At 36.5% G+C, this 72,089-nt stretch overlaps 1 protein-coding gene across 4 annotated transcripts; it reads right to left on the bottom strand.

The window, feature by feature from the left end:
- Window positions 1-33,178: 33,178 nt before the first annotated feature.
- On the bottom strand, window positions 33,179-71,828 carry ITPRID2 (ITPR interacting domain containing 2). 4 transcript variants are annotated; one of them, XM_032356129.1, is made up of 18 exons: window positions 71,501-71,828; window positions 71,094-71,139; window positions 68,093-68,142; window positions 67,217-67,273; window positions 64,600-64,639; window positions 64,415-64,513; window positions 63,040-63,248; window positions 61,418-62,118; window positions 55,149-55,221; window positions 50,653-50,741; window positions 48,063-49,274; window positions 45,142-45,219; window positions 44,935-45,062; window positions 44,384-44,534; window positions 43,238-43,303; window positions 42,076-42,540; window positions 35,151-35,268; window positions 33,179-34,337 (listed from the first exon to the last, which is right to left on the bottom strand). In XM_032356129.1, the coding sequence occupies exons 1-17, from the start codon at window positions 71,709-71,711 to the stop codon at window positions 35,164-35,166; spliced, it is 3,780 nt and encodes a 1,259-aa protein (XP_032212020.1). In that variant the 5' UTR covers window positions 71,712-71,828; the 3' UTR covers window positions 33,179-34,337; window positions 35,151-35,163. The 4 variants fall into 4 exon arrangements, with proteins under 4 accessions (XP_032212020.1, XP_032212021.1, XP_032212024.1 ...); XM_032356130.1 differs by having other exon boundaries at window positions 43,250-43,303; XM_032356133.1 differs by lacking the exon at window positions 35,151-35,268.
- Between the last annotated feature and the right edge of the window lie 261 nt (window positions 71,829-72,089).

Genomic DNA, 72,089 nt, shown 5'->3' with positions numbered 1-72,089 from the left:
TTTCCTCTGTATAAAGCAAATTCAAACAGACATAATCCTTGTTTTCAGTAATGCACAATGTAAGAGAAATTTTGTTAATTCATACCTAAATGCTTAAAAATAAAAAAAAATCAGCTGAATAAATAAATATTTAGCTCCCATTTTATGTGTGAGGAGAGAAATTATTCACCAATGTCAGCACTTCTCAAAATGAGGTTGCTATAATCAAGAAAAGCATCTACAAAAATTTTAATTGTGAGTTTTCAGTTTAATCACACTTTAAAAAACAATCCACACACCCACAGTGGTTAGAAGTTACAGAGTGAGGTGACTTGAGTAATGCTGACGATGCAAAGGGCTCCTGGTGGCTCTGTCAGTTAAGCGTCTGCCTTCGGCTCAGGTCATGATCCCAGGGTCCTGGGATCGAGCCCTATCTCAGGGTCCCTGCTCAGCGTAGAGTCTGCTTCTCCCTCTGCCCTTCCTCCCTGCTCATGATCATTCTTTCTCTTCAAATAAATAAATTACTAAAATTAAAAAATGCTGAAGCTACAGAGCAACTGGAATTCTCATGCAGTTCTATTGAGAGTCAAAAATGGCACAATGGCAGTATTACTAAGGCTTAATATATGCACAGTCTATGCAGTCAACTCTGCTTTCAGGTATTTATCCACATGCCTACCAGAAATGCAAACATCTGGGCCTCAAAATACGCTCCCAAGAAATTTATATTAGCGTTACTTTTATTAGCCCCAATTGGAATGTAACAGGGCAAATGTTAAGTCCAGATAAGAATCATGAAATTGAGATGTTTCAAATAACCATGTAGCACTATTATTAAATTCATGAATTACTATGCTTATTGTACAACTTTATCACAAAAGTGAGTCACAAAAGAAAGTTAGAAGTGGGAATTAAAGAATCACTTGAAGTGGATATGGGAAGGAGGCATCACAATGCCAGCAGCAAGGCACAGTTGTAGTCCTGTGACAGGCATTGGCCTGGATTGCAGTCAGATTGCCTTCTGGGCTGTCAGAGCCGCCAGCAGCCTGGCTGGAGCTACATCTCCTCACATATAGCACAGGTGGTCTTTGAGCTGCTAATAGGCAGCTCCTTCTTTTAGAGGGTCTGCGTAGCTGGGTGTAATGGTTATGCCTGAGTCCATGGGGTCCTACCAGTCTTTCTGCAGATGTTGGCAAACTAGTGTAGCTTATCTGTAGGGGCATTTTAAGCCCTATGGCAGGTGTCGACAAACAACTACTACAAAAGTTCACATTGGCCACTGGGATTTCCTTTTGTCTTACTCTTAGTTTATTATTTATCTTCTATGAGTGGGAGTTTACATACAAAGTATGTGACATGGAAAGAACCTAAGTGCCCAGCAACCATAGAATAAATCGTGAAACAGCCATACAATGGAATACTTCAAAGCAATGAAAAAGAATGAACTACCTCAAATGTTGCAACATAGATCAATCTCGTAATAAGTTGAATAGAAAATCCAGACACAGAAGAGTATATACAGTAAGATCCATTTATAAAAGGGTTTTAAAAAAGCAAGCAAAACAAACTATAATCAGAGTTACTTTTTCAAAGTTACTTTTTCAAAGAGTCTATTGATTGGGAGAAGGTACAAGGAAGACTTCTGGGGTGCCTTTATTATTCCATATCTTGACCTGGAATTGAAATTACCTCTAGGACAGTGGCACCTGGGTGGCTCAGTGGGTTGAGCCTCTGCCTTCGGCTCAGGTCATGATCTCAGGGTCCTGGGATCAAGTCCCACGTCGGGCTCTCTGCTCGGTGGAGAGGCTGCTTCCCCCCTCTCTCTCTGTCTGTCTTTCTGCCTACTTCTGATCTTTCTCTCTGTCAAATAAATAAATAAAAATTTTTTAAAAAAGAAAAAGAAATTACCTCTAGGACAAAGCTCCAACTGCCCACGATCTGGATGCATAGATATTGTTCACCCACAGTGTTCCCTCTCAAGTCTACGTCATTATAGCAGATATAGTAGATACTCTACCATATCCTTTTGGATCTTTCTTGTAAGTCTTGGGCTTCCTTGTGAGTCCCTCAGCTTCTGTATGTTGCGCTTTTGACAGTACACAGCTGTAATCTTCAAAAGACTGCTCTTGGATTACTAGGGCCCCTTTGGCCATACCTGTAAACAGCTGGAGGTACCAGGGAGCTTGTTTATCCCACAAGGTAGGTTGTGGTCAATGACTGGTGAGGAATAGTGAAAGCCCCATTCCTTTCCCTCAAGACAAGACAAGCTCTGAAATGTAATGTTCTCTGCATAGATCCGTGTAGGATCAGGCTGAGGTTAGGACTTGACCTAAAGTGGCTCCCTTTCTTAACTTCTTTCCCTTCCCTGTCTGGCTTCCCCTGTGCCTCTGTTGGCTTTTCCTGGAAGTATTGCCTTAACAAATCTCATGCTTACAACTTCTTTTGTCAATGTTGACCTCTGATAATCAGACCCAAAGTGATCATATTGGAAATCCAGTATCGAATGGACGTAGCTTTCTTTCCCCTACAACCTTTAACAATACTTATCACTACTCTTCTTGTTGACTAGAATTTATACCTCAAAAAGTTCCTTTTAAGGATTATGGTCTTAAAAGGCTTCCATTTATTGAATGGAGACACAATCTGGGAGGCATGTTTATGAAACATCAATCAATGACTTGCATTTTTAAAAAATATTTATTTATTGACAGAAAGAGAGACACAGCAAGAGAGGGAACACAAGAAGGGGAAGTGGGAGAGGGAGAAGCAGGCTGCCTGCTAAGGCAGGGGGCCCGATGCGGGGCTGGATCCCAGGACCCTGGGATCGTGACCTGAGCAGAAGGCCTACACTTAACGACTAAGCCACTCAGGCACCCCAGTGACTTGCATTTTAGAAAAATGCAATAAGATTAGCAAAGCAGTCATCTGACAAGTCCCTCAGCCACAGGAGATTCACCAGAGGCTGCGATAAAGGAGGCAAGGAGCAATGTTCAGGAAAGGTCCAAAGCACAAGCCTTGCCTGGAAAGGGGAACTGAATAGGGCATGAGGGACATATTCCTTAGGACAGATTTTGATCACCTGGCCACAGAAAGAGAAGAAAGAAAAACTCAAAGCAGAAACAATTTTGAGAAGAAGATGATCCAGTTTCATGAGTTTTTTGTCAGACTAATCCTGAACTGATTGATGTTTATTAATTCTATGTGTAACCAATGGAATGAATGCATGTTATGATTTAATAAGCCAGAGGGATTTATATTATTTTTATGTGGTTGAGAATAGGGAAGTTACTACCAGTCCCACATGAAACCCAGATGACTTACGAATTTACTGAGATTTCAGGACCTTGCTTAGTAAGAGTTTAGTACAGTTATCCCATGGCCGAGCCCATTAATACTACTTATTCCTATCAAAACAGCTGATCAAATATTTTTTGCCCAAAATTCAGGTTTAACAATATGAATAGCTGGTGGTATGAGCTTTGGAATTAATTACATAGCAAGTCAGTAAATATAAAATTATGTAACATTTCAGATGGAAATTTCAGAAATCATGTATTTTAAATCTGTATTTCCCAGTTTCAGTGTACTTGTATCTAAAATAAACTTAAATTGACCTTTTTAGACAGCTTGTGCAAAAAAAAAAAAAAAGGGTCACAAATACAGCATGATTGCCTAAATTGGAGTAAATGGTAGTCAAAATTACCAAAAGAAACTGACACAAAATGAGGTGAATAAAACCAAAAAAAGTATATAACATAAAAATGTGCATAGACAAAGGCTATAGTGAAGCACACCAACAATTCAGTAGTGTTTATTTCTGTATGCTAAAATGATTGAGGATCATTTTATTTCCCTCATCAGGAAAAGTGTTGTTTATGAAAAAGATAATACATAAAATCCTCCCTCCAATTCAAAGTTCCCTCAAACAGTGGTTTAGTGAATGAATGTCATCTGAGTATGGGCTTGTTATATGAAAGTACATTATTATAAAGCTTGTGTGAATTGAATAGAGAGATTCACTTTGATTTCTTTGAATTACTAAACATTGCCTAGGAAACATTCTAAAATAAGGGAGTGTTGCTGACCAAAATAGAACTGTTGGTAGTGGTGAGATTAAACAATCAGACTTTTTCCTAACGTTTATTTCCTTGATGGACTGTAAGGGAAGGAATAAACACATTCAAATATGCCCACATGACCTTTACCTGGTGGAAAAGAAACTATATTTGTGCAGGGCTCCCTTAAGTAATTGTTCAATGACTCCCTTGCAGGTTATAAATGTCAACTAACTTGAAGGTATGGTAAAGGAGAAAGAAAAATGGAACAAATTTCAGAGAAAAGGCATAGCTGATGAGAACAGGATTCTTATCAAGGGAGTTTTTAAGTATCAAGTTTCCATCACATTGAAAAGGATCAGCTGTGAATCTGTGGGATGGTTTATTTCATACTTGGCATTTCCTGTGAGTCATACCTTTCATCTGAGCATCTTATTAGACTATTTTATAAACACAAAACCTCAACAACATCTGCATTATTTTCTTTGTTTTATAAATTGATAATAAGTCATCAAAGAGCTTGTGAAGTTGACAAAGGTCACCTAGAATGAGATTGATTCCCTATCAACAGCTCTCTCCATGATGGCCTCTAATAGGATTTAAGAACTCCACAGCTTCTACACTAACACATTCTGTAACATGAAACCAATGTCTTTAATTTTTCAGAAGTAATTTTTTTAAGGAGACATTGCTAGGAAAAACTCTATATATACATATATACACAGATAAATATCATGTATCTGTAGATACAGGTACAAAGATATACATAGAAAGGATTCAAAACCAGTAAAGCAGCAGTAACTGATAACAGGCAGAGGAATTAGAGCCTGGCTCCTGACCATGGATGTCTGCCTTTGTTTACATAGCTGAGAAAAGAATGAGAAAGTCTATAGGCAATAGGCAATAAATAGAAAGGTGGAATGTTCAGGATTTTTTTTTCCTTTTTTTTTCTAACTCCTTTATCAGTTGTGATCTGATGTTTCTTAACCCTTTTTAGAGATTCTCAAACTTTTTGGTTCATGGTTCCTTGAGGTCTCAGTAAATTTTTCACCCTCTTTCTAGGCCAAAAGAAAAACCCAGTACTATACCACTCAACACCAAAAAAAACACAAATAATCCAATTAAAAAATGGGCAGAGGACATGAGCAGACATATCTCCAAAGAAGACATACAGATGGCCAACAGACACATGAAAAGATGCTCAACATTACTTATCATCAGAGAAGTGCAAATCAAAGCCACAATGAGATACCACCTCATACCTGTCAGAACGGCTAAAATAAAAAACCACAAGAAACAATAAGTGGTGGGGAGGATGTGGAGAAAAAGGAACTGTCATGCATTGTTGCTGGGAATGCAAACTGGTGAATGCCGCTGGTGTGGAAAAAAGTATGGAGGGTCCTCAAAAAATTAAAAGTAATCTTTTTTATTTTTAAAACTACTATATGATCCAGTAATTGCAGTACTAAGTACTTACCCAAAGAATATGAAAACGCTAACTCAAAAGGACATATAACATCTCTTTGTTTATTGCAGCATGTTTTATAGCCAATTTATGGAAGTAGCTCAACTGTCTATCAACAGATGAGTGGATAAAGATGTGTCATATATACAGTAGAACATTATTCAGCCATAAAAAGAATGAAATCTTGACATTTGCAACAACATGGATGGATCTAGACAGTATAATGCTAAGGGAAATAAGTCAGTCAGAGAAAGATAGATACCATATGATTCTATGCCTATGGCGAGTTCAAGAAACGAACAAATCAAAAATAAAAGAGACAAACCAAAAGATAGACTCTTAACTATAGAGAATTATGGTTACCAGGGGAGAGGTGGGAGGAGGAGGTGAGTGAAATAGGTGATGAGGATTAAGAGTTTATCTTGACACGCACTGAGTAATGTAGGGAATTGTTGAATTGCTATACCGTAAACCTGAAACAAACAACAAACACTGCATGTTAACTATATTGGAATTAAAATAATAATAAAAAAAGAAATACTTAACACTTCCCTCTATTAAGTAGTTACATTGGAACACCTTAATAATAGTAGTTGGTGTGATGGCACTATTCTTTCCCCTGACAATTTAAACTCTAGCGGGACTCCTGCAAGTTCTTTGTGAGGGGCCTCTGAGCACTTGGGCTCAGTTTGGGACCCAAGGCTCTAGGTCATCTCTGAACCAGGTGAAATGAACAGTAGAGCTGGCATCGGAGGAATTTGAAAGCATGTGAAAAGGACTCTATGGAGTTATTTTTTTCATTGTAGGATCTCCAGAAGATTACCTGGTTCTAATAAAAATGTGTATTGCTGCCGTTTAAGACTAATTATTGTCGTGCTCTCCCAAATAAAGAGGAGAATAAAGAGACCACTCTCCTACACAGTACATACAAAGAGCTTATTGCTGTATCAGGTTTAGCTGTCTCCTCCTCAGACAAATCCTCCAAAATTACAAACACTCTAAGCTGTCTGTTCTACTCAATGTTTTACTTTTGCATTTTCTGTGACTCATTCTCCAATCCACATAACCTCAATTTAACTATACAAATAAAACCAGCTTCTGCATCTGAATCACACAAGAAGAAATAAACTTTTTTTTTTTTTTTGTAAATACTAAAACTTTGTTTGGTTCAGCCAAATTTAAAATATAAGCATAGTGAAATTTGTTTTCTGGGACTCTGAAGGGACATCCCAAAGAACTAGGTAGTACTCTGACCCTGCAATGAACTTGGATAACAAATCTGTGCGCTTGCCAGTTTAGATGAGAGATGCTAGATGCAGTAAGGTGCGCTGGACAGAGGGAATGGTGCTTTTAAATGAATCTGCAGGCGAGAAGGCATAGAATAGGATGTTTGAATTATAGGCGTGTATTGGCAATGAAATTGTTTCTCACACAGGCACCTCAATGAAGTATGTATTTGGGAGAAGAGTGGCAACGATTTATTTAACAGTGACTGATTGGTGATTCTCCTAAACCACACCAAGAACAGCAATGAATTTCTAATTAGACTCCAGTGAGGACAAAATACTCTGTTCAGAGTTAAACACAATTCCTAAAAAAGCAAGCAAACAAACAAACAAAACAAAACTATAGATAGAATGCTTGCCAAGTGCCAGGCACCATCTCAGTTTATCAGAAGATCCAGCCGTGTGGTAGATGAGATGGAAAGGGACAATTCGTGCCCTCCCAGGGTCAGGCCTGGTGGTTCAGAACAGCAGGAGTTTCCACAGTACAACTCAGAGGAAATAGGAGAAGGTGTCAAGAAGTTCACTTTCCTCCCTGACCTCAGTTTACTCTTTTTAAATGCGGGGGGGTTGGACTTAGTGATCCTGAAGCCCCCTGGTTCTGATTCTAGCACCAAATGAAGTTCACTTCAGAGTCAAGGAAAGAATTGCAGCAACATAAATAGACGTCAGGGTATAAACACTGTATTATCCAAAGGGAAAATAAAGATGACAGACTACATGTTTTAAAATAAACTTACTGTGGTTGTATTGATTTCCTAAGAAAAGAAAGCCTACAATTGCTACCTTCCTTAAGTACCTTTCTATTCATTTTAAATAGAGCCATTAAAAGTTTTCAGGCCCAATATACATAACTTTCAGTTTAAATGTCCTTTTTACCCTCACCAAAAGGACCTTTCTTATATAGTGAAAACAAAACATTTACTTTTGTATGCATAAAAAGTTAAGCTTGACATTTATTGAGCGTTTATAAGGAAACATTACCTTGTTTTGTCTGGGAGGAAAAAAAAAATTCGACTGACAGAAGTGTTATTGACAATGCAATAAATAGGAGGGGCACCCTGAGGGACCTTGACTGAAGACATTTGTATTTACTTCAGCTCATACATTTATTTTATTTATCTGCTTCACTTTCATCTTATGTATCCCTCACAGTAGATCTATAGAAAATTTCCCTGCTCTACAGATAAGGAAACTGAGTTTCAGAAAAATTACATTTTTACAATAGTATTGGATTCAAAACTAGGTCTACCTATCCCAAAATCTCTAGCAGCTTTCCCCTCTACTTTGTGAGTTCTAGCATATAATCCCTGCTTTCCAAATTATGCATTCTCCCATGATCAAATGGAATGAATACCTTCATTTTTCTTCAGCGAATGAGAAAGAGGCAGCTGTAGGCAACAGAGAAGGAGGAAAGTGATGCTTAAGAACTGCCACTTCTTACTCTAACATGTTTGCAGACTTCATTTACCCTAAGCCTGTCCATACTTTCTACTGTATGCAAATTAGACTGCTTTAGTTCCTGGATACACCACCTACCAACCTCCACTTCTCCATGTTTTTCTCTCCTGGAATTCCCTTTCTCTCCTCTTTGCTTACTGAAAACCTGTCCATCCCTTACAGTCCATTTCATGAGTCACTCCCCTTCCATGAGGGGACTCTCAGTTTCCTCAGTAACAGAGTAGAGAAAAGAATTCCTACTGGGATGATCATATCTACCTGGCAGAGTCATTAAAATGATCATGTGACACTTCAGTTAGTGATAAAATATAAAAAGCAAATAAACATTATTTCTCACTGTTCAAGATAAAAAACTGGCATTCAGCCCAATAAAGAAAATATCTAAACTCTTAATCAGTGTCAAACTTTCCTCACTCCTCACAGCAAGGAGGGGAGGTGGGGATGGTTGGCTTTTTATGCAGTATCTCCTCTGCCTCCTCTCCCACTGTGCAGGCCACAATTCTGGCCTCTCCAAGGTCAGCCTAGAAAGAGAGGGACTCGAGGAATGGGGGCAGGTTACATGGCTGATGTAATGCAGTGATGACCTCAGTGCCCTCTGGACTGAAGAAACATTGCTGACTTTTCCTCTGATGGACAGGTTTGTTCTTTGGAATTTCTCACTCAGGATCACCAATAAAATTCCTTTGCCCTTGGCATGCCATCTTCTGGGTAGCTCTGTTCTGAGCATTTCTTTGTTTATTGTAACCCACTGAGGCTATCCTTTTGGAAGAGGTTCTCTTTTAAGATGACCCAGGTCAACTCACTTTGGAAGGGGTCTCATTTTGTTCCCACAAGCCAAATTAAGTGGAAGTGCATATTACCCCAGTGGATTTGCTGTACACCTCTTGACTTGAGACATCTGAGTCTTAAGTCAACACCATTGTCTATCTCCCTCAATCTCCAAGACATAGATACAAGAATCTCCTCAAAGTCTTCACTCATCAATTTGTCATGAAAGTAAAGCATTCTATTCTCATGAGAAGGAGCAAAGATTAATACCACACAGAGACATCTCTCTAATCTCCAACTTTTTTCTATTATATCAACTGCAAGGTATGATCAAGCTGGCAGAGGCATTTCATTATCCCTGAGTATATTATGCACAGGTGGTCCAGCACTTCACTTTAGTATCTGGGGCATTAGGTGGGGGAAAAGAATTATTCCTTGGAATCTAACACATTGGTCTTTGTCTTTGAGTTCCATTTTAATAGTCTGTTACATAGATGGTAGACTTAAGCAATAATTAAACCATGCATGGGAAAATCATTAGGTGTCAAAGAAGCTTTTCTCATTCTCTAGAGTCAGATCTGAATTCTGCTTCTCCCTGCTCATAATCTCTCTAAACTGTCTTTGTTTCTCTATGCACATAGAAAAAATAGCTAACCCACAGCTTTTGATGTTATATTTGCTCCCACAGACCAGCAGAGACTAACTAGTTTGAATGAAAGGGGAACCCTCCTAACACTGTTGGTGGGAATGCAAGCTGGTGCAGCCACTCTGGAAAACAATAATGAGGTTCCTCAAAAACTTGAAAATAGAGCTGCCCTACAACACAGCAATTGCATTACTGGGTATTTACCACAAAGATAAAAATGTAGTGATCTGAAGGGGCATGCGTACCCCAATGCTTATAGCAGCAATGTCCACAATAGCCAAACATGAAAGAGCTTAGATGTCCATCAGCAGATGAATGAATGTGTACACACACACACACACACACACACACACACACACACACACAATGGAATAGTATGCAGCCATCAAAATGAAATCTTGCCATTTGCAACAATGAACAATGTGGATGGGACTAGAGGGTATTATGTTAAGCAGAATAAGTCAATCAGAGAAAGACAATTATCATATGATCTTACTGATATATGGAATTTGAGGAACATTATGGAATCATGGGGGAAGCAAGGAAAAAAACAAATGGGATGAATCCAGAGAGGGAGACAAACCACAAGAGACTCTTAATCTCAGGAAACAAATAGGGTTGCTGGAGGAGTGGGAGGAATCTGGTGGCTAGGTGATGGACATTGGGGAGGGTATGTGCTATAAGTGCTATGAATTGTGTAAAACTGATGATTCACAGATCTGTACCCCTGAAACAATAATACCTTATATGTTAATCTAAACAAATTTTAAAAATAAATGAATGCTACTTCAGAGTTCCTAAAGAAGGAAGATAATTGGCCTCTTCTTGACCAGGTGTCTATACCTGATCCAGGCTTCTTTGTCCAACAAACAGGTTATCAGAGCCTCTCACTGAAGGCAGGGAAATTCCCAAAGAAAGGAGGTAATAGGCTAGGTAGACACTCCTGGACAGTGTCAGAAATATATATGTTGCCTGGCACAAGGTCTAGCAAAAGTGAATACTTTGCATGTTTTTCTTCCCTTTTAAGACATTTTTCTCTTCTGAGGAGTTAAGATGTACTGGACATTGTGGTTAGTTTTCTAACATTACTGTCCCTCTTCCTTGGTTACTATCCAAATTTTCATTCAGATATCTTCACCTCCCCTGGGCATCTCACACTAGCCCTGGGATGAGTGACTGAAGCCCAAACAATGAACACAGTCCTTCTCCCTACTCACAGTTATTTGTTCCAGAATGACTGATCTCAGACTGACAAAATCAAAGGACAGGTTTTCTGATGGCTTCTAGAAGAAAGGTGTCCTCCCTCTTCTGAGAACACTCTTGAAAATCTCCCTCTGTCTCCATAGATGTGCCTAGAGAAGCACATTCCCGTGGAAGTTGTAACAACCATCTTGTGGCAAGGAAGTAGAACAAGGCTTAAGTAGAAGCTGAACCTGAAAAAAATTTAAAGAAGAAGAAGAAGAAGCAGCTGAACCTGTATGATACAGAGGGGAGATAAAAGGAAACTGAATCTTGAAGACGTAATTGAGCAGCTGACAAACCAACTCTAAAGCCAGCTTATATGTCAACTGCCAGTTACATGAGCCAAAAATCCTATCATTTTAACCAGTTTGGATTGGATTCCAGAAAGACCTAATTTGTATATTCACCCAAAATTCTAACATGAGGACAAAAATGTCAGTAAGTGTATTTGCAAAAAATTCTGATGTTCCCTAGGGGACATTGTAAATGGACTTAAAAAAAAAAATCAAGAATTAAAATTAAATCTCTCCAAACAGAGGATAAAAGAAATCTTAAAACGTTTCAATGAATATAGCAGATCTGTACAAAACTCAGGGAGAGGAATAGGAAGATGCTTGAATTGAATCATAAGAAACTGACTGATTTTGTAATAAAAGTTGATATTTCCAGGTAATCTCATGGGATTCTCCAGTGGGTTGTCCTCTAACTCTGCCAAGGAAGAGTTAGATCTAAATCTCTCAAGAAATTGAAGAGGTTATCAAGAAATATGTAATACCTGGTAATGCAATGAATCTGAAAAATAAAAAGTCTACTCTACATGGAAACTGTATACATTAATAATATTGCTAGGGGAAGTACACTTTCTACCACCACTGTAAGTTCATCTAAAGGAGCCCCTGCACACCAGAACCCAGGACCAAGAGGAGACAGGGAGACCTCAGCCAACCCTGTGTCACACTCCAAGGTAAGACATGGAAGATGTCAGACAGTCAGCAGTCCTGAGACCATTGTGGGACCCATGACTCTACTACCCATAAAAACTCCATACCAGCGGTGCCTGGGTGGCTCAGTGGGTTAGAGCCTCTGCCTTCGGCTCGGCTCATGGTCTCAGGGTCCTGGGATTGAGTCCTGTCTCGGGCTCTCTGCTGGGCGGGGAGCCTGCTTCCTCCTCTCTCTGCCTGCTTGTGATCTCTGTCAAACAAATAAAATCTTAAAAAAAAAAAAGAAGTCTATACCAGAAACCCTGACAGAGAAGAGAATTTTGTCATAGGAATTCTAGCAATACCAAGGGATCAAGAAAGGTGAAATAGCTTAGCAAAGAGTACTGCTTTTTTTTTTTATTGTAACCATTGTTGTTACCTAGTTCTCAATTATTTTTTTATGCATGAGCAAGAAATCTTATATTTGTGCAATGAAATAGTATTTTGGAATACTTCACAATGCTTTTCTTTTTGGCATTTCCTTATATTTGTTGTTGTTGCTTAATCTTACCCCTATTCAACTAAAACTATTTATTACTTCTGAGAGGATTAAGATTGTTAACATTGAAAAGGAAAAAGAGTCAGTAATCAGAGTTTGGCTTTTAGCTTCCAGAATTAGGTTCCTAACATCAGTTTCAGTAAAGGCCATTTTGAATTTGGGTTTGAATTTCAAGAGCCAGGCAAGAGATTGAGATAGATGAAAACTTTTTGGTTTTTGTACGTTTTTTATTTGTTTTTAAACTCCATAATCTTTCCTGTAAATATCAAGAAATAAATTCTGGAAAGTTGAGAAAAGAATTTTTACTAAAAACTTTTAAATATGAGAAATAGAAGAGATCTTAGAAAGGCAGTTTTCTATCCCAAAGAAAAAAACAAAAAAATAATAAAACCCCCCTTAGGTGTGGTATCTTGGACTGCTTGGGGGCTGCTTTAACAAAATACCACAGCCTGGGTAGCTGAACAACAGACATTTATTTCTCACAGTTCTGAGGCTGGGAAGTCCAAGGTCAAGGTGCTAGCCTATCCATTTCCTTGTGAAGATCCTCCTCCTGGCTTGTAGATTGTCACCTTTTCTCTGTGACCTCACTGGCAAAGACAGCAAGCATGTGGTTGTCTCCTTTTATAAAGGAACTGATCATATTGGATCCTGACTCTGTTCTTATGGCATCCTTTAACCTTAATTATTTCCTTACTCCATATGCAGCCAGTCTGCGGGTTAGGACTTCAACATATAAATTTGGGGGGGACGCAAGTCAGTCCAAAGCATGTGGAAAGGATCCTCAGAGTGAGTAAAGCATGTAAGTGAATCATGATGAGTTTCCAGAGTCCCCTGCCCTCAATAAACTAACTGGCAGACAACTCTCAAAGAGCTCAGTTCTATGAGCAAAAGGAACTTTCATTTGTTTGGGGCCTGGAATTCTAATTGGAGGCAGCCTCAAAGAATGTTCTATGCCAAATCGTCATGGGTGTCATAAAGTAAACAGTAATCAGGAATATTTAGACTGAGAAGACCTATGATAACACTCTGTGTGCAGCATCTTCATCTCCATCTGTGGATGTTTCCACATGTTAAAGTTAGAGTTGCTGTAACCCTTAGCAGAAGGCTGTAAGGAATCCCCTAAACCAGACATTGAATAGGAATAAGAAAATTTCACTGGATCTGAAATACTAACAAAGCTGAAATAGGCTTTAATCAACAATGAAAGTTGGTCTACTTCCTGCAGACACAGTGGCTGATACCATTTGTTGGCATTACACTATTCCAGTATACTATGCTATATTTAAGTAAGAAAATACTTATTTTTGTTGGTATAGTGACATTATTCTGGATTTTTTTTTAATTGATGCATCCTTATCCCAAAGCACAACTGCTCACAGACCTTACCCTCCTACTACAGACAACTACAAAACTGCACAAAGTGGATGAAACAACTGTTTTTTTATACATTGAATAACTGTGCTTTCTGAGAGAAGGGTAACCAAAATGAACCCTATGTTTGCTCCAGCAATTTCTGGATTGCAGTACAGGGAGGTTAAACCCAAACAGAAGCTGGCAGTTACAATGAGTTCAGAAGACAGAGCTTAGAGATGAAGGAGGATGAAACAGCTAGAATTTGCAAGGAGAATTACCAAAGAAGAAGGAGCTATGCAAAGAATGAGCCCTAGAAATCTGCATCACAGTCTTTGATGGGTGAGGTGAAATTCAGTATTGCCAGCCAAAAAAACAACTGCTGGAAGATCATTACTAGGAAGCTGTAAACTAAACTATCCTCAGAACTTACCTAAGCCTGGGAATCATTTGAGTTCACACCAGTCTGAGCGGAGAAATGTTGTCAAATACGTGGCATTTCATGAGAGAAACCAGAAGGTACAGGGGTAGTAGTGGCTTTAAAGACTACCATAGGCCTCTATGAAAAGCTTAAAGGCAAGCTTTGAACGAATCAAGCTGATCTGTGAGAAGCTTATCCTGCCAGAGCAATGTCTGATACTTTTCAAAGGAAGACCACAAAATCCAGCCCTCCATGACATAAAGTGACAGGATCTAAAATTACTGGTCATGTGAGGAAGCAGAGAAATGTGCCCCATAACCAAGAGATAAATCAGTTAATATAAACAGTTCCAAAATGACAGACATGATGGAATTAGCAGACAAGGACTTTAAAAGTTATTATAAATATGCTCAAAGATTCAAAGAAAAATTGAAACATGATGAGACAAGAAATGGGAGATATAAAAAGAACCAAGTGGAACTTCTAGACATGAAAATATATAACATTGCAGTTGAAAATTTCATTGAATGATATAACAGATTAGATAATACAGAAAAAAACCCATGAACTTGAAGACATAGCAATTGAATAGCAATTGAAATACCCAAAATGAAGCATGGAGGGAATCTATGGGGTGGTGGGTTTTGGAGTGCAGTGGGGGTGGGTTGGTAGTATGGTGGTGGTGGGAAGAATAGAACCACAGTGACCTGAGGAACCATATCAAAATTTTAACATGCACATAGTTGCCATCCTGGAAGGAAAGGAGGGCTAGGAGGACAGAAAAAGAAGAAGAAGAAGAAAAAAAAAAATAGAAAAAACTAAGAAATTTCCATTTAATGAAAATACAAACTCAGAGATCCAAGAATCTCATCCAAGAAACTCAAACCACCCAAGGCAAACCATAATCAGATTGCTGAAAACTAGTATTAAAGGGAAAAATCTTAAAAGCAACCAGTATAGAGGAGTAAGGGCTGGAATTGGTATAATTTATTTTTTGAGATATTTTCAGAGAATCTGGGAATCTTTAAAATTTTACATTAAAAATGGTGCCCTCATTTAGAAAGCATCTTCTTATACCACCACAAACCTCAGTTTGAAAATTATACCTCATATTACCTTAAATAAAAGTCAAAAAATTTTTTTCAATACCTGTAACAATTTACACAGAAGCAACCTTGTCATCTAACTACACCAGTATTTGAGGGCAATTTTTTTTCTTTAATTGTAATTAAAAATCGAATGATACTATTTCTCATGGTTAATTAAGCTCTCAGCATTTTATGTATCTTTGACTTAATATTCTTATTCTTATTACATTTGTATCTGTTAATTTATAAGTGAGAAAATTTTTGACATTTATATTTTCATTTTAAAAATGGCATTTATTTATTTATAATTAGAGTAGAGTTGACACACAATGCTACATTACTTTCAGGTGTGCAATATTGTGATTCCACAAGTTTATACTTTATGCTTTGCCCACCACAAATGTGGCTATCGTCTGTCACCAAAGTTATTACACTATCATTGACTATATTCTTTTGCATTTTAAATTTGCGATTTGTAATTTTTCCATGAAGTTTGTATTTAAATTTATAAGCGTTTGGTTTCATTAACTATTTTGACTTCTGAACACACTTTCAAAATAAAAAAAGCTACCATAGACACTAGTTTTTAATTTTATGAAAAATAAATACCAACATATTTGTACCATAATTTCACTCCCTTATTAGACTCACAACTCAGGAGAAATTGTTCTGCATTTCTCATTTTGAGAGAAAATATAATTAATTGTATCAGCACAGTAAAAAGAAAATTTCCAAAGGAAGAAGAGGAAAAAATTATTTAAGGGTATGTAGATCTGTCTTGACTTACTATTTCCATAGAGTAACTTACAACTGTAAAAAAGTAAATGTTAACTTCTGGAAAAACTGATAGCATAAATTATTTTTGTCCATTAGCATTGCAAATGAATTTGTCATGTAGATATATAAATGGTTTCTATATGGTAGAAATAAAACACAGGTTTTAAAATTCAGTTTAACAATTTTATTCCATATTCTTTTTTTTCAATTATAGTATTTCCACCTCCAGTACATTTTCCAGCTAGCTTTATTATCCCTCTAGTTCCATCAGTAATGTACTAAATCAGCCTTTGACACAACTAATTTTATGTTTGTAGAAGAGCTATGTTTTTAAATTTTTTGAAAACTATATTTTGATGAGTATCAAATGCGAAGAGATGGTCAGCAAGCTTAATTTTCTAAAACATTTATTTATTTATTTATTTGAGAGAGAGAGCATGGGGTGGGGTGGTGGGTGCAGAGGAAGAGAAAGAATCTTGAGCAGACTCCCCACTGAGCATGTAGCCCATCATGCATGCTGGGCTTGATCCCAGACCTTGAGATCATGACCTGAACTGAAATCAAGAGTTGGTAATTTAACTGATGGATCCTCTCAGGTGTTCCTGAGCCAGCTCAGTTTTAGAGGAGAAAAATCTGCATTTCTGTACGTTTAAGTCACAGTAAATGAATTAAAAACTCAACTTTAAAAAAAAAATTATTTATTTGAAAGAGAGGGGGAGAGAGCTCACACACAGAGGGAGAGGTAGAATTAGACTCCTTGCTGAGCAGGGAGCCTGATGCAGGTTTCCATCCCAGCTGGGATCATGATCCAAGCCAAAGTCAGACACTTAACTGACTGAGCCACCCAGACACCAATTAAAAACTAATCTTTTATTTGCTAATACATATCAGATAAAGGGCTAATACCCAAAATCTATAAGGAACTTCTCAAACTCAATAACCAAAGAACAAATAATCCAATCAAGAAATGGGCAGAAGACATCAACAGTCATTTCTCTAAAGAAGATCCAATCAAGAAATGGGCAGAAGACATCAGCAGTCATTTCTCTAAAGAAGATGTTCAAATGGCCAACAGACAATGAAAAAGTGTTCAACATCACTCAGCATCAGGAAAATACAAATCAAAACCACAGTGGGATACTACCTCACACCAGTCAGAATGACTAAAATTAACCAGTCAGGAAACGGCGGGTGTTGGCAAGGATGTGGAGAAAGGGGAACCCACCTATATGGTTGGTGGAAATGCAAGCTGGTGCAGCCCACTCTGGAAAACAGTATGGAGGTTCATCAAAAAGTTGAAAATAGAGCTACCCTATGACCCAGTAATTACACTAATGGGTATTTAACTCTGGAGATACAAATGTAGTGATCTGAAGGGGCACGTGCACCCAAATGTTTATAGCAGCAGTGACCACCATAGCCAGACTATGGAAAGAGCCTAGATATCCATCAACAGATGAATGGATAAAGAAGAAGTGGTATACACACACACGCACACACACACACACACACACACACAGAGACCATGGAACACTATGCAGCTATCAAAACCTTGAAATCTTGTGATTTGCAATGACATGGATGAAACTATAGGGTATGATTCTAGGCAAAATAAGTCAATCAGAGAAAGATAATTATATGATCCCTTTGATATGAGGAATTTGAGAGGCAGGGTAGGGATTCCTGGGGGGATGGGAGGGAAAAATGGAATAAGGTAGGGACCAGGGAGGGAGACAAACCATAAAAGACTCTTAATCTCAGGAAACAAACTGAAGGTTGCTGGAGTGGAGGGGAGTAGGAGGGATAGGGAGGCTCGGTGATGGACATTGGAGAGGGTATATGCTATGGTGAGTGCTGTGAATTGTGTAAGACTGATGATTCACAGATCTGTACTCCTGAAACAAATAATGCATTTTATGTTAATAAAAAAATAAATAAAAACTCATCTTATTTGGAAATTTCTATTTTTAAGAGATCAGAGCCCTCTTCCACACTGTTCCTTAAGCTTATCTCCAAAGAACATCTCCACACTGGGTACAGTCTCACTAGCTGATCCCAAAACAAGTACAGAGATCTTTATCAATTCATATATGTCTCTGGTGTTCACTTTAGGAAAACAGATGGATATAAACAACAACAACAATGAAAATATGGGAATATTACAAATTTAAGGCACCCCCCCCCACAAATTCTTTTGGACATTATCTTTTGTCTGGAGTTCCTAACTTCCTCCTGACCTAATAATAGAAAGTTCTATTAGATTATTTACCTTTATATGACCATTGAAGTTCACAAAGTTGCTGAAAATAATCTTAAACAAAGGATATGTGGGCTTCTTTTATAGGAAGTCCTTCTACAAAAGCCTCTGTTTAAGTCATCAGAGTTGAAGAACAGTGATGTCTGGCCTGAGAATACCCAACCTGTACCATACCCATTTCCCCAGGGACCCTACCATGGAAGGGTTGTAGTTGCTGTCTTGTGTTGGTGGTGGGTTTTCTCCAAATCAGTCAAAAGATGAGCCAAAGTGGAGTCCTCTTACCGGCAGAATCCATGACAGCAGACTCTCCTATAGTGTTAGAGAATCAGCCCTGCATCACAACCCTGAAGCCAGGTATTACTAATTTTGGCTACTCTCTTCTAATTGGAGTAAGAAGAATACTAAAGAAATATGCATAAATCAATAGGAAGACATCATTCTGTCAGAGTAAATCAGGAATAAAGATCTGAAAGACAATGACTCTGTTAATCTGTAAAAAAAAAAAAAACTGGACTAATCAAATAACAAATAAAAAGTGAAATTCCACCATTATTCAACATTTGGTCTTAAATTAATAATTTGATTAAATTGGGTTTCTTTCTTTGTAAGTAAATGACTTTGGATCCAGAAAAAGTGACTAGTTGTTCAAACAGTAGAAAGTCATTTGTATAGAACTTACATGGAAATGCCAGCTCACTGGGCCAAATTCTCTGTGTGTCTCTCTGAAGCTGGGCAAACACAAATGAGGGAAGCTTATTCACATTTTTTAGGTTTTCATAAACAAGGATGACAGAGGAAAGGATGAGCTGCTGATGCTTTTCCATTTCATCTTGTGAACATTTCATCCTGGAAATTATCACCAGGGCTAAGGTCTTTGAGTTTGCCATAATTAGATTGCTTTACAAGGAATGCAGCTCAGCTGGTACTTAGCTACTGTTGACACTGCAAATGCATGCTGCACAGGGAAGGACATACTTCACAGAGGGTCTGAGACAATTCCAAATATGTACCTGCTGCGACACTGGCTTCCAGTGCCATAATGCCAAGTGCAAAGGGAAGTATTTCAGATATGTTTAAACTTGAATTCACCTCCTTAAACCTAACAGTTGAAGTGAATAAAAAGAATGAAATAATATTTTCTCACTATTTAAACAGGATTCTGCCAATATTTACTATTTCTACTGACCACATTTGAGATATTTGCTTCCTACTTTATTTCCCATAATCCGTGAACAGCTCATAGAGGCAGTTGACAATGGATTTATGGCTAAAGATATTTAAGAACATTTTCAGTCACACCAGATTTAGTAAGACAATTATCACCTCCACAATCACGAAAAAGAGCATTGTGGTTAAAAAAAAGAGAGAGAGAGATAACCTTGTCCTGACCTTTGACAAAAGCAGCATGTCATCTGCTCTGAAACATTAAGTAGAGTGCTGGCCAATATACTTTAAGAAAGACAGCAAAAAAGCAGAAAATAGATAAAAGGGAAACAAACTTTTGAAGGAATGTAGATGGTGGGTAGCGGGTGAAAGGAAGCTACATTCTGAGACAATTCTAGTGTTTTTCAACCTTAAACTCTGTTTAACAGTTTATTTGAAGCCTCTAAAACTTTACTAAATTAATAGAAGAGGGGCGCTTGGGTGGCTCAGTGGGTTAAGGTCTCTGCCTTTGGCTCAGGTCATGATCCCCATGTTCTCGGATCGAGCCCCGAATTGGGCTCTCTGCTCAGCAGGAAGCCTATTTCCCCCTCTCTCTCTCTCTCTCTGCCTACTTTTGATCTCTGTCTGTCAAATAAGTAAATAAAATCTTCAACAACAAAAAAAAAAAGTAGAAGAGGGACATTTTGTTCTTTAGATTCTAGTAGTATTAGATATTATGTCTTTTGAAATATGAAAATTAAAAGACACCTTAAAGAAAATAATACATCATCCAAGCAAGACAATGAATGATCTGATGTAGCACAAAGATGTTATGAATTGAAAAGGTCTGCTCCCTGCCTCTAAAAGTTTGGGGATCAAAAGCCCTCTTTATTTTATATTGTTTTCAGTGGAAGGTGATACAATTCTTTAAAAATCCTTGTGGGTTTCTTAAATATTCACTCATAATCAATTTCATTAAACAAAAGCCAAATTCACAAAGCTCCTCAAGATAAAATTGTATAATTAGGCCTTTTTGAGACTGCTGTGGGAGAACACCACTAAGAATCTTAGAAGCCCTATTATTTAACTGAAATGACGTGGCCAGGAAGGCATTAAAATCTTGAAAAGGGGCAGATTGGTGGCTCAGTTTTTTAAGTTGTCTGCCTTCCTCTCGGGGCTCAGGTCATAATCTCAGGGATCAAACCCTTCCTAGGGTTCTCTACTTAGTGGGGAGTCTGCTTCTCCCTCTCCCTCTGCTCTGCTCGTGCTCTCTCTCTCTCTCTCTCTCTCAAATGAATAAATAAAACCTTAAAAAAAAAAAAATCCTGAAAAGACCTTTCCTCTGTTGAAATGTTCTATGAGTAACTGTGTTAAATCCTTCTGAAATACTAACAAAGAACTTACAGACTTCTACTGGATTTGATCTTTTCCAGAAGCCATTGTTTCAACTTGTTTTTAAAGAATCTGGATATGAGAAACAATTTTATTTCAAATCTGGCAAGTTCTTGCTTTTTTATATTTAATAATTTATTCTATAGCTTATCTCTTCTCACATTTTGTCATAGGCAATGAAAAAAAATCAAATGGCATTTTGAATAACTGCCTGGAAATCCCCTAGCTAGATCTTTGAGTTTATTAATGGCACATTTCTTCTTTGCCACATTATCACAAATGACTATGTTGGCAAACTCTGTGATCACCTAACAAGGGTTCCCTTTCCCTCAGCCTCCAATAATCTTTTCCTCTGTTTCCTTTAAGGTTTTGCTTCAAGATCTGTTAAGCTTCCACTAACACTCTACTTGAGACCCTTTAGATTTCAGTAACAGCCTCCTCTAGAGCATTTCAACATCTTCCCACAGTACAATTCCAAAATCAGTGCCACATTTTAAGTTTTTATTATAGCTGCATCCCATTTCCAGACTCCAAAGTTGTAGCAATTACCTGTGGATGCATAAACTGTTTTTAAAACTTAGTGACTTAAAGCAACATCTATTATTTATTTTGTTCTTGCATCTACAATTTGAATAAGCTTTAGCAAGGACCATTTCTCTGAACTCTGTATGGCATTATCTCGGGTGGCATGACTGGTAACTGGAGAATCTACTGTCAAGGTAACTCATTCATGTGGTTGGCAATTTGGTGCTGTCTGTTGGCTGGGACTTCAGCCAAGGCCAAAGGCTGGAGCTTCTGTTCTTTACACTGGCCTCTTCCTAGATGTTTTGGCCTTCCTAACATTATGGTAGCTGGGTCTCAAGATCAAGCATCCTGATGAACCAAATGTCAGTTCATGGCATTTTTTTATGTCCTAACCTTGAAAGTCAGGTCACTTCTACTGCACTCTATTATTTAAAGCAGTCTTAAAGTTTCAGCCAGTTATGAAGAGAAGGGATATAGACTCCAGTTCTTGATGGGGAAGTGGCAAAATTTTAGAAGAGAATGTGAAACAGAATGATATTGTTGGACCTATCTTTAGAAAATATGATCTGCTATACCAAGTAAAAAGTGATTGCATAAGGAATTAATATGGGGGGGTGGTAATGTATCTTATCACTGACACCAGAATTATGGAGAAGAATTAAACATTTTATAATATAGCTCCTGTTTCTCTGAAAGTAAACAAAATCTGTTGAGATGGATTATAGATCTAACCCAGTTTGGGAATCTTTTTATGATCATCTAAATCAGACATATCCTTGTAAAATATTACTATCCTAAAATATTATTTTCCATATTTCAATAAAAATAACTTAATTTCATGGCAACAATTTAAAATGACCAATATTTTCCATTGAGTTCCATTGAGTTTCCATTGAGTTCCATTTAATAAGTATGTATCGAACAACTACATGCCAAACACTGTTCTAGGTATACTATGGTGAATAAGGCATGTTCCTGTAATACTGTAGTTTGAAAAACATACACTAAATAGTTAACTACACCATAGTAAGAAATGAAAAAATAATAATGGTCTGTACTATATATCCATGAAAATTAATGAAATTGGATCCCTACCTCACATATATAAAAATTAAAACTCAAAATCCATAAAATATAAGAATTTACAAATATAAGAATTTGAAATATAAATATAAGAATTTGAAGTATATAACTCCTGAAAGACAATAGTAAATTTCCATGACCATTAGGCGATAATTTTTTTCAAATTAAGAACTTTTGTGCCTCAAGGACATCATCAAAAAAGTGAAAAAACAGGACAAAATAGGAGGAAATTTTGCAAATCATATATAAATCATATATCTGACAAAGGACTCAGCTAGTATATGAAAAGAACTCTTACAACTCAATAATAGAAAGAAAAATGACTCAATTTTTAAAATGCCCAAAGGATCTGAATAGACATTTCTCCAAAGAAGATATATAAATTGTTAATAAGCACCTGAAAAGATGCTCAGTATCATTCAGAAAAATGATCACCAGAACCACATTGAGATACTACCACCCACCCATTAGGATGACTAGAATAATAATAATAAAAGGCATAGAGGATGTGGAGAAATTGGAACCCACATATGCTGCTAGTAGGAATGTAAAAGTTTATATAACAACTCTATTTATTCTTTGGTAACTCTGTGTTTAGCCAGATGATACTTTGGAAAATAGTCTAGCAATTCCTCAGAAGGTTAAACATATGGTTACCTTATGCCCCAGAAAATCCGTTTCTATGCAAGATAAATAAAAATATATGTCCATACAAAAAGTTGCACATGAAAGTACTTAGCAGCATAATTTGTAATAGACAAAGTGAAAACAGCCCAATGTCCTTCAAATGATGAATGAATACACAAAATGTGGTACATTCATATAATGGAATATTATTCAGCAGTAAAAAGGAGTGAAGTACTGATACATGCTACAACGTGGATGAACTTTGAAAATATTGTTGTGAAAGAAGTCACATAAGCTTACATATTATATTGTTCCATTTATATGAGATGCCCAGAATAAGCAAATCTTTGTTTTGTTTTGTTTTGTTTTGTTGAGAGAGAGAGGTAGCAGAGGGGCACAGGGAGAGAGAGAATCTTAAGCAGCCTCCATGCCCCGCATGGAACCTGATGCAGGGATGGATCTCACAACCCTGAGATCATGACCTGAGCTGAAATCAAGAGTTGGACACTTAACTGACTGAACAACCCAGGCACCCCTAGAATAAGCAAATCTATAGAGAAAGTAAATTGTAGTTGCCTAGGATGGGGGTGGGTTGAGGAAGAATGGAGAGTGACTGCTAATAGAAACTGAGTGTTTTGAGGGTGATAAAAATGTTCTAAAATCAACTCTAATGATGGTTGCAAACTTTGTGGATATATTAAAAACTATGAAATTTTCACATTAAATAGGTGAACTGTATGGTATATGAATTATATTTCAGTAAATATGATACACACACACATAAAGGTATGTACTCCATAGAGTGGAGGCATAGACAAAATAATGATGTCTGTTTGGTAGATCACAGAGTTTCTTGGAGGGAGAAATGCTTAAAATGTTTGACATTGGAGAAGGAAAGAACTTGACACAGAGAACAAAAACATGCAAATACAGGAAAGGTTGGAGCAGCATAGTTGAAAATGGCCGAAGCACATCTGTATATTACGGGATTTCAAGAAATACGCTTGAAGATGCAAGAAGGGATGTATTTGGACTTGAACTCAAAAAGAGCAGAGCATCATTGAAAGTCTTTGAGCAATAAGGGCAAAGAGGTGATGGAATCATATTTGCATTTAGAACAGTCTAACAGTATGGAGGAATATGGGCAACAGATGAACTACTGTAACTATAGGCAGAAAGGCCTAGGGGGCAATTAGTGCCATAATTACAAAAGGGCCTAAGAAGCAAGAAGGCCTGAACTAACGAATTAGCAGTGGAGGTGACTGGATATGAAGGAGTTAGATGCTCAGGACTTGTGAAGAAGCAAGATACCTGGCAAACAAAGACAATTAATATTTGGTAAGTGGAACCGGAACTTGGTGGGCCTTTTATTTAGATATTTCAACAAGGGCAAAACATAAAAAATACTCTGTGATGGCTAATGCTTCAAAGGACATAATCTTCACATATAATATTTTCCTGAAGGAAAAGAAATGACATAGGGCACAATCTATAAACGTATTTTTATGTGCTTAGAACCTGTAAATGTGGGTTCCAGTATACAACACCACTTATACATTTCTTCCCAAGAAACAGCCAGATATGTTATTTTATTTTATTTATTTTTTTAAGTGACATATATTTTTTTAAGATTTTATTTATTTATTTGACAGAGATCACAAGTAGTCAGAGGCAGGCAGAGAGAGGGGGGGGAGCAGGCTCCCCGCTGTGCAGAGAGCTCAAGGTGGGGCTTGATCCCAGGACTCTGGGATCATGACCTGAGCTGAAGGCAGAGGCTTACCCACTGAGCCACCCAGATGTCCCCAGATATGAATTTTAATAACTACATAACCAGTGACTTTTATAAATACTGTGAAGTTTTTTTATAGTTATTTTTGTAGATCATCATTGTTAATTAGAAGTCCCATATCTTTGAGAAGTAATTATGGTGTTTTGTCCCCAGCAACCATAAAAATAGTTTGGTGAGGAAGAACAAGCACCTGCTGCATATGCTATGTTTTTCTGGTATTGTACCAGAATCTTCTGGAGGTGTCTAAATGTTCCTTGTTTAAAGAAGAAACCAGGAAGTTGGCAGTGGCTGTAACTTCTCAGAAATGCCTCTTGTTGGTAATGAAATACTGATTTGCACACTTCCTGATCTTTAGTCTCTAAGATATACAAATCATGGTGAAGTAACTGTTCCTCCCTTAGCAATCCTTATGACCCAGACCTGTAAATTCTCCTGTCTAGATAGCAGACGCCAACTCTTCCATTGCAGTGACTTTAAAAATTGTCAGAATTATTTGCAGTTTCTACCAGCTGAATATTTATTAAACTTTAAATTGTATGTCCTTCAGAACTATATGAACTTGAAAATCTCTTAGCTATTACATATCAATTAAAATTACAATATTCTGAAGGACAGAACTTCTCAAAAGTAAATCATCATAATGTACTCTCTTTGAGTATAGTACATCTTATTTGTAATAGTCCTACATTAATAATTGGCTTAATTTGTTAGTTTTTCTTAACTTTTTAAAACCCATACTCCACCCTTTCAGAAGACATTAGAAGGTTGTGTTTTTTGAAGCTTGTATTTCAAAGGAATATTGTTCCAAATACAAAATTACAAAACAACAAAAGCAACATGCCCGTGCTTATGTGCCTGCCAGCACACATATACACACACCCAAACACAACATATAATCTGTAATTGCTCTTGCCCAGTGAGAATTGCTATGCTCAGCGGGTTTTTAAAATCTTATCTCAGTTGTTCATGGATTCATTTTTTAAAAAATGAAGAACAGAAAAGAAACAGGATTATGCTAAGAGAACGATGTTGTCAAGGGCATTCATAAGAAAACAATAAAGGGCTACAGATAGCCAAAACTAAGGATTTCAATTTTCCAAAGCTCCAAATCCTTTAAATAAATGATACAGAGTAAAGCATCTCACCTTTGGCAATTATCCTAATTGGTCATTTATTGCAGTACCAACTAAGTGTATTAAAAATAAGAGAAAAGAAAACTTGTGACAAATGTATCCAGCACTGAGATTTTCCTGAATTAAATAAAATTTAGGCATGATAAGTCACACAATGTTTTAGTGGTTTATTTAACATAAAGGTGGAATAACTTAGCTGTATTTTCACTGAGTTGACTAAGATAATCAATACAGTATTTCATCTTGATATCTTAATACATTGCTATGTTTTTACTTTCTTTTCTATTATTATCATTACTACCTCTAATAGTTACTATTTTTTGAGTTCTTACCATTTGCTAGGCAGTATGCTAAATACCCTTATGTTATTATACCTTATTAATCTCCCCTAATAAACCAAAGTAATAAAATAAGGCCATATAAAAGTCATTTTTGTCACTAGTGCCTTGTCCTCAACAGTTATTCACTAGATGTATGTTAATGAATTTAATTGTGATAAGATTTCAGAAAATATAATAAAAATGTGAATGTTCCACACCTGTCATTAAATGCTGGTCTATGTCCAAGAGTAAAAGAGAACCAGCTTGTGCCTATACACACTAATTTGTGTTCATGCTAAAGATTCAGCCATGGGCAATTTGATGTGTTGGCAGACAGCAAGAGAGCTTGTCAGCATCAGAGAACAGGGGACGGGAAGGACAGCAAAGTGTCTATATTAAGTACTTCTTACCCATGGGCAAGCCCCTTGGAGATGGTAATGAAGCACAAGTGGTCAACAATATACTCCTAGGGGATTCATGTGAGAAGCCTGGGTTATAAGCAGAGCTGCTTTGTTGCCAGTGGAGTAAGCAATGATAGAGCAAGAGAGGCTCTCGCCCCTCTTCTGTGTGGCATGGTATCATCACAGCTTTGGCCAGTTAAGGACCCCAGTAGAAGAGCAGGGGAGCACTGTAGCCTCCAATAAAGAGCAAAGATCACCTGGCATTGATAGATAAGGACTATTGTGAAGATGCATGAATAACTCTTGAGGACTTTCCAAGTAAACACTCCTCTAGGAAGAGCATATTCTTTTTTTTTTTTTTAATAAAGATTTTTATTTATTTGAGAGAGAGAGCGAGAGCATGAGAGGGTAGAAGGTGTGAGGGAGAAGCAGACTCTCCATGGCACTGGGAACCCGATGCAGAGCTTGATCCTGGAACTCCGGGATCATGATCTGAACCGAAGGCAGTTGCTTAACCAACTGAACCACCCAGGTGCCCCGGAAGAGGATATTTTTGAGCAGTTCTGAGGTGGTGATGGGAAAAGATAAAAGGAAAAAAAAAGTCTGTCATCATTAATACAATCCCATTTGTCCTCATAGACTGAGGAGGCCTGAGCAATACATATAATTAATGTCATACCATATATCGTATCATATAATAATTGTTTAGCAATACCCTAAGGGATTTTTTTTTTTACCTTAGGATTGTTGAAATAATAAAAGGAATTACTTGAGGTGTACCAAACAAACATGAATTATTTGTAGATGAATATACTAAACAACTCAGAAATATGAATAACATATTACAATGTGTTTGACACAGGTATAATTGTTTTTATTCACTAATCCCTTCCCAAAAGGAATGATAAATTTTTCCAAACACCACTGAATGGAACAAATTCCACACTCTAGAGCTGATTTACTCTTTCCACAGCATCTCCAGAGCTATTTCATTCCATTTTGGGTCTCATCCTGGCTCTTGAGTGGTTGAATACAGAAGCACTCAGACTGTCTGCATTTTCTCAATCTCCAGTCAACACCTACAGACTTATCACCTGCTGTCATTAATAGCAAAATAGCTCTTTGCTTAGCTGTTATTGTTGCCAACCGGCCTGTCTTTTTTTGTTTTTTAAAGATTTTATTTATTTATTTGACAGACAGAGATCACAAGCAGAGCCATGCAGAGAGAGAGGAGGAAGCATGCTCCCCGCTGTGCAGAGAGCCTGATGCAGGGCTCTCTCCAGGACCCTAAGACCATGACCCCAGCCGAAGGCAGAGGCTTTAACCCACTGAGCCACCCAGATGCCCCGCCAACAGGCCTGTCTTGACAAGTTGTACATTTGCACATGTTTCCTCCTGATGTGCTGTGCTTATCTTTGTTCTCAGTTTTGAACTTTGGGCTGTAATGGGAAGTTTCCTGAAGGGAGCTTCTAAAATGACAACTCCTTGGAGATAAAAAGTCCTTTTCCTGCTTACTAAATTTCTCCTTTTAAAGGATCTGGCATGGAGCACCTGGGTGGCTCAGTGGGTTAATAAGCCTCTGCCTTTGGCTCAAGTCATGATCTCAGGGTCCTGGGATCAAGCCCCACATCGGGCTCTCTGCTCAGCAGGGAGCCTGATTACCCCTCTCTCTGCCTGCCTCTCTGCCTACTTCTGATCTCTCTCTGTCAAATAAATACATAAAATCTTAAAGAAAATAAATAAAGCATCTGGCATACAGGCAGTTAAGACCTAGTAATCTAAATCCTTGCTACTAAAAGTACAGCTCATAGACTAGCAGCATTAATCTCACCTTGGGAGCTTCTAGAAACACAAAAATTTGGACTCTAGAAATAGGACTCTTAATCAGAACCTTCACATCTACGAGATCTGTGGTGACTTGATTTCTACACATATTAAAGTTTGCAAAGCATTGTTCTAAGTGGTATTCCATGAGCAAAAATTTGTGTCCCCCCCCCCCACTCTGCTCAGCAGGGAGCCTGCTTCTCCCTCTCCCACTTCCCCTGCTTGTGTCCTCTCTTGCTGTTTCTCTGTCAAATAAATAAATAAAATTTAAAAAAAAATTTTTTTTTGCCCCAAAGAACAAAATGTCTTTTATATTGTTTTGAACACAGTCATGCTCACCGTTCACAAAGTAGGATAATCAGGGATCTTTCCTTTCCTTGGTTCTTCTTCTTGAAAGAACATGATGACGAAAAATTCAGGCCTGGATCTATAAATTCATGTTCTCTCTTCCATGTAAAGTTTAATTTGCTAGACCTCCTTACCTGTCACCCTGTATCTACCCATCATGACTACCACCACCGCCACAAACCTTACTGAGCGGTGCCAAGCACTGTGCTAAGTGCATTTACATTTGTTAACAACTCTGTAAAAGAGGCACTAGAGTCACCATCCTAGTTCTATGTAGTAGAGATTTGAAGCCAGCTTGAGTCTTAACCACTAGAAAGGTATTCTTCCTTGCCAACTCAGTGATAGTTTAAATCTCATATATACTAAGCCCTCTTGCTTAAAACATTTTGTTACTTTTTCTAGTGATGTAGTAACTTGTTTTCTGAGGAAGTGCCTATAAAAATACAATGTTTAGCCATTTTTATTTAATAAAAACAGTCAAACACTCCTTATGACTAGCTGTAAGCTTAATTACACTGGGGAAAAAATAGGTATTTTACTAATATGTGCATTTGTTTGAAGAGAGAGTAGCATTTATACTCCTATTATCAGGTGAAGCAAAATATAGGACATTTAACACTATTTTAAAAGAAAATCATAAAGAGGTTTACTTTGTAAAGTGTATTAACACTGCTAAATTGCTTTCTTAGGAAAACTAAGATTTATGTACATTAGAATTTAGAACAGAAAATAATTTAACATAAAGCATTAATCTCTGATTTAAAACATTATCTTTGTTGATGCTATACCTACCATTTGTCCAAGTTGAGTACACTTGTCATTTGATACTATTTTTATCGATTCCATAAAAGTGTATTTATGACATTGGGATTGATTCAAGGATCATTTTTATAAATCTAAATCAATATGGGCATCAAAACAAAAGAATGTTAATTTTCTAAAACCACAAGAACATACAAATATTTATTTTTTTTTTAAAGATGTTATTTATTTGACAGAGAGAGATCACAAGTAGGCAGAGAGGCAGGCAGAGAGAGAGGAAGGGAAGCAGGCCCCCTGCTGAGCAGAGCGCCCAATGTGGAACTTGATCCCAGGATCCTGAGATCATGACCTGAGCCAAAGGCTTAACCCACCGAGCCACACAGGAGCCCAAACATACAAATATTTATAACGTGCATGCTTTCTCTATAGTTGTATGGTCCTCATGTAAGTAGTATAGTTTAAGTTAACTTCTCAGGTTTCCTATAATTTTTTCTCCTTAGCCTACAGATTAGTTATTTTCCCTAAAATATTTCATCACTAATTCAAATATTTTTATTTCTAAAATAAAGCATCATTATTTTCTCAGTTCCAGTTCTAAGTCATTCTGAAGTCTATTTTTCATAATTCATTCATTACCTTTTGTTGTCATTCCAACCCACATTACCTACATTTCCTTAATATGCTTTTCTATCCATTTGAAGAACCCATTGGATCTTTTTAAAATGGACAAAAAAAATCTAATTCCTAAATGTACTGATTCCTTCAAAAGTCTGAATAATATAGTCTATTACTTGTCTTTAGAATGTGCTCTTACTCATTCTTTGCATATTCATCTTCATAAACTCAGAGCTTTGTTAAGGGTGGGTATCCAGCAAACTTTTTTTTTCTTAATTTTGAGAGCAAGAGCATGCATGAGAGCGCATTAGTCAGGGGAGGGGCAGAAGGACAGGAAGAGGGAGAAGCAGACCTCCCCACTGAGCACAGAGCCCAACAGATTGCAGGGCGATCCCGGGACCCCGAGATCATGACCTGAGGTAAAGTCAAGTGCTTAACCCCCTGAGCCACCCATGCGCCCCTCCAGCAAACTTTTATTAAGTCAGTCAACCCTCTAAGTAAGCTACTTATTGTTCACAAGATTTCGTCTCCTTTGGGGTATCCGAAAGGACTCTTGTGAGGCAATGGATAGTGCTATTTGTTTGATATGTTTCTTTGAGTACATTTCTAACTTATTGTGAAGCACATTTGACATTCTGTATGTAAACCATTGTTCAGTGAGAAAGAACATGGGTTGTGAAAATGAGAACAAAGTGAATAAAGGGCCAGATATAACAGTAATAAACAAATTTTAAAAACATTAATTAGATATGACAACTTTCTCTATTTAGAATGCAGCCAGGATAAGTGCTAATTAAATGATTCAACATTTATAAAAGATTCTAATAATCAATCATTCATACATAACTTAGTACAACTTAGATCCTCAGCTTTAATTATAAGATAGAATATTTCTTCTTCCCGCTTCTTGGAAGCTATCAATTCTTCCTTCCCAGGAGAGAAAAACAGAAAAAAGGAGAACCTATGTTTGGTTTCGTATTATTCTTCCACAAGCACCACAACTCCCATGTGGACAAGTGAGGAGCACGGGCAGTCACTATCTCCTCAGGAATCCCCCAAACAAACTTTTTCCTTACATTATTTTATCTGTACTTTACTGCATCTTTATTGCCCTCTAAAGTTGAAGTGTATTGTAAACCTAAAACTGCCCTAAAAACATTGTTTTTTTCAGAAAGTCGAAGATGGCCAGCTGAGCAAACAGTCTTAACTGATGTAATACATATTTTAAATGTTACTGAAATTCAGTTGAACGTTCATAGAGGAACAATATGTACTCAAGTCTGAGGACCTGCCCAGTTTTGTCCATGGTATATCATTCACGGTGACTCCCAAATTCCAAACCACCATTTTGAGATTCTTTTTCTTCTATGCTTTCTTTCTTCAGGCTCTTAGCACATGTGCAAGCTACAGACAGCTTGGTTTCTTTTTTTTTCTTTTAACAAGCAGTCTCGCCTAGAGACCTTTTTTTTTTTTTTAAGATTTTATTTACTTATTTGACAGATCACAAGTAGGCAGAGAGGCAGGCAGAGAGAGAGGGGGAAGCAGGCTCCCCGCTGAGCAGAGCCCGATGCAGGGCTCAATCCCAGGACCCTGAGATCATGACCCAAGCCAAAGGCAGAAACTCAACCCACTAAGCCACCCAGGCACCCCAACAGCGTGGTTTCTTAAAAACAGTTCTTCATCATGCACATAGGAACTCAAACTCAATTTATACATTCTGAATAACCTTTACTAACATTCTTGATTATTTGAACCCATCCTTTCCACTTCTCATTTTTTTTTTTTTAAAGATTTTACTTGTCAGAGAGAGAGAGCGAGAGAGAGCACAGGCAGACAGAGTGGCAGGTAGAGTCAGAGGGAGAAGCAGGCTCCCTGCGGAGTAAGGAGCCGGATGTGGGCCTCGATCCCAGGACGCTGGGATCATGACCTGAGCCAAAGGCAGCTGCTTAACCGAGCCACCCAGGCGTCCTCCACTTCCCATTTTTTAAGACTTTTAAGACTCTCTCAAATTCTTTCTATGATTCTTCTTTATATTTTTTCATTTGGCACTTGTAAACTTACCCATATAAAAAAAAAAGATACCTTGGGTGCCTGGGTGGCTCAGTGGGTTAAAGCCTCTGCCTTCGGCTCAGGTCATGATCTCAGGGTCCTGGGATCGAGTCCCACATCAGGCTCTCTGCTCAGCAGGGAGCCTGCTTCCTCCTCTCTCTCTGCCTGCCTTTCTGCCTACTTGTGATCTCTGTCAAATAAATAAATAAAATCTTAAAAGAAAAAGATACCTTGCTCTTTCTCACATTCATTTCTACATAGCAGGAGCTAGCATGGTGGCTTTTAAACACAAAGGTTTAAAATGGAGAGAAGGATGAAACTCTAATAGTGAAGGTTCACTAAATTTTATTTCATGTATATACTAACTATAGAAATGATCTGTCCATTAGCTTAGTGTACTACTACAACTCTTTTATCTCTAATTTTGACCATCAAACTCTGGATATCTTATACTGACGAAATGAAAGTAAGTGGCTAAAAAGCTGAACAGTTAAAATCATCGATGCCTCTATTATGTTTAATATGGGGTACCTGGTTTATATGTATCATTACTATTATTAGAATCAACTAAGTTGAATACTTTGACCAGAGAATAAAATAATACTTTAATGCCTGTTCTTTGAGTTTAATAGTACATTTTGAATGAAAGTTTTATTTGGCTTCAGATGATGATCATTAGGACCACAAAACTAGATGAGACCAAGAGCAATACAAGCTCTTTCTCCAGGGTGGTCTGGTCTTAACTGTATTTTTCAAAGCATCATAGAAGCCTCTTCAGAAAAAGAAAATATCAGCCTATTAGGTTATAGCCAATTCTTTTGGGCCTTATTTGTTACTCATCAAATCTAATCCAAATTATTCACATTGTTGTTAAAGAAAAGAAACTATTAAAAAGATGTTAGGCAAAATAAATACTTTATTGTTTTATTTTTAGAAATCAGCCTTTGTGTGATAATTCAAACATTTATAAACTTTTTAGATATTCTTTCAAAGAATATTGTTAACATCTCAACCACTTTTGATTAAAATTTCACACAAAGAAATATAATAAGAGTTGAAAATTATAAATGCTAAAGGAATAATTCTAATAAATTTGGTTGTTACTTTACACATTTATTTAATACATACAAAACAAAATAGGAAACCACCTTCCTTTTTATTTTTCCCCCCAAAAAACAAACAGTTCTTACTGGTTAAAACTAAATTAAAACCATCTATTATGAGGAGAACAAATCTAAAATACCTCCATTTTGAAAAACATAACCAGCTTATTCATTTCAATCCATTCAAGTCAGAAGTCTCATTATTTTGGCAATACTCTACTACTTAGTCTAAAAGAAGAAGAAACATCTCCTTATAATATAAGAAGTCTGGACAATGCAAAAAGTATAGTGTTTAACATAACGCATGTTTCCAAAAGAAAAATACTACATAAGCTATAATAAAATTATATTTGTCTTGGTAAAGTAACAATGCTTACAGTGTAAGAACATTAAGTAGTTGTAGGTAACCTCATACAATTCTATCCTACTGCTATTAGTACCTCCTCAAGAATTAAGAGCAAATTTTACAACAGAACAATTTTTCTCCTTGGAAGTGACACTAATTAACAGCAGTGGAGGGAAAATCATTGGTTGCTTCAAGCTCTCAAAAAAATGAATCAGTTATTGCACAGTAAATACCTCATAGAGGTCAGTGTTTTAAGAAGCTAGTCTGAAGAAATATGTTATTTATAAGTTGTTTAAGTCTGGAAGTTTTCAAGTTTTAAAATTAATTCTACATAGGGAATCAATTGGAAAATATTGACATACAAATAAATATTAGGCTTTTCAAATGGCTACAGTTTTGGTAGTTTAGAAAAGAAATAAAGTCAGCAAAGTGCCTATGTTTCTATGTATGTTTTTAAAAAAGATATGCTTAGAAGAAATAAACATTGTACACTGTATACAGTAGCCCAGTCCAGCAGCAAGAATCTTCTGAAGCACAAATAACACCTCTACCAGTGTATATCATTGATAACTCCAACATCTCACAGCCAAAAGGATCCATGCCAACCTTAAAAAGAGAAGTGAGCATTAAACATCTTTCAAATATTTGTGTTAAAAGTTCTTTAAAAGGAGAATGAGTCTCTTCTCTAAATACACACACACACACACACACACACACACACACACATATAAGTGCATTGTGTGTGTGTATATATAAATAACATCCTTCTTTATAAATTATGCCATGATTAGATATGGACCTATGGAATACTTTATTTTTTAAAGATTTTATTTATTTGAGAAGAGGGGTTAGAGAGAGAGAGCAAGTGAGAACACAAGAGTGGGGGGAGGGAGAAGCAAACCCCCTGATGGGCAGGGAGCCAGAAGCAGGGCTTGATCCCAGGACGCCAGGATCATCACCTGAGCCAAAGGCAGACACTTAATTGACTTGAGCCACCCAGGTGCCCTGGGACACTTTTCTTTAAAATACAAAAAGGTAATAATAATTTGTGATTAATTTTCAATCTTGGTCCTAAAGTTATACTTCTGAAATACCATTAAAACCAATGGTATCAAAATAATGCTTAATTTTGCAAGTTCTGATTTCTTCAATTCCAGTATTTATTTACTATGATGAAATTTCAGGAAAATAACACACTATCAATAATAACCTGGAGGTAAATATTATGAGATTTGACCTACTTACACCTCCTACTTTCACACAGTGAAAAACTGTGAGTTTTTCACACTGCAGGATCACCTATTATATATATTCTAAAAATTAAAAATGAACCAGAGAACAGTCCTGGGGACTAAGAAAGCATTAAACACTAAGTAGTTATTTATATTTAGCAAAGCAAAAATTTTCAGAAAAGTTTACCTATAAATTCCATTTAATGACTATCTTGCTTAGAATTAGATGCTTTACTTGAAGATACTGCTGCCAAAAGTCCGCTTACAATTTCCCGTCTGATTTCACCAACAATAGACTCTTTAATCTAAAATGGAAAAAGAGAAAAATAAGAATTTAACAATATGACTATAATCTACTTTTTCTGTTTTCAGAAAAACAAAAACAACATTTAATTCCTACAATCGGATGTGAGGGCGATCTGGCTGCGACATGTCACCCCACTGATCGCCAGGGCTGATTCGGCTGATCTGGCTGGCTAGGCGGGTGTCCCCTTCCTCCCTCACCGCTCCATGTGCGTCCCTCCCGAAGCTGCGCGCTTGGTTGAAGAGGACGACCTCCCCGATAGAGGAGAGGACTGTTGTTCGGTCAAAGGTATACGAGTAGCTGCGCTCCCCTGCTAGAACCTCCAAACAAGCTCTCATAATTCCTACAATCAACTAAACCGTAGAGAAACACTCATGTAAACCCTCATGAAATATAAAGAGGTAGTAAGGAATCATGTCCATCTATCCTCAAACCTAGATCAGTGTGTGATCTGGCATAACTCAGATAATTCTATTATAAAATAATACCACAATTCTTACGTTGAGAACATTAAAAATATTATTTATAGATTAAAAAACTCCATTTGCTTCATGACACAAAGGAACCCAGAAGAACTAATTAAATGTTAGATTCACTTTTATGTTTTTTTATTAATGTCTAATTTCATATGGTCATCAACAGTATACTTAGTGTTGTCATTGTTAAGAAATCTCATTAGTGTCAAACTAATATATTGGTATATTGCCTGTTACACCAACTGAAATCAAAGTATCTAAAGAAGTTATAAATTGTTCGAAGCTAACATACACATTTTAAGTAGAAAGAAAAAATGATAATTTAGTACAATTTATTTTAAAACATGAAAAACATCCTCTAAACAACCACAAACTCTAAAGAAATAAATTTTTCTTTAGTTGTATGGTAGAAGTTTGTCACCTGTCTGAAAATTTTGCTTCAGATAAGGATATACAATCTTATTTTATTGTTGGAAAAGGCAGACAGACGTAGGGGCAACAATAACTCCATCAAGATTTTCTTTTCCAGATGCCCAGACACTATGCACGCCTATCCATGCCTTTTTCTCTCTAATAATACAGCATCACCTCCAAATAGCTCTTTGTGAAGGCTTTAAATGTGGATTTCCTGAAATAAACTGATAATGTCTTCCCAAATTAGAACTTGAGACACTTTCAACCAGCTTTTAAAAATTCTACATTTCCACAGTTTCCTGTCAGCCTGATCTATTTCCTAAAATGTTCCTAAGTACATCCTGAACACATTTCAATTGAAGTCTTTCCAAAAATGGCTCTGTATTAATCTGTCACGCAAAACCAGTACATAATACATAGATTTATACAGAAGTATTCACAGAAACAAATGCTCCTTAGCTACCAACCATCTGTTTTGGAATAATTTAAATCAATACAAACTTCTCCTTTTATCTTCTACCAATATTTCTAAACTTTAAACATCAGGAAAAGTGTTTGGCTTTCACAGTACTTCACGTTTATTTTTAAATGAATATGTGTTGGATACAAATATTATGAAAACCAGAACCTCTTAGCCACAATGTATTATAAGCACAAATACAATGTGTTGAATCAGAACTTTTGCAAACCTGTATTTACAGAAGACAAGAAGTAGTCTTCCCAGTCCTGTTATTGCATGCAATATGGCAATTTTAGTAACTTTCATCATTCTTTATCATTCAAAAAATAAAACAGGAGCCAAAAAGTATTCTCTACAAACCAAAAATGTGTGCCAACACTTTTTGAGGGTACAGACATTACTGGAAGAATAAAAAAAAGTCTGGCCAAGGAGGATGTTGTAATGTAGAAGGGCCCAAAATGAATATTGTTTCATAAAATGTTAAGAGGAAATATAATGTATTAACTCACTAAAACAGAAGAACAGAGAATGAGAGATCTGTATAGGCTACAAGAGGAAAAAGTAAAAACTTCTCAGAGAATGACAGACCTTAAAAGAGTAGGTCATGAAAAATTGGGCGCCTGGGTGGCTCAGTGGGTTAAGCCGCTGCCTTCGGCTCAGGTCATGATCTCAGGGTCCTGGGATCGAGTCCCGCATCGGGTTCTCTGCTCTGCGGGGAGCCTGCTTCCTCCTCTCTCTCTCTCTGCCTGCCTCTCTGCCTACTTGTGATCTCTCTGTGTCAAATGAATAAATAAAATCTTTAAAAAAAAAAAAAAAAAAAAAGAGTAGGTCATGAAAAATAATGGCAACTTCAGGTCCCACTGTGGAGAGAAAACTGCAGCAAGAGCACCTCGGAGGAGAGAACAAGGAGTGTCACTAACAGACGGTTCCCCCCAGGGTGCAGGAGCCTGGATTAGGAAGAGTGAGGTCAAAGGGGAATGCGTTGTGCTGTGAGCTAGTTCAGGGAGACAACTGTGTCTCACTCATCAGTGTACCCTGGCATAAAGTAAGTGCTCGATAAATGTCTGAACACATTGCGTTTATGAGAAAGAGAAAAGCAATACAGAGTGAAGGCAGGAGGAGGGAGAGAGACACAATATCGGAGACAGAAGGTAGAGAAATAAAGGATTATAGACAGACTAGCACTGAAAACAATAAAATGCCTTTAATAATTAAATGAAGGAATAAATGTATGGACAAATAAATTAGCTCCCAAGTCTCACAGGCTACAGGGTTAGGAGTGAGAAAACTCTATTGGGATGGATGGGAAAACTGCCCTTACGAGCACAATTTCCAAAACGTCGTATAGCTGAACACAGACTTGAGCGATATTAAGAAAAGAATGCTCATGGGCAAGAGAAGCAGATAGTTGCAAGTGTGAAGTGTGACAGGCATAGCCTGGGTGATGACTTTGTGGCAGTCATTAGATCAAGTGATGACTGATCGAAACTGTAGTAGGAACACAAACAAGCTATGTATTTACCAAAACACATGTTTAATGCATGTCAGATGGCCTATAATAAAGATACTAAAAGGCATGAACCAAGCCTAGGAAATTCATCAAACCAAAAAGTACTCTCTAAAGAGAAAAGCAATCTATGTTTATTCTTTGATGTTTAATTTTGTCGATTTGCTTCTATGGCACATGCTCACTTACTAGATTTTTTTTAAGTTTTTTTTTTTTAAACTTTTTAAATAATTGTAAACAGTTTCAGGCCACTGATTAGATACATTGCAGACCACCTGGGCAAATTTTAAGAGTGTAATTTTTTTCCCACTGCAACATATACAATCTGTGCAAAAGTGTGTTACCTTTAATATGACAAAAGCTTTGTTATTGAATGAGTATATTAAACATTTCTCTGAAAAGAGAAAACACTTCTTTGAAAAAGAAGCTCTTTCTCCTTAAGAACTCTACTGTATTAACACATTATAATGAGAGCATACTTTTTCAAAACTTCACATATGGTGAAATGGTGAAAACAAAAACCTGACAGACATCATTGTTTTCATGCATCCAAGAGTGCAGTAAAAAACATCCTTGAACGTATCTGCCATACATGCTTAATCTTTACCTGCAAAACATTCAAATGGCTTAAATCCTGCCATCCTGAGGAGTAGCTTTTGTTAATGGGTGTCAGGGGCACAGAATTTACTGGAAAGGCAGAGTCTAATTTAATTTTCTTGGTAGCTGATACGTAGCTTTAACAAGCTACTCAGTACCATGGGTATTTAAACAAAAAGATTATAGATTTGAAACGAATGGCATTAAGACTAATATGAATTTAATACATTTTGTCAACAAAGTTTAACAGAACACCCTTATAACTGAGCTAAGATATTATCAACACATTTTTTTAAATTATAAATGGCATTGGACTAACTTATATAATAGTGTATACTTTCTAAGTGCTTCAAAATAGTTTATTTTCTTAAGTACCTCAAAATTCCTTTTAACACCTTGTGTCATTTATATATTTTGCTTGTTAAGTCCTTATCTGTAAATAGCAAAAGGGTAAATGTTAAGCCCAACTTCCTCCAAACTATGTCAAATGTTGAATTAGGGGGTTTCTAATGAACAGGTTTAGTTACAAATTCTGAAAATTTCCTCAGACATTTGCCCTGCATGTCAGTTTAAATGTCTTCAAAATTATAAAATCTTTCTTATTTTATGGGAGGTTCTTTTTTTTAAAAGGTTTTATTTATTTATTTGACAAACAGAGATCACAAGTAGGCAGAGAGGGAGGCAGAGAGAGAGAGAGGGAAGCTCTCTGAGCAGAGAGCCTGATGCGGGGCTCAAACCCAGGACCCTGTGATCATGACCTGAGCCGAAGGCAGAGGCTTAACCTACTGAGCCACCCAGGCACCCCTTTATGGGAGGTGCTACCCAAATGATCAAATACTTCTCTAGGACCAAGAAACAACTATCTTTTCTATATGTTATGTTCTATCAGCCAAAGAATCAAAACGTTTTGGTCCTTTTTGGAGTTTTACTCCTCAGAAATTACTCACAACACACATCAGGCGACTTATTAACAACTTTAAAAATGAGGACTCAACTGTGCATTAGGGAATATTTATGTCAAACAAGCAAAATTAAGTTTTCAAGGAAAGCTTTCAAACTAAAGCAAGCTAAAGCGAACAAAAATATCACATTTCTGGGGAAGAAAATGTACCTTAAAACTTACTTCTTCATATAAAACTTACCTCTTGATATATATAGTATAGAGAAAAATAATTACTTAATTTTATACAATTACTCTTTGAAATGAAACATATAAATAAAAATGGATTCTAATCATTTGCACCTAACTGAGCAAGATGGATATACAGAGCCTGCTACACATTAGCCAGCTACATATAATCAACTTAGAAAAAATATATTTGTAGAACAAATAAATTTACAGAATTTAAGATCTTTTAAACTTTGAGCTGGTAATTCAAGTCATGAAAAGAAATTATAAACATACAGTCTCTTCTGCTATAATGCTGGTTTCGAAAATGTAAATTTGTCTCAACATGATTGAAATATTAGGAAATAACTTGAGTATAATATAAATTTCACGTTCTGCTTATGTGCAGTTTCATCTGTAAGAAATATTGGGTGAACGCAGATGACCGCATTCAGCTGAACGCAGGAGCACAGTACATGAAATACACATACATTAAACATCCACCAGCTCTCTCAGTTCAATGTGTCATGAGCCACACCTACTCACATCTGATACTAAAACTTTCTGCTGAATTTCATCTTACTCTCCTTTGCTACCCTGCAATACCTCACAAGCTGCAACTCTTCCAAAGCCCAGCTCCACAAGCAAATTTCAGGTATTTTTCAAGGTCAAATGCCATATTTATTGCAGTATTTATGTATTTCTTAACCATTTAACATGTATAAAATTGTGCTATTTTTGTTAGGTTTCTATCCTCTTTTAAATATGTCACTTACAAAGTTTTGGTTATGCTTCTAATCCTATTTTCCCCATAAGCTCTGTGGTTTTAACTGCACCAATGTGCACAGCACAACTTTTAGGAGTGCATATATATTATACCATAGTAAAACTGACTGTATTTATTTTTACTGTACTTCTCAAGCTACTATTATGCAGCTATGAATGATGGCACCTCATACCCATGAACTAATCTCTGGACTCAGAGGATCAATGGCCCATTTGAGAGAAGATTCTGGTCTGCTGCCACCATTCTTGACCTGTAACCACTACAAATCTGTTTGTATGTTACTGGCCGTGATCGTATAGTGGTTAGTACTCTGCGTTGTGTTTGTATGTTACTCACAAATTAATTTTAAAAACACCTTAAGTTCAATTGCTTAGATTCAATTTATTAGAAATATGTAAATTAAAAATAGGGAGCCACTGACCCTAATTTCTCTGGCCCATTTTGCCCTTTTTCATTTCTAAATGCTTGAATACATTATACTACATGTTTTTCTGTGTAATTTTATTGTTTCCTGAATTAGTTTTATTTACAGTTCTACTAGTCTTTTAAGCTTAAGGATTTCATGTATTATATGTATTTTTTTATCCGTTACAGAGCAACATACTCAAAAACACTCTTAAGAAGGTTTTTTTTTTTTTTTTTTTTTTTTTTTTTTTTTTTTTTAGTGTATAGGGTTATCCCCTTTTTGACCAGTGGAAAGATCCTTTCTCATCATGGGTTTTAGTATCACTGGGAAAGAACTATGGATAATTATGGTTCTTCCTCAGTTACTCTTAAGAGAACAGATTGAAAAAAAATATATTCAACATGTGGAACTTTTATCCTGTGTACTCTATTACATTTTATACCCGGACATACTGTGATTTGGGAAGAAAAGGAAAAAATTAAAAGCCATAAAAAATTCTGATCTGTGCTCTCACTATTTTCATATGATATATATATAAATATATTACATATATGACATATATATATTATTCCTTCTTATTGCTTGATCCTAGTGTCCAAAACAGTTATTTTACTAATTTTCTCAATTAACTTTTGACCTGTGACTACTAGTCTTCCTAATTTTTGCAGTCTTTTTGGTAACCTAGAACTATGGTTAAATGCTTCAGGTTTACACATTGCTATTACCCAGGGTAAACCTTCTTTTCTTTCTGTATTTCTATCTTTGAACAATTCATCTATCTTCCATGTATCTCTACCATTGATTAAGCCAAATGGATCAAATTCTTTATACTTATTATTTCACACTGGAGTATAAAATTTGCAGAAATGCCATTAGAAACATATGTTAATAGACATGAGCTAGATCAATGGGAAAGTTCTCTGAAAATTTAATTTAAAAGCTTTCTGAAAACTACTGAATACAGTGAATCAAAGGAATATCTTATAAATAACGTCCAAATAAAACCTCCTCCAACACATACTGCCAAATAAATTAAGCATGGATTTTACTCACCTCCCGTATGACTTGCTGCAACTCATCTTGCTCCACATTTTTATGCATTTCCCCAACAGCTGGCATTAATGGGATTTTTCCATTGCCTTCTTCCACTTCAGATTTAGGTCCTACAGCTTCCAAGGCTTCTTCGGCAGCTCCAACTTCCTCAGAACTTTCCACATCTGGTGGTGTCTGCACAGAGCCTGTTCTAGAAGGAGCAGTGGGTGTTAGGGCCACTGATGCTCGGAATACTTTCTTGCTTGGTACCAGATGGGTCTTAGGTTTGCCCACTGAGTCACCAGAAGGTACTCCACTTCTTCTGTTAGCATGAGACGGACCAGAACATACAGAAGATGACTCTGAAGTTGCTTGGGAGAAAATGGATTCTGAGCTTTCTCCAGGAGGAATTTCAAATCCCACTTCTCCAAGTCCCATGCCCAATTCAGACTTCAGATAGGACTGTTCCCGCATCAGTTCAGTGACCTGGAAGTCAGAAAAATTGTAATTCTTCTCTCTTTAAATTAAGACTGGTAGTTAGAAGAAGATTAAAATTCTAGTTGTGATTACTGCTAAAAATCACCTAGCTTGTAAAGACTTGATTCTAATTCATCTAGTAACTACTCAATTTTATTTGCAAAAACATAGGAAAATGTAAATTCGTGATGAGATAAAGCCGTATAATACATAGCTAGACTATATGGTTGGATGAAATTTTACTTGTTAATGGATGGGTTTCCAAATTACTTGTTAAGGAATAGTAACCAGTGAAAAGCAAAATAGCTAATCATAATGCTTTGGCATCCAGATGAATCAGTTTCTTTAAAACATAACAAAAATCAGACTTTTGTTCAAGAAGTAGTCATCCTACAAATCCAACTGCCTGAAGGACCTGGAAACACTATGAAAGCATATTTTCTCTGTAGCATAAATTAAATACTTTTTATAATCCATTACCTCCTTTACACCATAAAGATAAATCACCATTGCAAATAACTGGCTTTCTAATGGACTAAGATGGCAAAAGAGTTTCAGAAGTGCCAAACTCACTTCCAATCAATTTAGTTATCATCAAATTCTGTATTTAAAAACAAAAACATTTCATCTACACTGGGAAAATAGTGTGTTTATGAAATGTTATTATCATTCCCTTCCCCAGTGATTTGAAAGGAGAGAGGCTTACTGGTTCCATTACATTCAATGGAGAAGGGCATGACAAGTTATCAGCGCTTCTACTGCCACACATTCCCTGGAAAAATAAGAACAATATATATGTATGTATGTATAAATTATTTCTTCAAAATCCAAGTGTTTCACAAAAAATGAAGGAATTTTTGCCCTGAAACATTCTTTTATGTCATGAAGGTCACTCTCAACTCTCTCGGGATCCTATAAAATATGTTAATTCTGACCGAATTAACACATTCATAGATGTTCTGATTCTCTGCTGTCACCAATATGCATTTCTAAAAATAATGGATTGAAACCGTTTATGGAAAAAGATATTCACCAATGATAAGTGATAATCTTATTCTATGCTACACATATATATGTGTAATACACATTCTTATTCTACTGACTCTACTCCATACGGGTGCACATATATGTGTGTACAGAGTTATCTGTTGTTAACAAAATCAAGTATGTGATTCAAGTAACAGCAAAGTTCATTATTTCCACATTTCAAAACAATGTATTTCACAACTGCAAAGATTACAGCAATAATAATCAAATGCTGAAATTTAAATTTCACTCAAAGAAACATTGTAAGTTTGAAAAGTGATATAAAACAAAGAGAAAGTATTTATTCTCTTGGCTGTATACATGTTTTCTGCCTTTAAAAAAGATCTCATTTGATTCCTTAAAAAATTAAAGCCTTGCAAAGAATCCAAAATAAAGGAAAAACTTAAAACAAATAGTTATTTATTCAAAGACAAGAAGGGGAAAAAGACTGAGTGAAATACATATTTATGTTCTTGGCAGTTAGTTACAGGCAGGGATTAAAATCTAAATTAGTCACATATTAACCCACTACCATTTTTAAAACTCCTAAAAATTTTGTATTGTTCCTTAATCTTTATTAAAAAATGATTAACATTTTTCGGTATATTTCTAAGTATATTAAATATTTAAGAAAAGAATCACAACTTGCTCATTCAATCACAAGTTGCTCATTCAACTGATCTGTGGGAAAGTTTCCTTAAACACTGTGCTTGCCTCAATGCCATTAAAATAAGTGTTTTAAAATTAAGGCATTGGTCCTAAATTATGTGGAGCATGATACATAAGTCCTAAGTGAAACCCTCAGACAAGCCCCAAGGCACCATACCATAAGGGTTGAAGAGCGGAAGGGAGAAGGCATGCGCACAGCGCGGAACTGCTCCTCAAGGGCCAGCAGGCGCTCCTCCAGCTGCAGTTCCAGGTCCTGAAGCTCCATGCGGACCGAATTTCTCAAACTCTGAAGCTGATCAACTTCATACCTATCAGTGTGATGACAGGCACAAGGTTGAAAAAAGCAGTTTGGAGATTCACATTCACCACTCTCTCACAAGCCATTAAAAAGTATTGAGATGGCCAGTTCTAAAAATTAGCATGACAGCAACTGCCACAGGTGTGACCAGTAGGACAAATGGTCTTTCTTCCTCTACCCTGTATCTCAAATATTCCAAACTAAAACCACATTACAACCACTGTCTTCCTTAATACACTGAAAGCAGTTTAATTAGTAAAACACTATGCCTAATTTTATTTACAGTGATTCACAAAATAAAAGGTACACAGCACCAGACATAAAACCAAGCTTAAAAAAAAAAAAAGGTGACAATTCTTTTTTGGAATGAAAAATATTTTGAGTTAGATTAAGACAAAATGAACTTTTACCTTTCCTCCTCAGTCATATGATGATAAACCATAGTTTGCTGACGCAGCATTGCCAACTCTAAATCCATCATTTGCGTTCTAAATAAATTCAGGCTCCGCCTCATTACCTGGAGCTCCTGAAAAGTATTCTAAAATACAACATGACAAAATTATACTTCTAAATCATATAAATTACTTTGTACCACAAAGATCTAAATAAGAACTCACTTCATATAGAGGTAGAACAGATGATTTCTGAGTACTATATGGAGCAGCAGCAAGATCAGGTCCTCTTGTCATAGGGTACTATAAAAAAGTGAAAGCAGGATTACAAATCAATGTTGAAGTGGTTATTTCCAAATTATCTAAGGTGTTAAAAAGGTGATTTGGGGCCTATATATTTTTGATTTTCTTTGGGGCGGAAAAAAAAAAAAAAAAAAAAAAGCAGTAACAACAACAACAACCAAAAAATGCCACTTCATTTTGTAAGCAGGAACCCAATCAGTCCCCGGTGCCACCTGATTACTCCTAGCTGTTTCAGGTATAAGTCAGCATATTTGGAACAAAGAACAACAGGCAACGAAACATGTATCATTTAAATCTATTTAAATCTATGTCTTACAGGACTTCCCTCTTGCCTTGAGGAAATAGAAAACAAAAACAAAACTCAAAAATGTAGAAGTGATAGCAAATTCTGAGATTACAGGGAATTACTGAGTTGGCTGGAGAGAGTAGTAAGCAGTCATCACACTTATTCGTAGACATTTAAGCATCTACTATATCTCACTATTTTAGAGAGTGAAGAAAAAAGACAAAAGGCATTCAACAAAAATCTAGATTGGGTGAGTAAATGATCCCAGCACTCGTGATACCTGGGCTGAGCCTTAACAGTAAACAGCACTTGATCATGCAAAGAAAGGCAAGGACGGGGCATTCTAGGTTCAAAAACAAAAACAAAAATAAAAACAGTGGCATTCGTAAAAACAGACACCTTGGAATGCACACCTATTTGGAAGCCTGCACGCAGTCCAACACTGCTGGCGGGCACACACACACACAAAGAATTAGACTGGAGAGATAAGCAGAGACCAAAGCCTCTGTCTCCTGGGTGGGGAGTGAGGGGTGGTAAGAAGATTAATTAGCTGAGTTGCTGATAGGACATCCGAGAGGAGATGACCACATGCAGAGCAGAGTAACAAGCTGCTCTAGAAAGGTGCTCCATTAGGGTGTAGGCTGACAGAGCCCTGTTTCACATAATTATAGCTGAAAGGCTGGCTCTCTCACTCACAGATAAAACTAACTAAGATTTATAAGAAGGAAGAATACCCACATTCTAGTTAGACCGGAAATCATTTGGAGACAGTTGTCATGAGGATAAAATCTATATTTAAAAGAAGGTGTACTTGGGGCACCTGTGTGGCTCAGTGAGTTAAATGTCAGGCTCTTCGTTTCAGCTTAGGTCATGATCTCAGGGGCCTGAGATCAAGCCCCACATTGGGCTCCATGCTCCAGAGTCTGCTTGGGATTCTCTCCTCCTTCCTCCTCCCTCCCCTTCTGCCACTCCCCTCATGCGCTCTCTCTAACTCTGAAAAATAAGTAAATAAAATATTTAAAAGAAGTTATACTTTACTGCATAACTTAAGAAGCTGCAACTTAAGGTACCTGGGTGGCTCAATCAGTTAAGTGTCTGATCCTAAGGTCCCAGGATCAAGCCCCTCGTCAGGCTCCCTGCTCAATAGGGAGCCTGCTTCTCCTTCACCCTCTGACCCTCACCTCCACTCATGCTCTTTCTCTCTGAAGTAAATAAAATCTTAGAGAAAAAAAATTGCAACTTTTGGAGAGCCTGGGTGGCTCAGTCGGTTAAGAGTTTGACTTTTGATGTCGGCTCAGACTGTGATCTCACAGCCGTAAGATCGAGCCCTGCATCAGGCTCTGTGCTGTGTGGAGTCTGCCTATTATTATCTCTCCACTTCTCCTTCTGCCCTCTCTTCCCTCCCTAAAATAAAATTAAATAAATAAATAAATAAAATATATACTCCTCTCCCTCTCTCTCTCTTTTTTTTTTAAAGATTTATTTATTCATTTGGCAGAGAGAAAGAGATCACAAGCAGGCAGAGAGGCAGGCAGAAAGAGAGGGGGAAGCAGGCTCCCCACTGAGCAGAGAGCCCCGATCGCAGGACCCTGAGATCACGACCAGAGCCGAAGGCAGAGGCTTTAACCCACTGAGCCACCCAGGCTCCCCTCCTCTTCCTCTCTTAAAAAAAAAGTTGCAACTTTCATTTTTACTTTCCTAGTGGCTTCCTATTTTGTCATCATAAAAGATCTATTACATATATTCTAAGCCTGTCTCCTAGCTGAACGCTGGGATCATTACATTACACTGTCATTTCCATTTCTTCAACTGTCTAAACACAAGTAGCTTGGAGAGAGATTTAGAAAGGAAATGTGAAATGCAAACCTAAAGACAATTTAGTTATTTTCAAAGCTTTTTTGGGGAATTATTTCCAGCCTACTTAACATATCTGAGAGTAATAATTTTAAAAATGACAAGACACACAGACTATTTTTATTCAAATTCACACTTTACCTGGTTTTTTCTTTTCTGGGGTAGTTCCAGTCTCTGAAACCAGTGGAAGCAGACTCATTCTGTGCCAGGAGACCCAGCACCAGGAGTCAGGAGATGGAGGGAAAAGTTTAGTCAGAGAGCTAGGAGCAGAACCAGGAGAACGCACTGCGACACAGAAGCCGAGGGGAGGGAAGCTTAGAAAGGAAAAAAGCGGTAAACATAGTCAAATGGCAGAGAAAAGAAGAGAAAGTATTTGAGAGTGAAGATTTTTTATTAATAGGGACAACCTGCCTAAGAAAAAGACCACGGAGAAGAGGCTACAGAAGGGAGGCTACCCAATGAGCAAAATCTCTTCCCTAGAAGGGAGGGAGATTATGAACAGAGAAATCAACCTTGTTCAGGACTAATTACAGCTTCTCCCTTGATACAGGAGGGCAGAGTATAGGAGGGCGGCAGGTACATGTAAGTCTGGGTATGTAAGAAAATGAAGCTGAAGTGGATCAGGCCTCATGAGACCTAGCTTCTCAGTGAATTAAGAGGTGTTCAAATCAATGAAAGAAAAAAAAGATATTTTTTCTCATACCTGTGAAAGATTCTGCAGTGAGTTTCTAATATCATGCAATACTCTTCGCAACTGCATCTCGATGGCAGAAGGAGGGTTCGCAGAGCACGCTCGGTAAGGGTAGGCAGCATGTCTATGTGAGTTAGGACATCCAAAAGGGGCACTGAAGGCACTACAAGTGGTGCCTGTTATGTTGGGAACACTGTGAGTGCTCAGAGTTCTCATGTGCTCACACAGGGGCCTGTCCTGCCACTCAGAGTGGACAGAGTGAAGAGAACAGGTGGACTGAGATACAGGTGCTGGAGCATACAGTGAACAGGTAGGAGTCCTTCGATGATGGCATTCTGCTGACCGGTTCACCTCGCTCTGAGGAGCTTCTTCTTTCTTCACGGATGACGGAGAGATGAAAATAGTGGATTTAACTGAAGATGGACCATCATGTTCAATCACCTCTTTCCCTAATTCCTGTTCCTCTTCAGGTGTGTACTTATAGGTGAAGGAAGGTGGACTGCATCTGGTTTCCTTTCCTGGGGACAACCGGACATTGACAGAGGATACAACTCTTACTGGGCTCAATAAGGTGGTTGGTAAAGACTGAGACCTTCTTAGAGGATAGCCAGCTTTTGCAAATAAGTACCTCTGTTTTAAGAGATCTTTTGATTTTATCAAGCTACGTCCTACTCTTTGGTGAGACAGACTGCAAACCTTCATTTGAGCTCTTTGCAAAGCTGTATTAACTCTGTCCACAGAAGATGGAGGCCCAGTTGTGTTTTCAGAGCTCTTCTCACTGCATCCAGCTTCAATAGAAGCCAGTGATTTCAGAATATGGTGTGTGGTATAGTGGGCAAATTCGTATTCACTGCTTTTATCCACATCACTTTCAGCACTTGCTTCCCTCAGCAGGTCCACTGGCTGTGCTGGAGAAAAATCCTCTCTCATTTCACTAATTTCAGTAAAGTGACCTCCTGTGCTGCACATGGATTGTGTGTTTCCTACATTCTCCACAGTCTCACTTTGGCGGAAATCCTCGCTATCTGACCTTTTCTTTTCGGCAGCTATTGCTGCCTTCTCTCTTCCCTTTTGAAGAGGGATGAGCGACTCCTCCTCTGATTCATTAAAATAAGGCTGGTCTTGTGCCGATGGTGTGACAAGGTCTTCACCAAATGATGTGACTGTTGTCTCACTATCACAACTATCAGCGCTACTCCCCATGGCTTGCAAAGACTCGGGAACCTGTGAAAGGAAAACAGGTAGGAAGATGGATAATTCAAATAGGAAGTATCATTAACAAAACACCAAACTGATGTGATACTTTTGTACCTTCACGATCTCCCACCTCAGTTAAGGTCCTGGTACTACTAAAAACTGTTTTTCACTGACTCTAATTGGCAGCCCCTCCACTTTTCCACAAAGATTATTCCAGAATTTTACTATTTTCCTTAGCTCCCCTTTTCAGCACCCATTTCCCTTTCTTCCAAGATATGACACTGAATCACTGAAAAGATGGACAAATGTTTCTTAATTTTCTTCCCCAACACCTACAAAAGTTCCCATACCTCTCCCCAGCATTCCTTCCTTTCTGTTCTGGAAGAAAACTATCCTTTTTTTCAAAGTTAATTCTCCAGTTTATGCATCCCATCACATCCTCTCCAGGACTAGTATCACGTCACAATTTCATCCCAGATTTTTCAGCATCAGACTGCCCTATTAGAGCTCTCTCCCTTGGCCAGACAACTTCCCTGAGTCATTGTCATATGAGAAAGACACAAAGACCTATCATCTTTATTTGAAAAAGGAGTCAACATTTGTATCTCCTCTTATCATTGATTTAATCTCCATTCATGCTCCTCCTCATTACTCCCTCAGAACCACTCACTCAACCACTAACTTTCCAAAAAGCCAAATTCTTATCTTGCTCATGTCCACGGATCTCCTTTAAAGAAAAGGCTCTTCAACTTCCAGTTCTTCTGCTCACTGGATTATTCTTTCTGAGTCTCTTTCTCTTGTCCATGTACCCCACCCAGTATTAGGTTCCCAGAGTCTCTTTTGGGTCATCTTTTTCTCCTACTCCACATTTCTTTAAAATTTGGTTATAGATATTTTAAACACTTTCAAGATACTTCTGTACATTTGCATACAAGGGTTCCATATACTATACACAAATTATAAACTCTTTAAGGATAAAGATGTGCCTATTGTGTGGGTTATCTAACATTCTAGCATCAGAGTCATATAATATTCAGCAAGCTATGTAACATAGTTACTGTTAGTTATTAAATAAAACAATTATGGTAAAATATGGAAACAATTATGGGAAAACAGAAGAAAAATACCAAACAGAATAATGATCAAAATAACCTCTATTTACTGAAAGCCCAAAAATAAAGGAGAAGCTCTCTTTATTTGTAAATGTTCAGTCAGAGAGAGATGTATAATTAGTGAAAACTAAAACTTGTAGTCAAATGCTTGGATAACATCCACATCCTGGCATTTTTTATTCTGTAATTTGAAAAATAAACACTGGACAGATGAGGTCTTAAAATATATAGTTACTGAAAAATCACACGAATATGAAGTTAATCACAGTGCCTACTACAATAGAAATTTTTACCTGAAGATGATTAAGGGAGAGGCAGTCTGTCGAATCTTCAGCAAAACCACTGCTATCAGAGTGCTGACTTGCAGTACGTAATAGATGATCTACCGAAAGAAATGTAGTTAGGTGAAACTGCTAAATATGACTGCACTGACAAGAAAATAAATATTACAGATATATGATTCCTAACAGGTACATATATTGGTTCCCTCTTAGAAAAATATGCATCCTAATACAAGATGTGGCTTCAAAGCACAGGAGGTTAACTAGAATTCATCCCCAAACAGAATCAGATCTATCAAAAATTCTCAGCATTTAGTTGCTAATTAAGTTCAGTGTTAATGTATTTTGATAAATCCAATTAATGTCTTATCTTTGGAGGACAACTGGCTGAAATGAAGAATCATGTTAAAAAAAATAGAAATCCCGAAGTAAATATGTAAAGTATTAGTAGATATGTAAAGATATTTAGCATTATCTTAGTAGATATGTAAAGATATTTAGCAGATGCAATTAGAAGTTTAAATGTAGTGTGTAAAAAGTTCGATTATTTTCCTAATAAGAAAATGAGACTATAACTAAGGTGGCAATAAATTAAAGAATTTGCATGCCAGAGTACTTAAATGTTTCTGATACTTCAAATGATGCAAACATTTTAAAGTCATGATAATCAATGATTTCCTAACAATTGCATGAAATTCAAATACATTCAACTAGTACATAATACTGTTACTTTTATTTAAAAAACTGTCTGGTTTTTGGCCTGAAAATTCTAATTCTTGGTTAGGATAACCTAAAAACACTTTATAAAGTAAAAAGGCCAAACAGGCACAGCAAGAATGATCACATGCCCATCCACACTCTAAGTGGAGGACGACTTTACAGCTATTACATTTCCTAGGAAAGAAGCTTCATGAGAAAGTCAAGTTCTGTAAGCACCAAGCTAAATAAAATGTTTACCAAATCCACATTCAAGATTTGAATGATAGAACCTGATAATACATTTGAATAAAATCCAAAATCAATTAAAATTCACTAGACTTTGAAAAATATCCCACTGTAGCCTCAGGTCCAATGTAGAGCATCACAGAATAGCATAATTTTTTTCTCATCATAATTTAGAATAATTCTGTAGTTGTTTTTAAGTTAACAAAACTGCATAATGAGATTTAAGAAACTAATCCATACCTTTGGTAAGTCTAGGTAAACTGGAACAATTGTGAAATGGAACTGGAATAAGCTGTTACCATGGGTACTAATTATGCATTATATCAACTGAGAGAATGATTAACATCGTACATCAGAGCAGTTATCACCATAATTACATGTTTGCTTGTCTTTTTTTTTTTTAGACTATGAGTCTTCTGAAGACAGAAACCTCATTTACTCTATTTTGTATCCTAGTACCTAGAACAACGGAACAATAAAAATGTTTGCTGAATAAATCAATGATAACTTTCCCCTCAAAGCAACAATAAAATTAAGCAGTGGCTTAAAGGATTTAGAAGTGAAACTGGCTATCTGGTTGGGCAAAGGGCAATTGCTGGAGGGTCTGGGGAAGCCGGAGTGACCAACACCACTCAAGGTTCTCTCTGCTGAGATTTGCTTTATCTGTAGCAGTGTACAGTCTGTGTTGAGTTCGCCTCTGTGGTTAGCCTTGAGTTCACACACACTAGGTCAGACTGTAGACTATTTGGGCTTCAGAGCGGGTGTTGGGCAGTGGAAAGAACAAGGAGGCCTGGGTTCAAGTTCCTACTTTATCACAATAAGCAGTATCTTCTCTCTGCCACCAAACAGAATAATTCTTCTATCTCTCACAGGGTTACTTTAGGAACTAAATAGGGTATAAGTGAAACTGTTCTGTAAACTGCAAATCACAATCTATGTTCTTTAGTCACACATTTCACAAAAAAACACAGATCTCCACAGAAAAAGGTGGAATTAAAAACGGTCAGACCGGGGCACCTGGGTAGCTCAGTGGGTTAAAGCCTCTGCATTTAGCTCAGGTCATGATCCCAGGGTCCTGGAATCGAGCCCCGCATCGGGCTCTCTGCTCGGCGGGGAGCCTGCTTCCCTTCCTCTCTCTCTGCCTGCCTCTCTGCCTAGTTGTGATCTCTGTCTGTCAAATAAATAAATAAAATCTTTAAAAAAAAAAAAAAGTTAGACCTCTGTGATAGCTGAAAAGGTTACATATTATTTCTAATTAAAAACCAGGCTCAGGTCATGATCCCGGCGTCCTGGGATCGAGTCCCACATCGGGCTCCTTGCTTGGCGGGGAGCCTGCTTCTCCCTCTGCCTCTGCCTGCCACTCTGTCTGCCTGTGCTTGCTCTCGCTTCTCTCTCTATGACAAATAAATAAAATAAAATCTTTTAAAAAAAAAAAAAAAACCAGGAAGTTAGAGCAAAACATTAAAGTGAGAACAAAACCAAACCTAGAATTTGTATTTGTCTAATATCATAAAGACACAAACAGCACACTTATATACTCTATATAGGATTAAAGAAAATTTGTATATCCTGAATAAGGAAAATGATTGCTCTCAATATAGCTTACTGAATGTCAGTTGTGACAAAAGCTGAGTCACTAAACCTCTCTAGGCTTCAGAATTTTTTTTTAAGAGATAGACGGGAGAAGGGGGGTGGGATGCAGAACAGAGGGAGAGGGAGAGAGAATCCTAAGCAGGCTCCATACCCAGCTTAGAGTTCAATATGGGGCTCAATCTCACCACCCTGAGATCATAACCTGAGCTGAAATCAAGAGTCAGATGCTTAACTGACTGAGCCACCCAGGCACCCATAGGCTTCATCCTAGGACTGGGTATGAGATTAAAATTACTGTAACTTCAAAAGTCCTAGGACTAAAGTGCAAAGTATTTTTATGCATGTAATATATTCATTTTTATTAAACTTGTGAAATGCATATTTTACTAGTGATTCTAATTCTGTAATTATAACCTACGATACTTTCATTATCACATTATCAAAATTTGATAGGCTATATTAAAAAATGATGAAAACACTATATTGCTCCCTCTCCCTCTCATGCATGTACAAAACCACTGTACTCTTGATTTATAAAAATGTGATCCATAAAAATGTCAACATTTTTACTTGTACCACCAGAGATCTCTTCTTATTGGTTAGAGGGAGAAACTCAGATGTGAATGAATACAAACCATGTTCTGTCTTTGCTACCACAAGGATCTTGATCTTGAAAGATCCTGAAGTACTTACACATACTGTTTTTAATCCCCTTTTTTGATGCAGGGCAAGCTATTTTTTCCAACATATTCCATGTCAACCTAACTAAAGGAATAATTTCTTGATGGCTCTGAACCATGCCTTATAGCTCAGAGACACATGCATATATTTATGGACTTAAAAGGGGGAGGAAAATTAAACAGGAAAAGTTCTTTTTGTGTCTGACCAGAACTATAGTGACCTATCTTGTTTCTTAGTATCACAATGCAATACAACAAAAACTATATGCAAATTGTCTCTTACAAAGTCATTTTAGAGATCAGAAGAGAATAAACATGCAATTTCCTATTCTAGGAACATACATATGAATCCTAGTTTAAAAAAAAAACAGGGTGGTTCAGCATGTGTAAGCTTTAAAAATAAACAGTCCTACCTTCAGTGGTCACTTTAACTTCCTTACTTCTCTCTCCTTTTCTCTAAATCTCAAATGCTTTGTGACTTTAAACATCAGACATGTTTTTCTTGTTGCAAATTAAAAGTGAAAGAAATGGATTCAAAGGTTTTGGTCAATAATTAATAATTCGAGAGAAGAACAGTATCTAGAGCCACTCACCTTTGATCCATAGTTTGAATTTAACTTAACTAGCGTTAACCAGTACTGAGGGATTGGTATTTTTTGCTAGAGGCATATTCATGTATATACTTAGCAGACATGTTTAAATAATGAAAAGCAGAGGTGGATAATACAAGTGTGTATTCTGGGGTACCTGGATGACTCAGTCAGTTAAGCGTCCAAATACTGATTTCGGTTCAGATCATGATCTCAGGGTTGAGATCAGGCCTGCCTCAGATTCCACACCAGGCATGGAGCCTGCTGAAGATTCTCTCTCTCTCTCCCTCTGCCCCTCCCCACCTCACTTGCACAGGCATGCCCCCAAAAATAAATAAATAAAATCCTTAAAATAAAAAATACAAATATGTATTTCAATCATAACCATGTAAAAAGTAGGCCTCTATCTGTTGCTCTATCACTTCCCATCCAGCCCATATACAGAGCTAAAAAATAATTAAGAGTACAAAGAATGGCATTTCAGGATAGGCAAACTAAAATTATATTATATGCACACAAAAGTCTTCAAGAGGGTACAAAAAAATTCTATAACCAAAGTATAATTGAGAATGCATTCCTGTGTTCTTAACCTTCATTTTACACTCACAGGTACTCAAACACTGATAGATAAACCCCTTTTCCAAATCAATTAATGACACTGGTCATGGGTTTGGGAACTAGTGGATATTAGTCTACTTACCTCTTTTTGACTTTGTGAGACCTAGCTGGTAAGCAGCCGGAATGTGAGGAGCTTCTCCCTCTGTACTTTGAACCTAAAGAATGGTTTTAAGTAGTTAAAACTTTAAAAATCTATAGCAAAGAAAACTATTTCTTGATAATTATTTATTAAACAAATCAACATAAATAAAAGTAGGAACCAAAGCTTTATATTTAAAAAATGCAAAGCATCTTATCTCAAAATTGTGAGAATGCCCCACGTCTTTATTTTATGACCTATTTTCCAGTTAACAATAGGACTACAATTTGTAGCTAGCAATGAGAAGTGAATGCATGTATAAAAACTTCTTCATTTAAAAAAAAAAGCTGCTATTAAATGAAAAATAGATCCCTAAGAAAAACATTCTATAAATGTTAAAATTCCAAATGTAAGGCCAATCCCAGGATAAATGTCAGGACTTTGCAGGAGATCACGACTGATACACAACTGAGGCAATTACAAGTCTTGCATCTTTAAAAAATTGTGTTATCATGCTCCCATTACAAAATTTTATAAAACCCCACAAATTTTGAGTGTCTCAAAAACCATACTTATATATAGACTGCTCTGTCCTAACATAAGAGGTCTTTAAAGATGTAACTTGGGAGTTGTAAATAGAAAACATGTTTTGTCACAGAACTAAAATGTTGAAAGATCTTAACCATAAATCCTCCCTGAAACCTATATTCAGAGAAGTTATCAAACACAAAAAAGTTATTTTTTTATGATATTCCCCCCAACACACCTGCACAACTACATACACACCTGCACAACTACATACTTTAGGAATTTTCAGATTCTTTATTCACCACACCCATCCCATTCCCCAAATACTCTAATATAACTAACTCTATATTGAGATTAAACATTTGGGGAGGGAAAGACACTAGTACCTAACACTGCTCAGTAATGATTAGTACTTAAAATAACTAACAGCATCCTAGAAAAGTAGGCAAACTAGCCAAACAGGGTTTTCCACCTTGAACAAATGAGAAAGCAATTAGCAAACGGGTTTTAGGTAGAACCCTGGTAGTTTTGAGCTATGAATCCATCCATGAATAAGAAATATCCCATAGGAATGACAGTGGAATGACAAACATGAAAAAAATCTCAAAGGGTAAAGATATTATTACCTAATTTAAAAACTGCTCTGATTTGTGGTATATTTGTCTATACAGTTTCGCGAATCCAAGATTTACGAATCTTTGGAGAACTAAAACACACTGGTCATTTAAAATCACCACCTATAAATTATTATATATAATAGTTTCTACCCTCTTTGTTATTACTGAAAAATTATATATATATTTTTCAAAGCAGCAAACAAAAATTCAACAGGAAAACTATTGTTATGTGTGCAAGGAAACAAAATGCATTTTCTTTTTATATTCGACAGAAAGGCTATTATTAGTCTTTATTTAGGCCTACCATACTTCAAAGAGTTTTTTGTTAAAGTAAGAATCAAACAGACTAAAAAAGTATAACAGAAATCAAATGCCTCTTTAATTATACTCTAGGAATCTCTGTTTAGGCAGGGCATTATGACACACCAAAACTATATTCTCTAATTTTTAAATGTAGAATTATCATATATTCCACTCCTTAGATTTATAAAATTAGTCACAAAATAACATGACTTTAATGAATATATATCTTCAATATATATTGAAGATAGTATATTGAAGATATACTATCTTTCACGATGCTACTCTATGGCAAAACAAAACAAAAATAAACTACAAAAACTACAAACTCTATAGTTAGTTCAAAGAAAAGGACCCTTAAAGAAAAGCTGAGAGGATCAGATTTTACTAATAAAATTACTAATGTCAGGATTCTTCTTCCCACTTAATAAAATCATTAATCACTTGTTGAAGACCGAAAATGAAATGACATGCTAGTGGTAACAGTTAAATTTCATAGCTTAGTATGTGTTATTACCTGTCACAGTTGTGTGAAGGAAAGCAGTCAAATTGGAGACAGAGTACAGCACAGAAAATTATGAAGCAAATAAAACCTGGATTTATTTATGTGGCAGGATACTCAACAGTTTCAAATCCTCAGTTCTCATCACTTGCTACAGATTGCCTTTCATTAAATTAACTCTAGCTAAATATTGATAACTGAATTGAGTAATGGAAAACAGGTGTGCAACTACACAATTTCCTTTGGTCTCTGGGTAAGTTGAAAACATTCCATAATAAAAATTACAAAACAACAACAACAACAACAAAGAAACAAACAAACAAACAAAAACAACAAACAAACAAAAAAACCCCACCACCCTAAACCAAATGAAAAATCACTTGGTCTCAGTGTTTTGAAATTTAAAACTGTATGAAAATAGCTTTAAAGTAACCCTATATTTTCATTATTTCATTTTTAAAAACGTTTTAATAAAACATTTATTAAAACTGTATCTTTGTGAATCAATGTCCTGCTACCACAGCAGGCACCTACTTTGGTCGTTTTTTTTGTTGTTGTTGCTTTTTTAACATGTCACATTTATCCTAAAACACATTTTCCAGGCACAACACTATTGTGCCGTGTTCTATAAAGCAGCAATACATGGAATGTTCTAATTCAAATAACCCTTCCTCTAAAGTTTAAAGAGATAATGTATAGCAGTTTTTTAAAAAAAGAAAATCAAAACTGGAGTTTTAGAAATTCTAATTTTTAAGGACATCTCAAAAAATTCAAATGAAAGCATTATTTTTCTAAAGAAGTAGTATGGAGCTGTACACTAAATGACTTGAGTTCTTGTCCAGTGCTTACACTGTCAGCCAGCCTGACCTTTACCAAGTGGTATGGTGTAGTCAAATGTAGCAAGTTTATACAAAGATCTGAATTCGAGTCTTATTCATGGCACTTGCTGGCCAAGTGGCTTCCCTAGTTTATTATTCTGCATTTGTTGCAAATTTTTATTTTAAAAAAACCTTTCAGGTTTTACTTACAAGGTTTAGTTTCTACTATCAGGTAAATGCTTATATAACAAAAGTTAATTTAAGTCTTTTAGATAAATGTCAAATAAAATTTGGTGGTTAATTGGACTTCAAAAAAACAGACACGGGTACATGTATCGTGTTAGAGTTCATATCTTATTGCATTCTGTTCTATCTAAGACACAAGGCTTGTCTTCAAAACAGTCAAATTTGAAAGGCTAAAGGAACAACTTAACTATCTGTTAAGTATCTGACTGATTTCAGATTATTTTAACTCAGGCCAATAAATAAAACAAAAAAGAATTCTAAAACCCAATGACGAAAAAATAAGGAGATATAGTAGATCAACAATCAGGAGAGAGACAGAATTAGAAACACTAAAACTTCAGTAGCTTAAAAAATTATACACACTTCAGGTAACAGTATCTCTATTTGAATATAAATTTGTAGAGTAAGACAAAGAACAACCCATTTACAGAAATAAACAGTTAAAAGTTCTCTTTCTTCTAATATTAAAGTATGAGAAATTTTTCCTTGACACCTAAAAAATGAACAATTGCTTATTAAGTAGGATCATTTTGGTTTAACTGTGGATCCTTCATACTACAAATCTATGGCTCTAGACTGTTACCATGATGTACTTAATAAAAATGAGCTATTTTGAGAGGAAACAAGAATCATCTAGGAAAGTTATTAAGAATTAGAAAACTCGAGAGCAGGGTTTTACGACTTTTAGACACACTGAAAATTACAAATAGTTTACAAAACATTTTTTTTTTATAAGGCAAACTAACTTCTAATTGAAAATAGTCTCTGGCCTTTTATGTATTTTTTCTTAATGTGAGAAATAATCACTCTCACTCTCCAAGAACTGAGTCAGTCTTGTCATCTATTTAATTCCCCTTACATTGAAGTATTTCCTGTCTTCACTCCTGGTGACTGTCAGAGCTTACCTTTGCCTCAGAGGGATGGATGCACAGAGTCAGGTCTGCAACATTTTCTCCCACCTAGCTACCCAAAGCAGCTGGGATTCAACTGATCTGTTTGAGAACTGGTTTACTGAGACAGAAAGGGAGTGTCCTCTAACTTACATTTATTTGCTGTTTTTACAGGAAGAAAGTTCCCAATAGGAATAAAACCTCAAGGGAAAGGAGTTTAAAAGAAAAACAGCAACAACCTACTTTGAATGGGATCTAAAAGTTTGCTTCAGTAAGATTGTTCTCTTCATTTGTCAGTATAATTCAAGTCACACTTGGGAGAAGAGGAAATTAAAGAAACACATTATTTCCTTTCTTTATCCATTGTTCTACAAGCTCTCTTTAAAGTTCCCAACGGGATAAAAACACAGTTCTAGGAGGTTTTTATCCATATTTAAAATACATCTGAAGAACAAGGATTTGTTATCCTCAAAATTCCCCATATTTACAATTCAGTCATGGTTGATCATATCCATATATTCTTTTTTTGAAAACAAAAACCTTATATTATTCTTCAACCACCAATGCCTGTAATTTTGTATTTAAAAAAAAAAAAAAAAAAGTTCACTTCCAAGTGACATTACCATCTTCATTAATTGCTTTTGCCAGCAGAGGGAGCAAAAAACCCCCCATAAAACCCCCCCACATTAAACCATTAAATGTTAACCTGCCACCAAAGCAGATCTAGTACTTTACAAATGTTTTAAAGACCTTTGTGTATGCTAGCAATAATTTTTAAAATATATAGCTTAAAATTCAGGAACTCTAGGAATTAAAAAGCAAGTTAAAAAGTGTCTTCTCATCAGGTCATCTCCATTAGATTTGCAAATATCTAACATAATTTGCTTAAATTTTCATACTCTGCTATTAAATTAAAACACAGAAACCCACTGACATATCTGTCATAGAAAAGGGTCCTTAATGAAAGGCAAATAGTTACACTTTAATTATTAATGGTAGGACAAGTGTGGACCAAAACAAAGTCAAAAGGAATCAAATAGTAAAAAAGAACAAAAAGAGGTTTTTTATGAAGTAGTCATCTTATGAACTCATTATAATGAGAAATACATAAGAAATTAAATAGGAGAACTATAAAGGATATATGAAGAAATAAGGGGAAAAGATGCTCACAAATAATGTAAACTATTTCAAAGGACTGCTCCTCTCCCTTTTCATTTTTTAGTTAGAATTAAAATACTAAAAGATAAACTCAAAGACATTCAAAAAAAGATAAATAGCTATAAAAACAATACAAATTTTGCAATAAATAAAAAAATCTTCACTAATGTGAGAGATACATACTCAACAAAAGGACATTTATGAGCAGAATCAATTATCTCATTTTTCAACTCCCTAAAATAATGGCATGTGATTCTAAAATTACTGGGAGTTACCACGATATAACTAATGCCATTCTGCAATAATGTTGCCCCTTATGTAACTTTCAGCCATACTCTTCAGCAGTATATGTGTGCCTCAGTTTCCTCATGTGTAATATAAGACCAGCACTGCCTACCTCACAGACTTAAGAGAAAAGTACTTCAAGGATCTGGTATAGTGCCTGCCACAACATAGGTCTTGATAAACTTCAGTTTCCTGTCTCAAACTATACAGTGCCAATTTTAAGTATTAGCTCTGACCATTCAAAAGTAGTTTTAGTTGACCTCATCAAATGAATCTCTATCTTAACCAATCTGTAATTTATGTAAATGCAGTAATATCTCTAGGTAGGAAAAAAAAAAATAACCAAACATTGGTCTTCTAGGCTTGCAGAAATTATATTCAATGGTGTTTCAAACCATCTTCCTTGAGGTTCCCTCTCCTCCCGTTCAGAAACATACCATCTTTGGGTTCTTCCCAGTCCCATGCCAAAAACCTATCTTTCTCAAAGCCTTATTCACACTTATCCTTTCCAGTAAGATACTTTGAGAAAAGCGTGCCTAAAGGCACATAGAAATTTAGTAGCAAAAAAAGAACTCAAACTTCTCTTTTATTTCAGAGGCTGTTTTTAACTATTATGCAATACTGATTTTAATTTAAATATACTCTCTCATGGCATCAAACGGAGAACGGGGGTTAAAGTTCAGGTATCATCATGAATAACAGAGGACCTAGAGGAGCTGATGAACTGTCACATTACCCTGGCAATGCATAATCCTGTGACCAATTCTTGGTTCTTGAAACATAGAACTAAAACTTGAGAAGTCAAAATTAGGATGATTTTCTTCTCGTATAAATCTACTAGCTATCTTTTTGTTTTATAAACATATTTTTGGCATTTTTTTTTTTCCTAACTCATTATTTGAAACAGGCCTCAGTAATATTTACCTACCTCTTCCATTTCAAAGGAGTCCTTTTGCTGTGCCATTATATTTCTTATGGATGGGATCGTAAGAGGTGCACATGGCTCCTTCTCAGGTGTGGACACATGGGCGCTTTTCACCTCGTTGCCATTTTCTGGCTCACTGTGCCTGGACATGTTGAAATTGTTACCTAAGTCAGATTCTACAATACCAGATTCCTCACCCAGTTTATTCGCATGACTTTGAATTTCTTCACTTAGTTCACCTTCAGTTTTTTGGTTAAAATTCCTATTTGCTTCATCACAAAGTCTATCAACATCAGCATTCTCCATAACAGCTGCTGAACTACCTGATACTTCTTCTGTAACTGTAGCCAACATAGAAGATGAGTCTTTCTTCTTTACAACTTTTTGAGACTTTTGATCATTTTTATTGCCACTTTCTTCCATCACTGAAACATTCGGGATCTTTCCTTTTTCGATTGTTGGGGAAGGACTACTACCTTCTCCTTTTTCTGTTTTATCAACACATAAATTTAGTTTTGATAGTGTTTTCATTAAACGATTTGCAGTGTTACTTCGGGTTAAAGGTGGAGGTGAGTCTGTCTCCTTGTTAGAAGTCACTGAAGACATACTCCCAATTCTCTGGAGGGGAGTCCCAGAGACTTGAGAATATAAAGAAGAAAAGGCATTGGCCACAGTAGTAAGCACTTCAATTTGACGAAAACGACCTACAAAAAGGAAACAACATTAATTATATATATATATTTATCTGTTTATATATGTATACATATATATGTATACACTACTAATATGTATATGTATACATATTACTACTTTCCAGAATGCCAATAATTGAACTTAGACCACAAAGATCTGGTTATAAAACCAGAACTTTTTCCCTTATCTAACATTTTTAAAAGTTCTCTACATTTACTGGGAGAGGGAGGAAGATTTTTCACTGTAAGCACTAGAATTTATGTTTTAAGAATTTATTTAAGAATTTATGTTTTATGACTTAAAACCAGAAAGAAAAACAAAGTATGACAACTCTGAATAAAACAGAAAGGACCAGCTATTGATCAACAGCTATGATTCTATTTTTATGTCTTTGACTCCATTAAGACTCTTCCAAATGTTCTTTCAAGAAAATGTACATAAGTGTGCATTTTATACCTAATTGTTGGGAAGGGAGTAGGTAGGATTGGATTTATAAACCTCTTAAAGCTGTTCCAAGGACCACCTAGGATCCCGTTTTTTGGAACTTCTATGCAACAGAGAAAAATAAGATTAATATAAATAAAAATTGGCAAATTAGCCATGTTATTTTAGATATATAGAAAAGCACCTAAATTTCACTGACTTTATTTAATAGTAACAAGACTCTCCCCTACTTCTTCCCTTTTTGAACATCAGCAATCTGGAGGTAAGTTTAAGATAAGTACAAGGTTCTACTGTCAGTTATAGTAACACTTAAGAACGAGAAGAGGAGAAAGTTAACTTCTATAAACAGAAAACTAAAAATTCAGAATAAGTAAAATAGCTATAGTATTAATTTCAATATTTAAATTTCCAGTGTTATTCCTAAAAATTAATAAGGTTTTAAAAAATAAGACCATCTCACTCTGTATGCTAATATTTAAAAACCTTACTTGTTAAAGCATAATTTGGGTTTTCTACTTCCATCCGTTGCATTTGAGCACTCAAAAATACTTTAATATCTATCCCTCTGGCAAATGATGATGAATTAAAAAATCTGGAAGGAATTTTAGAAGCAATATCTGGTTCATCTCGTCCAAATCCAAGATTATAAAGAATTTCTTCAGGATCTTCCTCATAAAGTTCCAACAATTCTGAAACACTACAAAAAAAAAAAAAAAAGAAAAAAGGAAAAGAAACATCAAGATATAAAATAAGTTTATAGTCCACATCACATTATAAAAAAGAGCTTCTGCTCTTTACGCCAATATTTATTTCAGCATCTTTGTATACTGTGTACTAAATGTGATATAACTCTTAAAAAGAGTCCATTCTTTCAAACTGTTAGGACTGGGAAAAAGAGCTAGTTCCTGATCAGATACTCAGCAAGACTCCCAAAATAATTCCTCACCTTATTTTTTTTGTCATTTTAAAAGAGTCCCAGTAAAGCAGCTAAAACAATTAGAGGACAGCTGAGAGAGAATAAGGAATAAACAGACAAAAGAAATGAAAAGGGAAAACACACTGGGAAGGTGGTAGCACAGAACATTCTGCAGAATTTGAGCTTTTCTGCTATCTTTGGCTGTCACTGAAGATGCAATATAGGTAACAAGCTGAACTCAGAAAGGGAGGGAGGGGCCTACATTCAAATTTTCTCTAACCACTTTCACTCAGGAAGTAGGAGGAGTAAGGAAGGTATGGAGAGAATGGGTTATTCAAAAGGTAAGTTCTTGCTCTGATTCTATAGAGAATTAAACATTTCTTATCTCTTCTTCATAGCAGTGATAATCCACCTTAGGAGATTTACTGAGGAAAATGTTAGAGATGAAACTTGAACTGAAGAAAATTTCAATTTGTTTCAGAGAAAATGCTCAGATTCCAATACAATAATCTGCGTAACAATTTAAACTGGTCCCATAGGCCCATGTACTTGCCTATTTTAATATATATTTTGAAGAACTTTGATTTAATATGTTGAAGATAAGTCTATGCTTAAATATCAAACTTTATATTAGAAAGGTTTGATTTTTTTATGTTCGAGTGACTCAAGACCCTAAAAAAAATGGAGAATTTTGGAAGAAGTTATTCCACTATGGACTTCCTCTTTCAAGTTGTTGATAAGGCTCAAAATATTCATTATAACAAGAATTCCAGCAGCATTTGCTGCTTTTTCTTTAATCTTAACTTTAAAAAAAAAAAAAAAGCAATGAATGCAACATTTTGGATTCTTTTTGATTTCATACTATCAAGCCGGATGCAAACTAAAAAAGTGGTAAGAATAGGTCATCTATAACACAATATAACTAGTATAATTTCAGAATAAGTTACCTTGAAACTGTCCCACTACTTTTCCCAGATCCAGTGGAATTCATACTTCTTCCTTTCTGATGAAACTGCAGTCTTCTCTCTTTGGCCAAGATATTATTGCTATAAACAAAATTAGACTATATAAAACCTTATTTTCATAAATGTTCTTCATTTTTGAAAAGAGAACAAACAGCACAGCTACGTACCAGTTTTCAATTTGAGTATCTGTTTCATGGAGGTGGTTGGCTACAGGTAAAAGAACAGATGCAGACCAGAATTGTTAGTAGGACAGTAACTGTGATATAGTCAACAAGAAAGATTAGCCAAATATTACAGTTAAATGCCTACCATCCCAAACTCTTGTCTTGGTTCATTAAATCTGAATCATTAAAAGTCTCACACAGATCAACACAAACAGAACCAGTAACTTCAGGAAATTGTTTTAATTTGTTAGCACTGTGTAAAACAACTCCCTTAACTAAATGTTTAAAATAAAAGACATATAGATAACCAATTAAATTTCTTTAATAGTTTGAAATAAATAAGATACATAGCATCTGCAGTAAATGTGGTTCTAATTAATATATTTAAAAGCTGTTATAAAGGAGACTTTAAGAGCAAAAACATGATTTAGCATTATTTAAGTGTGGCAACAGTATACATAAATTTCCACTGTGCTTTTTTTTTTTAATATTTTATTTATTTATTTGACAGAGAGACAGAGAGAGAGGGAACACAAGCAGGGGGAGTGGGAGAGGGAGAAGCAGGCTTCCCGCCCAGCAAGGAGCCCGATGTGGGACTGGATCCCAGGACCCTGGGATCATGACCTGAGCCAAAGGCAGCGGTTTAATGACTGAGCCACCCAGGTACTCCATCCACTGCTCTTTAAAAGGCTAAAAATTCATCCCAGTTACAACCAATTTTTTATGTATCTACTTTGAAAATTTATATTCATTTCAAAATAAGTTTTCTTAAGAAGTTACTTTTTAGTTTTATCCTAGACTTAAACAGATAAATATTGTTAATGTTAAGTTTAAAGTGAGTTAAATTGCCTGCATTTAACTTTTATAGACAAATACAAAGAATGGGAATAATTACAAACATATCTATTTCAGTATGCCAGATTTCTTTTTTTTTACTTCTGATCTGCAAAGCCATGGTAATTTTTTATATTTCTTTGTACATTCACTCAGGAAGGTGCCTAACATATCGTATTCAATAAATATTTACTGAAAGAATGAAAATAGTCTTGATATAATTTTCAGTATTACAACATAATATTTCCATTCTTCTCTGGAACTTCCTTTTAGGTTTTGGTGTCCAATAAACTCAATCAATATGGATAAACAGGCAGAACAGAAATAATTCCTAGGGCAGTGAAAATACACACATGATATAATAATAGATAACATGTCATTATACATTTGTCTAAACCACAGAACATACATGACCAAGAGTGAATCCCAGTGAAAACTATGGACTTCAGGTAATGATGATGCCTCATTACAGGTTCATCAATTGTAACAAATGTACCACTCTGGTGGGAGAAGCTGATAATGGGGGAGGCCATGCATATATTTAGGAAGGAAGTACAGGAGAAATCTCTATACCTCCAGCTCAATTTTGTGAATTTAAACCTATTTTTTAAAAAAATAAAGTCTAAAAAAATTCCATACTGTGAAATTAAGTCAGATGTGAAAAGTGCTATTTTACAGTAACACTGAAATGCATTTTAATAAGGGGCTGACAATATGCTCACTGTACTAATTAGTAAGCAGTAAGTTTAACCTCTTAACAGAGTTTATTCCTTGAAAGCACATTAACTGAAATAATAAAACCTAATATATTCACATATTCTAGAGGTGAAGATTAGAAGTTTCTAAATAAGTAATCTACCATACAGACTGATTCAAAACAGCAAAAGATCAAGGATATTACATTCAATGGATAAATTTACTAGTCATCATTATAATTTAAGAGATTTACATTTTAAGTCTTTTATAATTTGAAAAGATTTAATAACATTTTTATTTTAATTATTTCATTTAAAAAGATTTAATAAAATCCTCAATTCTTTTTTATAAAAAGCACACATTCATAACCCAGATACACAGGTACCAATAATCTTCCAATACCAGTAAAATAACAAAATAATAAAAATGTTTAATTCTACATTGTGGAAAACTTTACTATGAATCTACTGGACTAAATAATAACATCAGTGAAAATTTAAACATGGCACAGTGCACTTTTAAAATATTAATGCAGTCTGAAATAGACATCAGCATAATGATTTCTAATTAAATTCTAATAACTCTATTTTGTTTTTGTCCTTTAGTGCTCTAAAAATCTGGAAAAGGAGAAAGGGGAAAAGATAGGAAACACTTGAATACAAAGAGAAAGACAGGCCACAGCTGTAAGCCTGACATAAGGCTACCTCATACTAAAAATAAGCTTCAATTTAGTCTTCTCATGTATAAATATTTAAGTTTCCTTCCTTCTGGTAGGGCAATTCTTCCCTCAGTTCTATGACCATTGTTTGCCCCCAAACAGTTCCTTTAACCAATTAAGTCCAAGGAAGACAAGAACACTTCACAGTGGTTTTCAAGGCCATTTCTACAAGCATCCTACAAGCTCTAACTAGATTATTAACATATAAAGGCTCTGTAAAATGTGTCTGAGCCATTTTCAAGACCTTTAACTTTGGCTCTGAGAACTATACACCTGAAAGCACTTGTTTTTTTGACTTTTTGGTTTTTTTGTTTGTTTGTTTGTTTTAATTTTAAACCTGTATGAAAAGACAGTACTTCCAAACAAATGTACCTTCAGCTCCCAAAGATAAATCATCTTCAAAACTGCCTCCATTTCTCACAAGTACACCTGAAAGAAACATTAGAAGACTCATCCTGGTGTTCTGTTCTTCTAGATCCCCACATGAAATCATAGTTTTAGCTAAAGCAAATTGACCAAGCAAAAAAATAAGATACAATAAAGTATTTCAAACCTGAATGTACTCATCATTCTGATTATATCATTTCAAAAATCAAGTATAAGTTTTACTCTATCGCAAACAAACCATGATTTGCAGCCACGTAAAGTTGTTAAAAGCCCCCATATAGGCTATCTTATACTTACTATGTCTTTGAAGATATTCATTTAGCTAACATCTTATCCAAGAGTTTCATGGAAAATCAGATCCTGGAGCAATCATTTCTTTTACCTCCCTTAACAGTCAGGAACTCAAGCTAGACTTTTCTAATACTATAAATGTTTTTTACATGCCTTGCCACTACCTGCACATTCTTGTTGTACTTTGAACTTTAGAATTCTGTCTTGCACAGGTGGTAAAATTTCAGGTGTGGCAATTTCAGTTAATGTAAGCAAAGAAATGCTGCACTAAAGCTGACCCAGTTCACTTACTATTTTTCTTATATTTCCATACCATATTTCTACATTTCACCAGTCTTCATAGTATCTAACTAGACAAAAATATGAGTTTCACCACTGTGGAAATTCAATAATTTGTTTAAACTATCCACTGTTTATGGTTTACAACAAAGTTTCTTTCTTTTGGCTTTTCTCTCAGAATGGCATAGTTATAAAGTGAACATTACTTTTATATTTTATATATGTATACATTCACTCAAATAAAGTAGGGCTCTCATAAAGAGCATATTTAGAAAGGCAACTTTCTCTTACCCTTGAGCGTATTACTGCTTTGTTCATCCAGTGAGGCTCCCAAAGGGGTACTGAAACCACATAAACATATAAACCTTAGTCTTAAAAAGCTATCTGGAGAGTTGTCACTGCACAATTTTACACTTAAAGGATCATAGCCAAGCAAGCTTCTAATCACAGTTTAACTCTCCTCCCCAAACACAAAAGGAATGCAAGTGTATTACATAAGTAATATCCTACTAACTAAGCAAACACCTATCCTCAAGTCAGTTCACCAGGAATGATTTAATCACAAATTTGATCTGCCAACAGTTAAGAGCAAGAACTATAATTACAAATGATACGAATTAGCATTTTCTTTACAAAAACAGAAAAAAAGAATGTCAGCAGGCATTAAGAAAATGTCTGCTCCCTTCAATCCTTTCCCTAGAAACAAGAAACAGAATTAAAAGAAAACAAATCTTTACTTTCATAAAATTTAAAAGTCAGAGTCTAGTTAGAGATAAGGCTCAACATTTTTTTTTAAAACATCATCGGTTAAACCTATCACCAGCATTTTAGAACATTGCTCAGTGCATCCCTTACTCCAACTATCTTTTTTGGTCTAAATGAAGAAGTTTAAGATTTTTTTTTTCTGTTTTTAAACTATGAAATATACATAAATTCATTTAACTCTAAAAACTAAAAAGTCGGCTTGAGAATCAACCTTAGAAGCAGCCATTACTAAAATTCTTTCACATTCTTTCTGTTCAAACACAGATAACTTAGAAATCTTTTTTTAATGTGAAATGAAATGAAAATGAAAATGTTTTTCATTTCTTTCCCAAAACTAAATTATATTAAGAAACTTGTTTTATTTTGAAAGTTCTGTTTTGTGATTTGAAGCTTTCATCAGTAACAGTTTATACCTGTTAAAAATTCACAATCAGGTATGGGACCATAAAAATATCAGTCTCAAAAAATATTACTGAAATGACAATTTTAATGTTAAAACTTTCTGTAAGCAAATATACAAGCAGTGGCAGTTCTTTGAAAATTAGTGCTTTTGAAATGTAAAAGAAACACAGCTACCATAAAGACAATTAAAAATTTTGAGCCAAGTTTTTTCATATATTTTAATAAAACTGGAATTTATGCCTTTATAAAGTCCTTCTTCTTGCCTGGGCCAGTTCCTTAGGACAAAACACTATATTACTCCTTCTGCAGATTTCTCTACAGGTGGGTGCAGTAAGAGAAAATGGCAAATAAAGAGACTATAACTGCCATTCTCCTTCCGAAACAAGTTTCTCACTCTTAAAACTGCTCTCTGAAAAACTATCCTTTCTTCCAAGAAATTTATTTCCACTTAGTCAAAAAAATGATTATCAAAATAAAGATCCCCCTTTAGAGAATGACAAATGGTATCTTTATTCAGGACATGGACAATAAGAAAAAAAAAAGTAAGAATGTATCAAGGGGGAAAAGGTAGCTTTAGATCACTTATAATGTATAAAGTAGGTAGTTGCCTAACTCTGAAAAGGATCTTAAACTTACAGAAAAAAAAAAAAAAAAACTAGAGTTGGATATATCCTAGTAGTCCAATCTGTGATAATATAGCTAACATTACAAGACAATTTATTCTAGCTTTCCCAGGTACAAATGAATGCCCCTTTTGTACAAAATAGGCTCAACTGTAAGGAATACGAAGGAAATCTACACAGGAAACCTATGAGGGAAGGAGCAGCAAATGACAGAATCTGCCTACATAAAATTAGCAACAGAACTTTTGGAATTTTCAGAGATGGTTTGTCTGATGAACATTTATCCTGCATTTATCTTACAACATAAATGTATTGTTCACTTGATATGATCGCATATAATCTTAATTCCTATACATCAAAAAATAAACACAATGTGATTTTTCTCTTGCTGTTAAACATTATTTTTGATTCATCTTTAGAGAAAAGGTCCATATACTTCTTCATATCTTGAAGGGTCTAAGACACCCCCAATAAAGGTTAAGGAGTTTTGTACTGAAAAGTGCTTTTTAATTCATAAAATTACTCAAAAATCCAGGTAACTCATCAAAACAGGACATCAATGGAGTAGTGGCCAATATTTTATCTGTGTTTAGGGAAGAAAAATAAGTTGGCATATATAAAAATCACCTCTCTTTCTTCCAAAATACATTTCCCTAGCTCTGTAGGTACCTGAACGAAAGATTAAGAAAAGCCCAAAATAAGATGGCAAATATATGCAGAAACAAACACCTTAACTGAATTAAAAAGTAACATTCTTCGTATGAGATTTTACAAATAAGAAACTGGAAAAAAAATTAAAATATAAAACAAGCTCTTTTTTACTGTAGTAAGATTTACTTGCAATATAATTCATCTCCTCTTGTACTTTATCAAAAATTTGTACCAGTTGCCAAAGCATGTAGTTAGATTTATGCCATTTGAATGCCTTCAAAGCTCTATTTCCCCTCATGCATTCCAGTGCCATTTAACAAATACACATCCAAGGAGTAAACTTCAAGAACAAAGCTAGCTGGTTTTATAGCTGTCCAAATAGAATTAAGGCACAAAAGTAAAATCAAAGCCCAGTTCGTGTTGTTAAGTAAATTAAATTCATCTAAAACACATTTGAAAGGGAAATAATTCCATGACAGATAAACAGATGTCAAAACAAAGGCAAAATAAAATACTGTGTGAAATGTGAAAATCCTTTCGAATAAAAACAAGGCAAGAATAATAACACTGCATGATTATTTGTTTCAGGTCTCTGATCTCTGATGCTAACATCATGCACAGGGGCTGAAGTCCTAACAACTGTAAAGTCAACACTGTCACCAAATAATCAGCGGTCACAGCACTCCATTTCTAATCTTTTGGAGGAGGAAACTATCCGCCAGCTCACTTTCCGGCCTATAGCTCGCAACGGCCACGGGACCCACAGCCGCTGCGGCCCTAGTGACTCCGCGGGGGAGTGCCATCTCCGCGGATCTCCCCCTGAGACGCGAGCCGCGAAAGCGAACACTCACCGGCAGTCCTTGAGCCATATCGCAATCTTCTCGTTGGGCACGTTTCCTGCGGGGCAGAGTGAGGGGACAGCTCGTTACCAACCCCAGGGGTACTCCCACCGCGGGGTCAACCTGGACACTCCCATGTAGGAAAATCTACTGGGGGTAAATGCAGCCTCAGCAACACGTCTTAGTGTCCATCTGAAGGGAAACGAGATGGCACCGGGGTGTCTGTATTGACTGCGGAGACGTCCCGCCAAGCGCACGCATTTAAAGGTCCAATGTGTCCCCTCTCCCCCGGCTTCTCAAGCTCTGGAGGATCTTCAGAACTCACAGCAGTCGCCCAAGGCGCACGAGACTTTCCCCCGCCCGCCAGCCTGCACCTCCCGGAGTCCTCCGCCCGCCGGGGCTCGGCCGGGTGCACAGACCTCTTCCCGCCGCCGCCGGCAGCTTCGCGCCCGGGAGGTCCTCCTCGTCGTCCTCGTCCTCGTCCTGCGTCGTCGCTTCTGTGGACAGGTCCTCCGTTTCCGACGCCTGCCAGGAACCGCGGCACTTGGCCCAGGCCTTCCTCCTGCGACTCGCCACTTGCCACTCCAGTTCCTCCTCCGCCTCCGCCGACGCCACCAGAGGCCGGTCCATGGCCGCACCGGGGGCTCCGCTGCCGGAGCCTGAGTGAGACACGGCGGCGGCGGGGACCCCCCGCCCCTGCTGTCAGCGCCCAGCCGGGCTGGGGGCCCCGGGAAGCGGTAGCGGGCGCGGGAGGGGGCGGAGGAGGAGGAGAAGGAGGAGGAGGAGGAGAAGGAGGAGGAGGGGACGGGAGGGAGGGAGGGAAGGAAAGGGAGGGAGGGGGCAGAGGGCCGGCGCTTCACATGTAGCCGGCGCGGCGCGGCGCGGGAGCGCGAGTGGCCCGAGCGAGCGCGGCTGAGAACGAGCGCCGGCCGGCCCGCCCGGGTCCCGCTCCCCGCCCCCAAGGCCCCCGCCTCCCGCCTCCTCCCAACAAGCCAGGGGCCGGGTCTG

The sequence above is a fragment of the Mustela erminea genome, chromosome 8, assembly GCF_009829155.1.
Source record: "Mustela erminea isolate mMusErm1 chromosome 8, mMusErm1.Pri, whole genome shotgun sequence".
Taxonomy (NCBI): Eukaryota; Metazoa; Chordata; class Mammalia; order Carnivora; family Mustelidae; genus Mustela; species Mustela erminea.
The sequence above is the reverse complement of the archived record's forward strand: the minus strand, read 5'-3'. Positions and strand labels throughout refer to the sequence as shown.

Excerpts from the sequence above, each read along its gene's own strand:
- ITPRID2 (XM_032356133.1), bottom strand. The coding sequence starts at position 71,711 with ATGGACCGGCCTCTGGTGGCGTCGGCGGAGGCGGAGGAGGAACTGGAG. Across the intron at positions 63,249-64,414 it reads AGTAGTGGGACAGTTTCAAG|TGTTTCAGAATTGTTGGAAC; the intron begins GTAACTTATTCT and ends TTTTTTTTGTAG. Across the intron at positions 45,063-45,141 it reads CTGTTCTACCTCTATATGAA|AATACTTTTCAGGAGCTCCA; the intron begins GTGAGTTCTTAT and ends GTTGTATTTTAG.